General features: G+C 38.8%; 1 protein-coding gene across 3 annotated transcripts; it reads left to right on the top strand.

Moving 5' to 3' along the window:
* The first annotated feature begins 9,109 nt into the window (after positions 1-9,109).
* Positions 9,110-53,552, top strand: LOC145996504 (uncharacterized). 3 transcript variants are annotated; one of them, XM_083133008.1, is made up of 8 exons: positions 9,110-9,193; positions 27,286-27,580; positions 28,882-29,051; positions 30,398-30,545; positions 31,154-31,399; positions 32,102-32,241; positions 32,669-32,847; positions 52,704-53,552. In XM_083133008.1, the coding sequence occupies exons 3-5, from the start codon at positions 29,040-29,042 to the stop codon at positions 31,303-31,305; spliced, it is 312 nt and encodes a 103-aa protein (XP_082989134.1). In that variant the 5' UTR covers positions 9,110-9,193; positions 27,286-27,580; positions 28,882-29,039; the 3' UTR covers positions 31,306-31,399; positions 32,102-32,241; positions 32,669-32,847; positions 52,704-53,552. The 3 variants fall into 3 exon arrangements, 1 of the variants encoding a protein (XP_082989134.1); XR_014442781.1 differs by lacking the exons at positions 27,286-27,580; positions 30,398-30,545 and adding an exon at positions 29,327-29,500 and having other exon boundaries at positions 9,116-9,193; XR_014442782.1 differs by lacking the exons at positions 27,286-27,580; positions 30,398-30,545 and having other exon boundaries at positions 9,116-9,193.
* Positions 53,553-64,387: the final 10,835 nt, after the last annotated feature.

The raw sequence follows: 64,387 nt of genomic DNA, 5'->3' as shown, positions 1-64,387 counted from the left end.
TCAATTTTGATCCTACAAAAGTGTACAATGTCGACGAAACCGGAATAACAATAGTCCAGGAAACAAGGTCTAAAGTCATCAGTGCTAAAGGGAAAGAGGCTGTTTGCAGATTGTCGTCAGCAGAGAGGAGCGGAAGTTGATGGAATGTAATCTTTTTTCTGACATCTCGGAGACGATGCCCATTAAATATACACAATATTGCACTTCGTCTAGAACCCAAAAAAGGTTAAAGGCCATTTTCCCCTATTTTCGGCATTTTCCCGTCATTTTTTGCTATATTCGGTGTATTGTTTGGTCATATTTTATCACTTCTTTCATTTTGGTAATATTTTTAGTCTTTTCACCAAGGTGAACATAGGCCTATATAGATCTTGCAAGATTGCAATTTACAAGCAGAGATGCGGGAGGGGAGATTAATGCAGTTTACACCAATTCATTCAGTGTATTCGACTTAATCATTAAATTGTTTTAAAAAAATTTCGGTTGTTTCCATTGGACATCCTCGTTGCATATTTTGATTGAATGTGCGTGTGGTATCATTTGGTGCCTTTTTTTTAAAAAAAACAACAAGATTGCATTTTGTTTAATTTCCTTTTCATTTCAATTTTTAACCTGAAACTAGAAATTTAATGGTCATTTTTTGCATTTTTTACGTCATTTTCCCCATTTTTTAGGACATTCTATAGGTCATATACCTATATTTTTTTAGGTCATCAACTTCCGCTCGCTACTGATAACACTTGTAACATGCATGAATGCTGCTGGGAATTACGTTCCTCCTCTCATTATTTTCCCCAGGAACAATATGAAGAATGAATTATTGGATGGTTGCCCTTCTTAGGACAATTGCTGCTTGTCATCCATCTGGCTGGATCCAGCCCCACATATTCCTTCAGTGGTTGCAACATTTCATTTCGAAAATAAAACCAAGCAAGGAAGAATCCGTGGTTCTAGTCCTGGATGGTCACTGCACCCACATCAGAAATATGGACGTTCTTTTATTGGCGCGAGAAAATTGTGTTATCATTGTTTGCCTCCCACCACAGTCAACACATAGATTGCAACCTTTAGATGTTGCTTTCATGGGACCTTTCAAGAAGCTATATTCCCAAGAAATTGAGAAATGGATGGAATCTCATCCCTTCCTACCCTTTACTGCCTACCAGGTTGGATCTCTGATGGAAAGGGCATATATGAGAGCTGCATCTATGGAAACCAGTGTAAATGGGCTTAAGAAAACAGGTCCTTTAGATCCGCTATGTATTTGGCCCAAATGATTTCATTCCAGAACCTGACGTTAAATTCTCACCTAGTGAGCCTGTCAGTGAGACTGGTGATGAGGAGCATAAAGAGAAGAATGAATGAGGATCACCTTCATGTTCAGTTTCCTCATTCCGTTCACCACCTCCTCCCACTCTTCCCAAGACGCAACCGTCTTCTCGAGCTGGGAAAGCTGTTGTTGTGACCAGTAGCCCATGTAAGAATCATCTGGAGACTCCAAAAGGAACATCCGGTGATGGTTCATGTCCAAGACTGGAATGGAAAAATAGGAAATGCGAGCAGGCGACTGGTGAAAAGAATTCTCCTGCAAGAAAATTACTGCGGACTGCAAACAGAGAGACAGTGTGTAAAGACACTAGTTCAGAATCCTAAGATGGACATTTCGCTAGTCTCAACAGACGATGAAGACAGTTGTGACGAAGAATGCATCTTCTGCAACCAACCATACAAGAGTGACACATGCGGTGAGCAGTGGATAACATGCATGGAATGCTTGCGTTGGGTGCATAAATTATGTGCAGGAGTCGGGAAAGATCAGTGGAAAACATATGTTTGTGATTTATAACACCATTAAGCCTTGTTTCCATGATTATGAAAAACTAAAATATGCTGACCAAGGCAGTAATTTATTTTATAAAAAAAACGTTACGTTAGTTTATGTTTTTTTATAAAATAAATTACTGCCTTGGTCAGCATATTTTAGTTTTTCATTGTGATTTATGTTCCTAAACAAATCTGTAGCAAATGTAAGAACGACATTATTGCATAATTAATATGATATCCTTATCACCATATACTCTGCCTATGTTGGCAAGTGTGAAACAATACTGTATGACAGTAAATTGTATGGTTTAATAAATTTGTATTCATTTTCATCTAGATAGGCTTACTTCCTCTGCCATTATTAACTATCCGAAAATAAGAACCCACAGTATCCGAAATTGGGCACCGTTTTTTAGAAAGAGTGAAATGTTCCCTTTTCAAATACGTGTTAATTACACTGATAAACAATGAAATACTCCTTTAAATAAAACTAAGTGATCTTTATGTATTCAGATGTGCTGATAACGAATATCGCGTCCGTTTTCCTGTATCACCTAAAGTTTTTGCAGAACACCCACATTTTATAGTTTTATGGTTTCAGATCTCCGCACCCTGCTCCGCATACGGTTTAACGTTTGGTTCCTAGCAAATGGATAAGAACCTTTTAGCCACCTTGCGTATTTATGACTGGCACTTAATATTTCGTGAAGGAAACATCTGGCAGTAGAGTAATTTCCTGTTTCTGTCTTAAAATTTGTTCTTTTGTGGGTTAGTCGAGTCTTAACTTCCTTTCCGATAACTTTGCGAGTAGCCTTCGCGAATAGCCGTATTTTATTTTTGTATATGTTCGTGAAATTGTGAATGTAATATTATGTATAGTGAAGTGAAGTGTAAGTTGTATTTTAACAAAACGATCAGAGCATTCATAATTATTTTTTTTTTGAAGAAATATATTATAACTCAATTAATGAGTTCGCCATGTCAAGCAAATGTGTGAATAACCCGAACTTGTTTTGTTATGTTTGCGGGGTATTTACTCCGAAGTCACAGAGAAATACTATAACTCCTATAGTGAAAAAAGCATATGAGTTGTATTTTGGAAGTAAAGTAGACGAGGGAAAAAGCTGGGCACCACGTAAAATTTGTTGTAATTGTTCGCGAACTTAACGTGGTTGGCTTAATGGCACTCACAAATCAATGCCCTTCGGAAACCCTGTAATATGGACGGAACAGAAAGATCATACTACGGATTGTTACTTCTGTTTAACAAACATAGTGGGATCTAGTTCTAAATCAAAACATTGTATATTTTATCCTGATGTTCCTTCAGCCAAGAAATCTATGAGTCATGATTTTATACCAATTCCTAAGCCTCCTAAAGAATGGACAGTGGATGAAACAGAACCAAGCAGTGTTTCTCCAGATGACGAACCTGGACCCTCATATTCAAAAAACACCGATCCAAATTTTCCTGATCCAAATATACCTCACTTTATTTCCCAATCCGAAGTAAATGATCTAGTCAGAGACCTCAACCTTTCTAAAGTTCAAGCGGAATTATTAGATTCTCGTCTCCGAGGGTGGAATTTATTACAAGATGGTGTTAAGGTGTCATATCGGAAACGCCAACAATCACTGACACTTTTTTTTCTGTTAGTAATGAGTTAACTTACTGCAATGACGTAGAAGGCCTTCTGCAAGAACTTGGAAGGAGTCGCATCCCAAACGAGTGGAGACTATATTTAGATTCATCTAACAATAGTTTAAACGTAGTATTGTTGCATAATGGGAATATATACCCATCAGTACCCCTTGCCTGTTCTTCCACCATGAAGGAAAGGTATGAAAATATGGATACAATATTAAAAGTGATAAATTATGAAAAATATGGTTGGCAGATATGCGGAGACCCCCTAACTTGGGCGCGGTTAGTGACGAATGCGGCGAGAGATTTCACCAGGATATTTCTGTAATGGAGAAACGATATGCAGGAAAATCGGTACAGAACATGTTAGCAGACTACTGTTGGAACCTCAAGGAAGAGGTTTCTGGTGGCAGTTACAAACGGCAGAGTTCAAGAAAGAAATTTTGAAAATGTGAGTAAAAATGTGTTTTTTTTTCCTTTTTTTGCATGAAATTTCTTCATTGAACAGTCAAAATCGGTCCTATTTATATTTTATATATTTCATAGTTATTCACTTCAATATTTAAATCTTATTTCATGAGCAAACAAACAAAAATAATTTCAAATTTCGATGTATTATTACAAAGGGAATTAAATTTTTATTAAAAACAAAAAATGAAAATCCAGGGAAAATGATAGGTGATACAGCATTTCTACTTTCAGATTTGGATTCAGCGGGGTCGAATTATAAATAATCACCTATTTTCGTTCAAAGGAGCAAAAAAAAGTTTGAATTTGTTTATCAGTGTTATTAGTACTAAAATGTGTTACATTTCTTGGTATTTCAAACACAGAAACTAGAATGTCCAGGCAATCCTCATTCACGAAATTGGTTCAATCGGACTTCCCATTCAGAAGTAATTAACATTTTTTTTTAAAAGAAGTATCCTCAATTCGGGCACTTTACCTTACACGCACACACACACGCACATACATACACACCAGCGGCGGCGCCTCGGCTGCTGAGGGTGTGCGGAAAGAAATTTAAGGGGTGCGATGCTGAAAATAAGGAAAACAAGAAACATGCATGCAACCTTTCAAAACTGGGGGAGCAAAGTGACAAAACTGGGAGGGGGGAGGGCAAGGACAGTTTACTTTCCCTTGGTAGATGGCTTAGTATAGTGTGGGAGCAAAAATAGCAAAAAGCGGGGGGCAACTGCTACCCTAATCCCCGCCACTGATTAACATAACTTACTGACTGAAATGAATGTATATAACTTCAGATGGGCACTCATTTTCCAGGAACGCTGTGCCACTTACCCTCCCCCTAGACGTCCATCATGATATCGTATCATTCTACAGAACGATGGCATCGAAACCAGTCACCCCTAATGTGTAATGTAGCTTATTCATCCTCAATGATGAGAGCACTCTTCATTGACATGACAAGCCAAATGCTTGGCAGTGCGAAAGGCACAACTAAAACTAAACAGCTTAACAATTAGAAAATACAATGGTCACTCATTGGGTTTTATGAACCTTTGAACCTGAATCATGCCTGGGTTAGGATAATTACCTGTCTATCTGAAGAGTGATCATAATTTCGAAGAATAAAATAAACCAAGTCTCTCTAGGCTTCGTTGCAGGTTGACCAGGCCTCGCCTCACTTTCCCTCAACTCCTTTTCTCTAAGCAGCCCTCTCTCCTCAATCCAAAACCAAAGTCAGTCCCTTCTCAGTCTGTCTCACCTCTATATCCCCCAGGCCATGGAGATCTTCCTCCATGTCGAATCGTGATTTTTACTACCTCTGTTGCAAACAGCTCACTCCATAAACCTGATGGAACTTCCTATATCCTGAATACATCAGGAAGTTTGCATAGCACCACACTGTGCACTATTCACATACCACAGACGTTGAGACAACTGGAGTAAACAAGTGACTGCCCTGGTCAACATGAAGCATCCATAGAGAGTTTAAATAAAATATAATCCTATAGATTAATACGATATGTATTAAGTCTTATACTCCAAGAAAGTGGTCATACAATGTAAACATTCAGATGCACGCTGCAATCTTATTTCGTGAAATACAAAATTAAATTATCCTTGCCTTTAAAACACAATTTTTGAACCTTTTCAATGTAATCAATGGAGGTATAAAATACATAGTACATTGCATCTCCCGTCTGTCACTTCAGGACAAAACGCGAAGTGCACAGCAACTTCGTCTTCGTTAACACCTTAATGCCTGAATTTATGATTTTTGGAATAGAAATGTTATTTTTCGCTAAATTGTTTATTTTGGTGTAAGAAAAGCATTTGACAGCAACGAATTACATTCTTACATAGTATTACTATACTTTGTACTATGTTGCCTGAAAGCAACATCAGGCACATATTTTTAGAAATGACTCCTGATACCTTAGCAATAAGTCCCGTCGCCTTGCAAACAACGGGCTCGTGGTTCCATTAACGGTGAAAGCACGATGTACAACTGTTCAGATCTTGCTTTAAGCTGTAAGTCACGTCCCGATTAGCCTATATGACCATTAGAGAATTAAGAAAATCAATTTTGTTCTTTAGATTATGTATTCTGTTAAGTACATCTCTAGTTTAGCACAGATTATTTCTGCCAGTTATCAGTAATCTTCTTCTTCTTTTATTCGTGATATCACTATGAGTCATAAGCTTGATTCACATCTACACTCCAGTAACGCTCAAATCACCCTCCCCCCATGGTCCGGTCCAGAGGCGTCTCTTGAACGCATGCGTCAATTGTGGGAAAAAGGACAGCTTGCTCTGCGACGACATTCATGAGCATTTCTACATTCTAATTTCTTCATATAGGAGAAGTATTTATTTTACACGAAAGCCCTGAACTAAGCTTATATTACATTTCTTGGATCTGAAGTGACGCATGCATCAATTATGGGAAAATAATTATTACTTTCTTTCACTTCAGATCCAAGAAATGTAATATAAGCTTAGTTCAGCGCTCTCGTGTAAAATAAATACTTCTCCTATATGAAGAAATTAGAATGTAGAAATGCTCATGAATGTCGTCGCAGAGCAAGTTTTCCTTTTCCCCACAATTGACGCATGCGCAGCATTCACCACATGCGTTCACGAGACGCCTCTGGTCCGTTCAAATATAGTTGAATGATTTTTAAAGAGAAGCATTCACACCTAGCGCTCCGGTCAAGGTTTGTTCTATCACGCTCAGCTCGCAGTTCGGTCACGATCGGGTGGAAAGAATATTTGACTGGGCCGTGAGGGGCGGAGCTTCACTTTGTGAAGCTCGATCGTTGATGTGAACGTCTGATAAGGTTCAGTAGCAAGCAGTCTTCAGCCCAGTGAAAAAAATTAAGTAGGGAACTAACCACAAATATGATCCATAAACACTAGTTGTAATGACCTTCTTCCAACCCGTTTCATCAATTAAAATCCTTAAATCTAAAAGCTAACCTATGGACGGTCATATTTTCCCGGACAATCAAATTGTCATTTTTGTGTGTGCAAAGGGAAAGGAGGTGGTGGTCGACCCTCTGCCAAGGGAAAAGTCATTCTTGATATCTAGCCCGGAATCAAGATTAAATTTAACAACGAACTTGTTCTTCGTTTACAGAAAACGATACAAAATTACTCCCTATATTTTTTTCTTAGTCGAGGGAGGCCACGTTTCACACGATGTGCGTAACAATCGGGCCCTTGAAACTAGTCTTACAACCTGATGTATATTTGTCACGTGTTGTATCGGAAACTTTCTAATAGAAGAAATGGTGAACAATGTCGATATCTAACAATGAGTCCGAAATTTTTAATGTCAAACTTAGATCGACAAAGTAGTGTTACCATTGTTGCCATTTACAGTTTTGCACATTGTTGCAAATATACGTTTGCCGCTTTCAAACCAAAAGTATAACATCAATAAACAACATTATATTTATAATAGCCGACCTCCTGTCCGAGTGGTTAGCACAGCGTGCTATGACACCAGGTTCGAATCCCGGCCGGCCATGGATGTTCATTGTGATGTTCTTTCATCAATTTAATCACATTATCACTCATTCTCATCCTCACGATTAGTCAAAACTGTCATAAAAGCGAAGTAAATCAACCAAGTCAATGTCTAATTAACGCCAGTGCTGCAACAGCCAAGTCCGTCGTTGAAAATTTCTTAAACATTGCAGTTAGAGGGAGATTATTTCCGTAACATCTCTGGCTATTATGCATTTGAAGCATCGGAACGAGTCACAACTCTCGAAGCGGCCAATTAACCAAGCGAGCCGCTGACGTAATCTCAACCCAGAACCTATCGCTAAGCCCCTTGCTCAGGTTCTACACGCCCACTAGGCCCGCTAGACAAACTCGAGCAGTCCGCTGGAGATGTACCAAAAGTAATTCGACTCTAGTACAAACGGCAGACTTTTTATACAGAAAAATCTGTGTACTCTGTGAAGAAACCAACACCAGACTCACGTTGAACGTACCTTGACTGGGGCGAAGCTTGACCGCTAGTGCAGATACCCCCCTGACCGTGAGCGGAGCGTTAGGGGAGAGTGACCTGAGAGTTGCTTGAGCTTATCAAGCCTTACTCAGCCTCAAATCAACGGGTGCCTAGGGGCCACCCTGGTGGGGGAAGGGGTAAAGGCGGCCGGGGCGTGGTGCTGATCCCATCACCCCCAAAATGGACAAGTTCGAGAACGTGTGGGCTCTACCCCCACATCTCCTAAATGTGCCTTCATGACACTATGTTGCACGGGGAACAGTAAAATTTTTGTATCCGCAAAACGTATTTCTTCAATTTTACAGGAGAAAGTACTTACCGAACTGACTTTCCGTACACTTTTGAAAGGTCGTGGAAGTGTTTTTTCCCATCGCTTAATTTATTTCGCCGGTAAATCATGTATTTTTTGAAGATTAATGTGTCTCCAATTCACGAAAGCTGTTGTCCTTCCACTACGTGAATCAAATGTTGCGTACGTTCGATGATGTAACCCCCGGTCAGTGTTTCCAACCACACCGTTGTTTTCCAAGAACATGACAATTTTGAAGATGACAATTTATCTATGTTTGCCTAACCTAACCTAACCTAACCTTGCCGTGCATGGTTCGTGGGGCTATCCGTGCATGGTTCGTGGGGTTCTCGAACCTGGGGGGAAAAAAATAAGTAACACAAAAGTAGGTGTTTTTCGATGAAGAAGGTTGCAACATTGCATAACCACTGATCATGGACAACGCTAGTCAAGATTTCTCCGCCATATTGCATGTAACGCATGCGAAAACGAACAAACAAGAATTACTCGATATGTCGAAAATTGAGATTATTTGCGTGAAAAAAAACGAAACGGAACCTTCAAGAATTCTTAGGAATGCAGAATACGTAAGTACCAATGTGAAAAAGAAGAAAATAAAGGAATTTCAGACGTTTGGCGGATACTGAAATTTTAATGTTATGTTTGGAATATCAATGCTCCTGACTTTCATAACCCGTTACACTTCTGATGAAACTTGTCTCTATGAAAGTGCTCTGACGAATCGAGGGAAATTTCATTTCCATAAGGGAATTTGTCCTTAGATAAAGGGAAATTTTCTGTACCTAAGGGGGAATTTGTTGGAAATGGAGTTGCCAACACTGAACAGCCAGTCAGCTGACGGCCACGCTTGGCCACGCAGCAGCTCTTTGTAGAGCGCCGTTCGATGTAACACCAACGAGCCCTGTGCCTGCCTGCTAAGAAGTAATGGGTAAAGTATGGTGTATTTTCCGTTTCGATATACCCTATAGACATGTTTATTTTATTCGTAAAATTGCAGAATTTGTGTATGGATCGCGTAACATGCTCCGTGCAGAAAAATTGTTTAAATGTGACACGTGCCTCTTTCAACAGCTAAATCAAACTATTAGAGGTACCAGTTTCGTATGGGCACAACACCTCTCACTTGTTTATTTTGTCATTTTTAACATTCGTACTTACGTATTCTGCATTGCCAAAGATTCTTCAAGGTTAAATTATGCTTTTCGCATGAGTTTACAATAGCGGACCACTCTCAAATTTCTATAAAATTTCGCCTACTTACTAATTTCGGTGTCCTGATGACGTATCTGTAGTTCATATTTGGCGGTCACTTGTTAAAATTGTACATTTACGTGTAGAACTTGTAAAATAGCATTGCGATTTACCACGGTGATTGTCCATACACAGCAATTTGGAACAATCTTTCTTTCGCAATTCGTTAATGGTCTTCCTTTACGCACAACAATCTTGCTGACGTCAGACGAGGAATGCCTACGAGGTTAGGTTAGGCCTGTTAGGTTAGGTTCCATTAGCATAAATACAAAGAAATATTAATATTTTAGCTAAGAGAACTATACCTTGTCTTGCCTGTTGATTTCTTCATGTTGGGAAAATGACGTATTCCGTGGAACTATTGTTCTTATGGTAGGGTTACGTTACGTTAAGAAAACATAGTTTATTTAGTATTTTCCTCGATTTCCATACTTGACCGCCAATTATTACATGCAGATTCGTGATTAGGAGTTCACAATTAATGAGTAGGCGAAATTTCATAGAAATTGGAGAGTGGTCCGGTATTGTAAACTCGTTCCACGGTAAGGTTCGGTTAGGCAAACATAGTTAAAATTTGGGGTCGTAGTAATATCATGAATGTAGATTTCGTTTTTACGTCTTGAACAACTGCGTGGTTGGAAACACTGACAGGGGGTTACATCCGATTCACGTAGAGGAACGAAATGAAAGTAATGGCAGTTGTGCGTCGGAGAGATATTTCTCTTGAAAAATACATGAATTCCCAAGAAATTGATTCCAAGATGAAAGAAAATGCCTGCACGAACTTTGAAAATGCTACAGAAATTCATTTCCGTAAGTAGTTCCTTCTGTAAAAATGAATAAATACGTTGTGTCGATATGAAACTGTTACCAGTAGTTTCTTCTGTAAAAATAAATAAATGTGTCCGAAGGATAGTAAACTAGTACCGAACGTCGCAAGTGGAAAGTGTGCTACCAAACATGTTGTCACATTGTTCTACGATATTTCAAATTTACGATTTCTTCAATAGAGAGCCTGGGTGTACATTCGTGTGTTGCCATTATTACGTCATCTAAATAAGGAATCCATATCAAATAAAGTTTAAATATCGCTAAAAAAAACTTGTTCAAATTCTAAATTTGCTTTGCAAATGTGTTAAATATTTGATTTATAGACATCCGTAATTAAGAGATCCTAAATTCGAGTCTTGTTACCCACTATTTTTCACTATTACCTATGCACGTTAATTCTATTTTTGTCACAAAGGTTGCCATTTGCAATTTAATTCCGTGATTGATTTGATTTTGTGGCCCACGCTTGGCGCTGCTCCTGCGAGAAAGTCGAGAAAGCAATGTTCTGTCGGCCCAAGTTCATTTGTTTAACGAATTAATCACGATACACAGACGTTTTCCTTACAGTGTGTTGTCTAGAGAAAGATACTTCCCTTCCATCCACTCTTATATGGTTCTTTGTCAAGAACGAAATCCCCTTCGAACCTCATGAAAATCCGCTAAATCTCAGTCTCTGACACGACCGAAAGCCTGGAACGATAGCCCACGTAAGCTAATTTTCAAATCATAATGGCTGCGTAAATATAACATAATGGAGCTTTTAACTGTGATAATTAGTTTTTCCAAGCTTCAACCTTACTTCCACAATAGTTTCCACTATTCTAAAGCATTTCCTAATATTCCCATAAAAGTTACGAAAAATCGTTAAACATTCGGAATCGTTAAGTTCGTTTTAACTCTAGAAAGCCAAGATATTAGGTCTGGAAGTTTCACACATGAAAATTAAATCGTTACAGTTCGTTGAATAGATGATTATCTTTTCAACAAAATGAATCAATGAATGAATGTACACCCTAATTGGCCTAACCTAGCAAGATCTTGTGTGAGCATTCACCACCAACCCTAGATTTTTTTTTAATAATCTAAACAGTCCAGTTCAAAACCTACAAGGAATACCGATGTCTGCGACCATCTGTATCGCCCCAGACGTCTGAAACACACACGTATAATTTGTGGTTTCTGTAATCCTAACTTTTAAAGAAACATGTTCTTATTGATAAGTCGCAATTGGTGACCGGGAGGACACTCATTCACAGCTTCGAATGCTTGAGAGCAGTCTTTTGTTTCGTATAGTTAGTCCAGGTCTCGGGTTCGAATCCTGGTATTTCTGCAGTCGTGCAGTTCATTATTTAATCTCGTCGACGCTTGACCAAAGCGCCTGGGAAGAGACGTAATATAAACATGCAAAAATAGTTCCTCCCTTTGTTATTTGGCGCCTAAGCATTTTACTTCACCTTATGTTTTGAACGTTCTTGTAATCAAGGGTTTCCGTGTTCGACAACCGATGGAGGCACGTAGTGGTTCCGATCCCACTCAAAATTGTAGATCCAGTCCCGATTAGCCTATCTGTGCATCAAGTTAATTTTAATATTATACAGCTAAACTGACATCTGGTAAGAATTCCAGGTATGACTTCAGATGACCGGATTTTCTTCATATTTGACATACTCACTAATTGAGGCCTCCTAATCACGAATCTGAAGTTAAAAATTGTCGGTCACGTCTGGAAATTGCGAACCATTGATGGTAGCCTCACGAACCATTGGTGCGTGGTTAGGTTAGTTCGGTTAGGTTAGGCAAACATAGTTAAAATTTGGTGTCGTGGTAGTATCAGGAATAAATATATTTGGTTGTGAAACAAAAAATTTCGCGGAAATCGACAGTTTCCATTCCGAAAACTAACGCCTTATGTTTGCTTATTTTGCCATTTCTGGACTTTTCCGACAAATTTTAACTTCAGATTCGTGATTAGGAGGCCTCAATTAGTGAGTATGTCAAATATGAAGAAAATCGGAGAGGGGTACGGTCATCTTAAGTCGTTCCGGTATATTTGTTTCCCTAGTCAGTCCTCATTTTGCTATCTTTTCCTGCCTTTGACGTCCTTTTCTTATTTCTAGAAATACCTGGCCCAAGGGGGGATTACAACACTCGTCAATCCCCCCTTGGGCACTGTGGTGATTACGTATTTTTATAATTATAAAACTTAATTCCACCACAGACCTGTATCCACCCTTGCTTGTGAATGAAGGTTGTTACGTAATCTAGTTCTCGCCTTGCAGACGATAGCTACGTCCAAGAATCATAACCTGCTCTTATCTGCCCTCTACTGGCAGTTTACGAAAACAGTGCCTCAGTTCTCGCTGGGAAACCTGCTATCGGTTGTCGTCAAGTCTTCGAACATGCAAGTGAATTGCAGTACAAGGTTGGGTTCTCGCGAATCCATGGCTTACATGTTTAACTGCTTAACTGTTTTTGACTGCACGGAGTATGGGGGTTTTGTCGAGTGAATCCAGGTATCTCACAGATACACATTCTTTGTGAGTAAATTAGGTGCATGCTAATTAAGACCTTTTTAAAATCTACATTATGTAGGCATTGCACATTCGTCTTTACGAAAAGATTTACGTACTTGTAACTTGCAAAAATCCAACCTTTCAGCCACTTTCTGACTTATTCGAAAACAACCTTGACAGCGGTAACGACAAGTGTGATATTTAGATATGTATGCGTGCTCTTAAAATCGATGAGTGTACATTGTGTACACTCCCGTAGCGGAGTGTTTAGCACATCGCGCTACGACGCAAGGGGTTCCGGGTTCGAATCCCGGCCTGGGCATGGATGTTTGTGAGTGTCCATTCATCAATTTCATCATATCCTCACAAATTAGTCAAAAGTGGCATAAAAAGCGAAGAAACATACAGGGCTAGCATAAATGATTCATTCGTTTTGAAATGGCTATATTTTCAAAAGTATTACACGTACACACATGAAAGAGATATGAAAAGAACCACAAACTCACCAAGTTTATACACCCTCTACAAATGTTCGATATTTCAAAAGGTGAATGTTTTCTGTGCAGTGTCACAAACAAAGATCTATGGGCCGTTTTTCTTCGCTGAGCAAACTGTGACCGGTAAATGTTACCTGGATATGTTGCAGTTGTTCCCGCAACTCTGTGCTGACTTCAGGGATTTTGTCTTCCAACAAGACGGGGCACCCCCTCATTGGAACATCCCAGTTCGTGACTACCTAAACGATGAACTTCCGCATCGCTGGATTGGGCGTATTTGTGAGGATGACCTAGCTTTGTTCCCCTGGCCTCCCAGATCTCCTGATTTAACGCCCTGCGACTTCTTCCTGTGGGGGTACGTTAATTACCTTGTTTACATACCCCTACTACCGCAATCCTTGGTCGAGCTCAAAGAACGCATCAGTTCTGCAGTGCAGACTATTGACAGGACTATGCTACAAAATGTATGGAATGACCTCGAGTATCGTCTGGACGTGTCGTGTAACCAAAGGGGCACATATCGAACATTTGTAGAGGGTGTATAAACTTGGCGAGTTTGTGGTTCTTTTCATATATCTTTCATGTGTGTACGTGTAATACTTTTGAAAATATAGTCTTTTCAAAACGAATGAATCATTTATGCTAGCCCTGTATAAGCAAATCAATAAGAAGTAAAGTTTTTAAATATAGTCTTTTCAAAACGAATGAATCATTTATGCTAGCCCTGTATAAGCAAATCAATAAGAAGTAAAGTTTTTGAAAGTTTTTGAATGTTTGCGTGCACGAAAAGGAACACTTTTAATAATAACTTATCCCCTTGCTAGATCAACAATTTCTTGATATATTACGTATATAAGCTACTAGATTACTATTGGGAAAATAGTAGATTTTATACATATTTTGAGGATCTGTATAAAAGATATATGAAACTTAATGTTCATGAGGGATGGATATTTTATACACTAACGTTGTTGTTGATGGATATTAATTTTTGTTAAAAAGGCTTCTTTGTTCTATTTTTGATCCATTTTGATAATTGTTAATAAAAAAGTCGGATCTATCCTACATCTGATTGCTTCAACATTATGTTAAAGGGGATTAAAATATTGGTAGATCCTTGGGAGTATTGACAAAATAATCGCGGTGGAGAAGAGCGGCTAGGCGACCTCTCTGGTACCTCCAGCACTTTCGTGGGCTCCGTGGTCATCTAACACATTCTCGATTTCGCAAGGATTTTTTTGGGTAAATTTCTCATATCAGACAAACGGCTAGAATTTTCTAGATGATTTAATTTGAATATTCGTACTTACGTATTCTGCATTGAGAAACATTGCTGAAGGTGGCATTTCGCTTATTTCACGGAAATAAGCTCTATTTGCGACATATAGAGTAAGTTTTCTTAGTTTATTTTTGCCTTCGGTAACACGCAAAATGGCGGTCACAGTTTCACTATCGTACTCGGCATGCAGTGTTTCCACCCCACTGCACCCAAAAAAATACCTACGTAGGCCCACAAACCATTGACGCATAGCCCCACGAACCATTTCCGGCAAGTTTAAGTTAGGTAGGGTCACGTATAGGTTACAATTTTTAAAAATTTGTTTCGAAAAAAATATGCGTAGCCCCACACACCATTCTCGCATAGCCCCACGAACCATTGACACATAGCCCCACGAACCATTGACGCACAGCCCCACGAACCATTGACGCACAGCCCCACGAACCATTGACGCACAGCCCCACGAACCATTGACGCACAGCCCCACGAACCATTGACGCATCGGTCACACATTTATATCGAAAATAGATGATTTACCGGCAAAATTCAATGAACGATGCGAGAAAACACTTCCCCGAACTTCCACAAGTATACATCCCCTAAGTAATTTCTCCTGTAAATTTGAAGAAATCAGTTTGTCCGATACGAGAAATTTACCTTGGAGTTCTACGCGCTACGAAACTTACATTTTTTTAATATTTAAATTCGTTACCAAAGTGTCTATAGAGACAGGCGGGTAGCCGGAGCGGAGCAGGGGCGTTGCCGCGATAGCGGTTGCAGGCGGTAGGTTAATTACCCCAGGGGCGGAGCCCGGAATCGGCGGGAAATTTTGACAGCAATTTTCATGACATTTCTTGGGGTACAGCCGACTTTAACATACATTGATCGGTACGGGTGCTTCGAAGGTAACATGGTCGCAATTAGAGTTCCACCTCGCAACATCAAACGGCTATGTCTCAACTATAAACGGCTGTACAGTACTAAATACTTCTTTCCGCGCTCCAGAATTTCTTTCTTCACACTTAGCAACACACAATCTTCATAAAAACCGAAAAAAATCCTTGCGAAATCGAGGGTGGGTTAATGACCACGGACCCCTTTCGTGTACAGACGAGAACGTCGGGGAGAAAATACAACGTTGGCCATTTTGGGTTTAGATTATGCGATTCAGGATAAAGTGAAAAGCCTCATCATTCAATCTGTTTGTTGAAGCTTCCTATATTTTTTGATACTGTTTTTCCTCCTTTTAATCAAATAAACTCCTCGCAGGTTAAATCTCGTTTGAAATTTAATATTGTGCTGATTGCTATTTTACTGGTAGCAACAGTGGCGGCGTTTGGAGGGGGGCAGTTGCCCCCACTTTTGCCTCCGCACTATGCTAAGCCTTATCTAACAAGGTAAAGTAAAGTGTCCATCCCCCCCCCCCCCCCAGTTTTGACACCTTGCCCCCTAGTTTTGGAACCCAATCGCCGCCACTGGGTAGCAATGTAGCTACATAGTAGCTGTAAGGAATATTAAAGAATTGTTACAAGACGTTACAAAAATGCAGTCATAACAGAGCCAAAAGAAGGCTAACAGAGCACGCCACTGTAAATGTGGCAAACTGCTTTCACGACAGTGAAACATGGCGTAAGAGTGCAGCCAGGGGCGCAACCACAGGGGGTCATTGCTCCTAACCTTCGACGGAAGTCAATTCAAGGGGGGGAATATTGACGGCCAAGGGAACCTGCAGGGAGTGCACAGAGCAGCAATTCCCCCTCGATTTCAAATTTGATGCTAATAAAAATACATTTCGTAAAATTGCCTTGCTTGCTTCGCTCACAATGCCTCCTGCTTTTCTGAGTCTCGTCAAGTTCAGAGCAACAGCTGGGAACGGCGGGAGTCGACCATGGATGCCGAGCGATCTAAATGAAAAAAAGTTTTAAAAGAAAGAATGCCATGGGGTTGAGTGAAATTATATGCGCCCTGTTAAATCAATATTGTTTTCAATTGCAAAAATTGGACCTAAATATTTTCTTGCTCGCTTCGCTCGCAGTATTATTCTTTTCAGTAATGTAATATATTTCAATAATATGTGTTCAATAAACTTTGAATATGTACACAATTTAGTGTTAGCATGTTGCATATGTATTTTCATATTTTATGTCGCTCCATCTTCCATATGTGTAAAACATATGTTGTACATAAAACTTACGCATGTTATATGTACGAAAATAGTTATCTTCGGAATGCATTTATCATTCATTTTCTGCCATTCAAAAATACATGTGTGCTTGTTTTCCATTATTAGCTTAATTGAAGGTGTTTAAAAAATATTTCAAATCGTTTGTTCCAATCAAATGCTTCTACCCCCCCTTTTTGCATAATTTATGAGGATAATAACGTATTTGATACTACTACTACCACTAGTAATAATAATAATGCAATTATTAATGTTGTTATTATTGGTACGTTTATCCTGGTACTTGCCCCTCCCCCCCAGATAAATTCGTGCTTGCGCCTCTTTTGAGTGCAGCTGTCTTGAGAATTGCGTGGTGTTTGTTTGTTTCCAAGTGTGCGTATTGTTGTGGGGTAGTCCTACTTGTCTCACGAATTTGTTAGTAATTTGAAGTTTACATTAGGTTTTTACTAACTTTTTGTTAGGTGAAGTGTTCGATTTGATGCTAGGAGCATGCATTTACCAATGTTTTTCGCTTCATGTGTGTAATCAAAAATTGCATCGAAGAAAAACTGAAAGTAGTCCGGGATATGTGGTTTACTTATGAGGGGGCCATAATTTGTGATCAAATTCTCGGTTATTATTTCTTTACGTCATCGCCTTGTAATCAAGGGGTCCCGGGTTCGATGCCTGGTGGAGGCACATAGTGGTTCGGATCAAGACCATCTTGAGGTTCAGGCCACAGCGCTCAGTCAAGACGTCATCATCTGGAGGCGATCGCCTTAACGCTGTAAACCCCTTATCGTAATTTTATCGTAGAGAATTAAGGTATATTTATTTATTTTATGAAGTTAAATTTTGACATTTACCCTTCCGACGAATATAGAAGAAATATGTATAATATTGAATATTTACACCAAAATTTTCATTCAGGCCACCACAATAATTCCTACCATAGCACAGAGAAAGAGTTGATAACAGTTAGAAACTTCCTGGTGGAAAAATTTAAACATTGTATATCTTTGAAAAATATTATCGGGAATATTTGTCAGCTACAGTAAAACTCATAACTGCTTTTGCATGAACTTTTGTATGTAAAATCAATTGATTAAATAACAAAAAGCCGTGTTAGGTTGACCGTAAACTTTCCAAGTTACCTAATTAATTAAATTGTACTTAACTCTACCCAAAATTAATCATCCAGATAAAGCAGATATTCTGCTTAGCTATACAATCTCAATACAAAAGCTTAATTTTTATATCCTTGCAGCAAAAGCGAAACAAATTGGTACAAGGGCAATGTTACATTTCCGTAAAGACTAAACCTAAATCATTTGTCATATTGTAATTTCGATCCTATTGACTTTATTGAACGAGAGATAATATACAAATTGAATCTTTTCATTGTCGTTAGTAAGATCTGTGACAATAACTTAAGTTTCATTGAAAAAAAGCAGATTAATATTTCGATCTTAGTGTTCACTTTGGATATAAACATTTGGAATATTTCCTTACACTGTTTTTACATTCTGTTAATAACATCGTGAAGAATGTTAATAAATTATGAAACAATAAACATTATCATTGATTTAATAATCAAAGTTACGAACATTGAAGCTTCACAAAGACAAAAAATAAAAAGCAGTTCATATGAAACAGTTTTATAAAATTTATTATATACTGCTGGACAATGAAAACCGGACACTTTAATATTTGACATCTGAATTGCAATAACAGCTCGCAGGTATATTACAGAATGTTCGGCAGATCATGTAGTACCATATGCACCATTCATAGGCTCGGACTTTGTTTATGCATTCGTACTTAATTCAGTTTCTGCAACATTTAGTTAGCCCTTGTACAGTGGGATCCATGAGTATTACCGTGCAAATTGTCCATGACTATTTTCATTAACTTTTCTCTTGAATCCTATATGTTTTTAAGCGATGGATTTGTATGTATGCTGGTGCAGAAGTTGTGAACAGCTTGTTTTGAGTTTTATTTTAATTCTTGAAGCTCTTATTGGGTCAAATAAAGTGCACGAACATGGTGATGGACAATTTGCACGGTAATACTCATGGATCCCACTGTACCAGAGCTTTTATCGACCCATTGCGTTATCACAAAAAATGCAAGTGTCCGGTTTTTTTTGTCCAGCAGTATATTTCTAGTTCATATTAACATATCTAGGTAACAAAATGCTTTCTGTGTGAAAACATTTGTATTTGAAACATAAGTAATATATTCTTGGATAGTTTTTCACACGAATATTTCATCGAAGTTCTTGTTACACATCGCACCCTTGTATTTGAATGTACAACATATCTTCCGATTAGAATAAATAACCATAAAGCGGGTTAAAATAAGAATGTAAATGTACACATGCACCAACTTTACACCGTTGTATAGCTTTCTTTCATTAAGCACATTTTGAAACTGAAAATTTGTGTAAATAATATGAAAATTTTATTGAATGCTTGCATAAAATTTTCACTAACATATTGCTTTAGTAGACACGTAATATTTTAAACGTTGGCTAAATCTTGAAACAAATTAATTTGCAATCATAAACAATAATCTTAACGTTAACCAACGTTTGTAATTCAGGGTAAATTATTTGATATTTCAAAAAAAAGATGTTGACAAGAGATAATACATGACCAAATTTAAGAGTATATTAGATGCCTATTCCGTACACATGAAATGTTTACATCATGAACTATAACTCTTATTTATTTATGAGTATAAAACCTTTGTTACTTAACTTGTATCTTTTCGTAGGGACCGAATCACATGGAATTGCCCTAAACATCTCTCATTTTCAGCAACATCTTGAAGAAATGTGAACGTTACTCTTACCTTTTTCATCATAATTGCCTCTGTAATTGAGCACACAACACTTATACACCATACCTCTTGCACATTTAAGCATATTTACAAGTCATGTAAACTCGATTACAGTTCCTAAATTTGCATTACAATTCCATATTCACTAAAAAGGTCCATCATTGTTCCGAAGAAGCAAATCAGACATGGCGGCTATCTCGCCTCCAGTTGATGACGATTAGTCACGTGACCGGAGCAAGCCATGAGGCTTTCAGATTGAGAAGGTAATGTTCGGATACCACTTTGAACTGTAGGTCCAGTCCTGATTAGCCTTATTGTGCATAAAGTGCACTTGAGTCCATGGACTTAAAACACCACTCAATCAAACTTGAATAAATTTTAATATCGGACGTTAGGAAGGCAGGAACGTGAAAACTCATCCCACTTGTATCAATGATATCCAATTGTACTGCACGGACAACAGAAATTCCCATACCCCTTCTGTGGATATATAAAGATTGTTCAGTGCTACTCCTTAACTTAATCCATATATTTTGTTTTATTTTATGGTTTGTTAAGGTTGGTTTGGTTAAGAGAAGTAATATATCTTCGGTGAATTGGCATAGCATTGTGGTGAATTGAGATTAATTGCGTTGCAAGAAGATAGTGCTCTGCCATACAGGCTGTGAAGTTAATATATTCACTGAATTGGAACAGAACATTAGTGAACTGAGATATATTGTGTTAGAAGATAGTACTTCATTATACAGACTAAGTGCAGTTAATATATCCAGTGAATTGGAATAGGATTTTAATGGTGAGGTAAATTATCAAACAAGCTAAGTGAAGTTAATGTATTCAATGAATTGGAATAGAAATTTAGTGAAGTGAAGTAGATTTTGTTTGTTAGAAGATAGTGCCCTATCATACACGGGCCGGCTCCCGTGGCGGAGTGGTTATCACATCGCGCTACGACGCAAAGTGTAAGGGTTCGAATCCTGACCGGTGCATGGATGTGTGTGGGTGTCCATTCATCACTTTCGTAGTGTTTGTTCAGAAAGGTAGTGGTTTTCAAAATTATGACTTCCCGGAAGAATGGGAAATGGATGTGAGCGGAATTTTACACGTTTTGTTGTTTGTGTTCTGTAACTTTGAGCCGTATTGGAAATATCGGAGATTGAACTTTGGCAATCCTGGTGTTGCGTCAGGGAGAGCGAGATTTACTGCAGACGATATTTTGGTTCATGTCATATGGTACTTGGTTTTTTGTCTTTACGGAGGGCGTGCGCCTTTGTGTGAACTATACCTTAGTGTTTGTTTGAAGATAGTGCTCCATCATACAGACTAAGTGAAGTTAATATATTCGGTGGATTGGAATAGAATTTTAATGAATTGAGATAAATTGTGGTCGTTGGAGGATAGTGTTCTATGTTCTATCATATACGGGCTATTATTTATGCCTGAGGTTTTTCTCTCCAACCAGTCTTTGAATTAATTATCGCATCATAAATATACATTTGAAACTTTTTATACACATGTTCAATGAACGTTATAAAGTTAAAAATTTGAGAGATTATACAGTTTTTCCTTTAGCTTGTTTTACAAATAAGAAATATTAATTTATAAATTGCAGCCATTAGTTAATGACATTCAGGTTAGTTGCGTTCGTATCATTGAGAGCTGATTCGCGGAACAACAGTTACGTAATACACTAATACTACAATCGTTCGTCATATTTGTTAGAGCCATAACATTAAATTGCGTTTGTGTCTGATTTGACGCGGTTATCATTTGCACATGTTTGGCGTCTTCCTTCGGCTTCGGTGGTACCTCACAGTTTTGGGGGAACTGAAAGTTCTGCGGGATACAAGAAAGAGATTTCATTTCGACGGATCACACTTCGGGACCAAATATCTGGGTTATATTTAAAAATGGGGGGAACCCCCCGGAAAGATCCCACCTCTACCCGCATACTTTCGGGGGTATGCGCTTTTGCCCTGGTACCTAAAAACTTTAAACCAGGGCGTCTGTTTCTCGAATACTGGTTCCATTTTTGTTGCCCTGTATTGTTCCATTTTAGGCTATACATTTACTGTTAGAGTAACTTTCCTGTTCTAGTATCCAGGACAGGAAAGGTTTACAGTTTATTCGTTAATCTTTTAACATCTTTATATACCGGGTGGAGCACCTAAAATTACCGCCGGAAATATTTCGTGAACAACAATAAATATTGAAAAACTGCTTTCGCAGATATATAGGTATGAGAGGGGCTCATGAAATTAGTGGACACAATACGTTCAACTATGTAAGGAAATATGGTTTTCAACACAAATTTAGTTGTTTTTAAATGGAAACTCCATTTTATGGCGTGTGTTACATTGTGATACGTGAAGTAGTTCTCAAGTAATTGTAACGTGAAGTTCAGCGTGAATTCACATCCCCACTATGCCTGTTTGCAGAGCCGAGCGTAAATACCGTCGTGCATACAGGCCGCACGCTTGTGCTGCATTTTTCCTTCACTCCTCATACAGAGAGAGCGTTCCCTGACATTCGCTACGAGACTCGGCGGCAAGCGGGCCGGCGTCAGCGCTTGTCTTTCCCGTTGAACAGGGTCCGCGACTGTCGCACGCTACAGTCTCCCTGTCTTCGCTCTCTTTCCCTTTCTGTTGACGTCGCAGACTGACGCCAGTATAATCCTCCCTCGGAAGTTGTGCTGTGCTGTGTCGTGTCGTGTCCGTGTGTTGAAGATTGTGGCTTAATATGGCACCACAAAAGTTTACATTACAACAAAACATTTATCTTGTCGAGTGTTACTTCAGAAAGAGGAATTGTGGAGAAGTGCGATGACGTTTTGCAACGAAATTTCCTGGTGTTCCCGTTCCACATAGGACCACTACATTAAACCTCGTAAAGGAAGTTTAGAGTAAAAGGGTCAGTTCTGAATAAAAGTGGAAAGAAAAATGGGGAAATCTAAAAAATAAAGTATTCAAAGAGAATCCGCACACCAGCCGTGAGTTGAAGAGAGAGTATTGTACGAGAAATCGGGAGAATTACAGTAGACGAACTTTCACGTGTAAATGCCGATTTCCTTCGGAGATGCCAGGAATGTGTTGCAGCAGAGGGACATAATTTTCAACACCTTCTGTAGTCAAGGTTACTACACAATATGAAAACTGTAATTTTGAAAGCCGACTCTAGCTACTGTCGCTGACCCGTTCACCGGGAAAGACAAGCCCTGATGCCGGGCCGCTTGCCGCAGTGTCTCGTAGCGAATGTCAGGGAATGCTCTAGATAAGTATCATCTCGGTTTTTCTCAGCAACAGTTCTGACGTAAATACGCTCTCTCAAACGTCTGGTTAATCAGTGTACTTTGTTACATCCTTGCCTTATTTGATAAATTTGGTAAATCAATTTGAAAGAAAAATGTATAAGGTGCAAAGTTTAATAGTTGAAAACTTAAAGATTTGTCATGACCAAACGAGAAGAGTTGATTGTTCCGATGTACTAAAAATTGTGACGTAAATGAATGAACATCAATTAAAAATTAGAAAGACGTTAATGATCTAACATTTATGTATGTAACTGAAGGCGAACTTTAAAATTTATACTTTTTAATTAGCAAATATTTGTTAACTCCGAAAGATGTATCAGAACCTTTTAGTAATTTGTCAAAGCTTACTCCTGTATAAACTATACATTTTATTGTAACCCGCAGTTGTTGGAACGTTACAACTTTCCTAAGCACAACGCATAGTATGCAGAAGAGTAACATGTTTGTTACGATACCCGAATATCGTCAAAAGGGGGATATGTATGCTACGACACACGAATAAACTTGTGAGAATGTTTGTTTCAAGCGTCAACTTCACGTATTCCGATGTAACAATCGCCATTCTTAATGCATTTTTCCGTACTTTCAAATGAGCTAAAAAAAAGTCTGGTTTCCATTAAAAAAAAACTGTTTCTGTTGAAACCATATTTCCTTACGTAGTTGAACGTCTTGTGTCCACTAATTTCATGAGCCCCCCTCATACCTATATATTTGCGAAAGCAGTTTTTCAATATTTATTGTTGTTGATGAAATATTTCCGGTGGTACTTTTAGGTGCTTCACCCGGTGTACATATTGCTACAACTATTGGTATTCAAGTACAGCATATACAATAGATAATTAAATTACATGATTGAAATACATATTACATGTGACGTGAATATTATTAGTAGTCAATATATTACATATCTGGGTTATTTGCGATTTCCACGTCTTCAAGCAAATTTCTTGTTATATAAACATAAGAAAAGCAACGTACTTCTCCAGGGGTTTCATTCGGCCGGCGGTTTAGAATTTTTGTATATTTATGGATATACCTTTTAGTATCTTGTTTGTGCCATCTTAAATATTTATTTCAGCTAGTTCGTACTTTTTCTAGTCCAAATATTTGGATTAAGTCATAATATTGCCTTCTGGCATATTTTGTGGTGTTTTATGACAACGTGGTCGATATTAGTTCGGTGCGTACCGCAAGGGAGACGGACTGCGGAACTGCGAGAATGGATCTCGTGACACCCTCACTGTTAATGGATACTACGAAAGGTCGTGTTGTCGATGAGAAAGTTGTTTTTATGTTAGAAAGGGTAAGAACAATTATTTACTTAAATTTTCAACGTAAATAAAGAACCCTTATCTAATATTCCCAACACGAAATTTGCTCCTGTTAAGTCACGTTAAGTTAGATATTTCTTAACCTACAGACTAATTCGTACAAGAGATTGAATGTTGTAAATCTTGATAAAATTTTGGTTCAATATTTCAACAGGAATTTTTGTATGTATAGTGTTTACATGAAACTGAAGACGAGATATACAATCCACGTTTTTTTTGTTATTTGTGTGTGGCTGCAGCTAGGGGTGTGCGGGATCGGGGAAAAAATTTCCCGATCCCGATTTCGGGAAATGAATTCCCGACTTTTCTGGATCCCGAGCAGTCGGAAAATACCGAACGGTTATTTCTAAAAGTCGTTAATTCTCGACGTTTTCTGCATTGTAAATGCCCGGAACTTATCGAAAATTGTTCGTTTTTGTACCAGAAATGCAAAAACAATCACTTAAAAGTGAAAATGACGTGTAGAATTACATTTTCCAGAGCTTGGGGAAATTTTGAACATTTCCCGTCCCGAAAAATTCCAGACTTTTTTAGATTAAAAAAATAAAACAACAACAAAGTGTTTCGATTTGAAATGCGCAAACAATTTTATATTTTCCTTATCCTGGTCTAGATATGAACTAGAAATAGTTTAGTTTAAGTAGTAGAACAATTGACTGTACTTGCTATTTATAAAGCGAGACGTTATTTGATTTCAACTGGTGAAAGTAAAACATGTTCATAACCTTGTAACTAGAAAAATTTCAGTTTTGCTACAATTTAGGGATCCCACTAAGATATATTTTAGTCTTGCAGGTAAAGAAAGCTAGAATGACGTTTGTATCAGATTATTTACTTGGAAAGGATACAGACTTGACTGATGAGGTATTTGGTTCATAACGTGGATTCAGAAGAAGATAAAAATCAGTTTGGAAAATCTTTGTGGTAGTGACCTCTAGAAAAGTACTGTTTTTCATTGTTTAGCTCTTTGTTCATACGTTCTACCCTCTTTCCATGGTTCGCCCCAAAAGAGATCCTGGAAATTGCAGAACTGTTCATCGACCAAGGAGAGATCCGACTAACTCATTTGAACCAAAGAAGTCCACAACCTGTATGTAAATTGGGCCCATTGGAGGATAACGTTATCCTCAAGATAAGTTAATTGAAAGAGGAAATTGGTATGTTGAAATATTAATTTCCAAAAAGAAAAAGTGTAACTGAAAATCTGTATCAATTATGAGAATTTGTGGGTAAGAAGTGTGGGTTCATGTCAGTATGGAACCGAAATTTTATGGTATATCTTCAGTTCAGTTTTGAATTTAACTTACCAATCTGGCACTTGCGAATATGAACATGCAGAATGGAGTAGACAATTTTATATGGGGCGTGAAAGTGGTGGTATTAGTTTGAATTGAAGGTAGATAGTTGGTAATAATTAGTTACACTTGCTAGTTTGCTATTGACAAAGTTCTCGCGTTTATTGATACAAAAAAAATGTGTTTAGTTCTTGCACAATTGAATTTTTGACGGTTTTGTTTGTTCATGTACGCGATTTATTGTATGAAATATAACCCAGTGTTCAGATGTTTTCAGATTACTGCAATTCACAATATTTTCGGATTTCTGATATTTTGTAGGGGGGAGGGGATGACAGTTTACTTTCTTATGGTAGATAAGGTGAGGTTTAGTATACACGGTGGGCAAAAAGTGGGAAAGAGTCTTTCCAATACTGTAATTACTGGCACGAGAAACTGTGGGTTTTGCCTTTCAGAACATGCTGTTGACATTACGTGTGATAATACTTGGATTATTACTGTATGTGTGAAAACAGATTTGAAAATCATGAAGAGGAGTTGCCATCCTCTGTTCTAGTAATAAGTTACGATACGATGACTCATCTTCGGCCAGACAGATAACCTTGAACTAGAAAAACTATTTTCCAGAGCATCCGAATAAAAAAAAAACTTGGTAAGTTGAATATAATAGAAGGCTAAAAGATTTTTTTTTGTTCTTGTTGTACGTTCTCTAATGAGGCTCTGAAAATATATTGTTCTTTATAATGCTTGAGACAGTATTCTGTAGTTTCTTGGGGAATTAATTGCGGAAAAAAATATGGAAATACTTTCTGGATTTGTTCAAGTGAGCTAAGTATTCAACGTCCTATTTCCAATAGAAAATAATCTATTTGAAGATAAATGAAAAGGTGATATTACTAAGGTACGTATTGAATAGCATATTTCAGATATTTACTTTTAAAATATAGTCTGTAATTGTGCAACTATTTACTTTGTTTTGTAAGCAGAGTGTTTGTTATTTTTGTGTACAAATTTCGCATTCTTTACGTATGAGGACCGTGTCTGATGAAGCTAGTTGTTGGTTATGATGGATCTAGCTATTGTTAATTGCAACCAACTGTGTTGGCATGTGCTATAGAGATAGATTACAGTAAGTTCCGTATATACAGTGTACGTTTCACAGAATAGTCAGATGGAACTTGGCCAACACGGACATGCTTAGGAGACTAGAGAAGTGCTTGCGTTTTGTGATTTTAATAATTTTAGTTTTTTACGTAGAGTAATTTAGTTGGTTTGTAATTAACTAAACTGCATATATTGCTTCTGTTTTGGCAAAGTTCCAGCGTTGTTGTAACAATCTCGAATTACAAACCTTTAAATTATTTCCCTTTAAGACGAGGCTTGTTTGCCTATGTTTATAGGGAGCATAGAGAAACCTAACCTAGCTTCATCTATTGCCTTTCAACAATTCATAAACTTTGTGATATATATCACAATTTAACTGTTATTACAATTTTTTTAATGTGTATATTGCACCTTTTCTACAAGAAGGTGTTTCAAAAAGTGAAAGCGAATCAATTTAAACTTGCAAATTGATATTATTGAGTATTTGTATGTGCACTTGGAGAATAACAAGTGTCGAGTTGAAATTATTTAATGGATAAGGCAGTATACAAGGAGACTATTACTTGCGTTACGAGCCATGATTATGTTTCGATATTTTTTTTAGGAAATCAAAAATAATTGGAATTGTTTTGTAACCTGGGCTTCAATCTACAGTTCATTAAGTAAGATACGAAAGTTCTTGTCCTGGAGGAAGTGAAAGTGTACCACAAAGTTTGACTAGGAGGAACTTCAGAGAGTTCTTCCACTTGCCTGCCCGTAACACCAGCCGTGAGCCATAGATCTCAGTCTCACTGCGCAACACTGTCATCTTCCACCTGCCAACAATGACCCAGATAAGATTTCGAAGCACATTGGAATATGGAACTTGGCGAGTCGAATAAAAGTAGATATAAAAACTGGTAATTGGAGATTTCAGTGCCTGCTGATGTCGTTGGAATCTTTGTTTTTCGTAAATGTATGTTCTGGAACTGAAATTCTAGAAATACAGTAAATGCATTAATGTTTGTGGAAGTTCTATTTTTGTACATGAATTATTATTAATATTGTAAATAATGTTTAGCAGTTCACAAGTCGATGAAATGTGAAATTTTCTTTTTCCTTTTGTATCAGAGGAATACTGTTATATTTGTTTCTTTTCAGACATAGATTCATATTCTTAATCGTCTAAGTAGCATCTTGGTCGTTGTGAATGTACTAGTGATTGACATTTTATGGAGTTATTGGTCATACAAGGAGGAAACAGCTTAGAGAACAAAAATCACGTTCACTGTTAAGCATGAGAAAATCAATTATCTAAAATATAACGCATTTCAAGATTATATGACGTCAGAAACAGGTAACAGGTTGTAATATTTTGAACCTTAATTTCCAGAAAGTGGAACCTCTTGTATAAAGAAGCAAAAACTATGCGCATTGTCTTGGAAGATTTTCTTAGCTAGATACATCTGCTTGCATTTCTCAGTATGTAACGTACATAAAGGAACAAAGACTGTCTAATGATGTCTCAACTAGTTGCTGGATATCGTGTTTCACACGAAACCTGACATGAAGTAAACGGCTGGGTTGTGTTTCGTATGTGCTTGCAAAACATGGTAGACTGGACTCGTCAATACGGATATGCGTAAAACTGTAAAGGTGTAGAGAGATTATAGTGTGTTGGTGTTGTGGTAGTCATTTTACTTAATATAGAAGTAGTTGCATGGATTAGTTCTGTATTGCCTTAAGTTATTGAAAGTATACAAACACAGCCCATTTCTATCTTACTAAAATTTCGGTAACTTTTATAAAATCTCAATTTTAAATTGATCACATTCTTATAGTATTAAGAATTCAACTGTTTCTGATGTCACATTTTCTTATGTTAAGACTTTATGCATAGTTGCTACAATAAGCTCTCAATTTCACATCACTTTGTAATTAGGAAAATACCTTGTTGACTCTTTAACGAGGAAGAAACAGTTTGTTACACGAACAAAATGGTTCTTGTAGTAGGTCAAGTATGAATAATTATGATAGAAAATTATCGAGTTCGTAACCTTAAGTTGCAAATGGAAACTGTGTATTTGTAAGAACAGGAACATGATCTGTATAAAATATAGTGAAAATTCAATATGCAACACACATAAAGATGTCATTATTTGCATTGATTGAACTGATTTATCTCTCTCAATAGCTTTAGTTTAGTTTCATTTATTTACAGCATGGAAGAGAATTCTGCATTCAACTGCCCAAGGAAGAGTGAGTTTAGCTCAAGACTTCTAGAAGAGAGGATACTTCTACTTCTTGATCTTGCTGTACAGATATGGACTTTCCACCTAATAAAATGATGCAGATGTGGTAATTTAGTAGTGCATTGGAATGTGTAATTTGGTGAGTTGAATTGTTGGAAGATGGGATTTTAGAAGATAAATCTAAAAAGAATTGACAGGTTGTCACACTTTGCTCTTTTGGATGGAAGAAAACCACCTTGATGGCTTTCATAATTAATAAAATTGTTTCAAAGCTATCGATACCTTAAATTTAATTTCTGATTCTTTTTGTATAATTTGAATTAATTATAATATTGATTACCAAGGTTAAAACTCTGAAATTTTGAAATCGTTGAGACAAATTGTAGTTATTTCTCTTGTTTTGTAATTGTGTAGGCGTTCACATAAGCGTAGTTCTTGAGACTATCGCTCTGCAATTGATTTGGTGCCTATCCAGTTGACTAGACTCGGCCACTCAATCCAGAAACTTCCAGTTCTCAAGTGAAAGTTACTTCACTCATCATTGTTAACCAGTTGAAGTATCCTATATAAGATAGAAACAGACAAGTGGTATGTTGAAATGTGTGTGATGGTAACTTATAAAACGTTTTTTAAAAAATGTAAATTTGTTAGGATTTTCGTTCCATATATTGTGTTATTGATGATCGCATGTGTCATTTGTGGATCAAGGGTGTCTATTTGGTAGTTGTGAATTTCTGACTTGTCTTGCTGGATAGTTAATTTTGCTGTGCTAACCATGACCAACTGACTTTTGTGTGGAGTACATACACAACCTAATTAAGTATACTTTTTGAGATAGCACTAGCCAATATGAACTTAACATAAGGTGGTAGAATAGTTTGGACCTGGTTTAGTGTTAATCATTGTAATTTTGTGTGAAGTAGTAATTTGAACAATTATTTGCAATGCACATACTAGTATCGTATTGGCTAAGTTCTCTCTTGAATTGATGCTAGCATTTCCAATTAATGATGTCAAAATTCTTGCATATGTATTTTAACGGAGGCTATTTGCTTTTATTTTGATTCGGAACAAGCAAATAGGAACCATATTTTCCCTGAAACACCATGCCTGTTGATCTTTTCAAATATAATTAATAACACATAAGTATGCTATTAGAATTGTGTATTTTCCTCAGAGAATCTTTGTTTTAAAGCCATTTCAGCATTTTTTTAAAATAAACTTATTAGAATTCAATGCGTGCTTTTATCTAAAATAATATTTAATGTTCAATTATCATAATTTCTCATAGCTTCATGTAAATATGGTCTAATATATAAAAAATATAGTTGTGTGAAATTAATCTATTTAATTTATTCAGAAGAAAGAAAACATTAAATATAAATATTATGAGTAGCCTTTTCTTATTGGATAGCGTTAGTTATGAAAAATGAATACTTCGTTTACGGGTTGTTGCGATTAATTAATTATACCTCAAATTTTCAGGGAACAAAATTAAATCCAAAAACCAGAACCATGACTGTCAGTACACTGTCCGGATGTAAAAATCGAACTTCCCAAGGAGACAAAAATGTAGAAGTGTTCAAGATAAGAGAAAGCGATCTTTCCAGATGGGTGCAGTTTTTAACCGTTGGTACTTTATTGTACACCCGTTGACCCTTCACTAAACAACACGACCCAGAAGAAATGTATCTATCAATAATCAATCGGAAAAATTAGTTTTTGGATTGTAGCTGCAAAGTGGATACTAATGCATGAGTATCCGTGCTCTCATACACAAGGAAATATATATATATATATATATATATATATATATATATATATATATATATATATATATATATATTTATATATATATATATATATATATTTATTTATCGAAAATAATATTTTCAAAGCTGATACTTGTAAGATATTTCATCAAAGGATTAATTCAGATGATTTTAAGTATGTTACAGCCCTCTTGGCAAATGTTTTAGGATTGATTTTGTGGCTAATAGTTAAAATAACTTCTGTGGTAAATCTTTACAAGTGTATGTTGATGACGTTGGGAAGATTTGAGAGCTGAACAGGAACTTGTAGATTGTCTGAAAGTTGTAGTGTCCAGAAAAGCACGGAATCTTTTCATGAACTAAGGATATATTTAAGATTCAGAGAAGATACATGTAATTAGGTATGTGGGATGGGAGAGAAATTGTATATTGTTTTTGTATTTGAAATGTGTATATTTTTCTTCTATAGACTCCTGTTCTTATGCTGCTAAATGCTGCAGCACCCGTTCATTCGATGGTTCCTTCGAAGGTTGCCAAATAATTGTGGAGAGGGATGCTGAAGTGGGTTCACGAAAATGGAGAAGCAGTTCTGGAATGAACGTTCCTGGTCCAGTCAGCTGATCTTAATGGATAATGGGTGAAGAAGTATGCTGCTTTGACCCAACAAAAGAACTGTATTTATGAAGGAGAAATTTTGGAGATAAAAGTTACGTTGGTACGTGATTGACTTAAAACTCTGTTCTTTCTTGAACGAATTCTAAACAAGATATTGTTTTTTGATAAATTAATATCGTAAATTGGTCCAGCAATAGTTAACTGTCGTGAATATTGCAAGCGTATATTACACCCACATTGGTGCGTTGTACAATTTACGCTGAATTTCCTTTATATGCCTTGGTAATATTTCAACCAGGTAGAACTTGCCAGTATGGACTTGCATGAGGGTTCACAGTAGTTACGCATTGTGTGGTGATAGTGGGTTGTAGTTTCTCTGTAGGTTGGTTGATGGTTATAATTGCCCTGTCCTGCACAAACTAATTCCGTATTGGCAAAGCTCTCTGATTAGTTATCCTCTAGAATTAATTACCTCTAAATTCCGTATAAACCTTTATAATTTGATTTATTGAGGAAATATGTATAATTGAACAATTTTCGTCTGTTAAAACAAAATATGGATTTGATACTTTGAACCGTTTGGATATAACTAACTCATTATTATAAAACAAGAGTTGTCACTTTTCCTTTATAATTGTTGAAGGTTACATTATTTCAAATTTCACAATTGAAAGACTTTTCTGGCATTGTTTCAAATTCGTTTTCAACCCAAATAGATGGATAAAATATGACTTATGACTTGTGCTGCATTCGTCTGCATTACTAACAAAATGTCAAAATCTTTTATTAATCTTCCATACAGTTCTTAATCTCATCTACATCTCTTCTTCTTGGTCTGAGACTGAATTCTGACATGGGAGCGAAGAATCAAGACAGAACTGAGGTTTCCATGGATGAAAACTACAATTCTGACACTTCCTACCTGACAGAGTTGATTGCACAGTAAGTACAAGTGGTCAGTTTATTGGTAATTTTTCCAGCAAATATAAAGCCAATAATTTTAGTGTGTGTGTGCTCGTTTCATCTACGAAAATATAAAATAGTTATTTTGGAATAACACGATGTTTATTACCTTGTGGTAAGACCATATCACTGGTAAGTTTTCGCACGTTTACTGATATATTGCAAACCTTACCATTTATACTACAATCACAATTGTTTGTTATATCTTGCAAATACGTCTTCACATTGATAGTTAATATATAATTGAAGTACTGAACGAAATGTTAGTAAACATTTATTGTGCACTAGCAAATATTAATGTTGATTATAGTCAATTGTAACACACAATTTGACCTGTTTTAAATTTAATTCTAGTTTGTAGAAGTTGTATGCCATCATTCATGGTATAATTTGAATATGTTTTAAGGTGCAATCATCAGTGTAAGAGTGATTCATCACAGAAGCTGTTCATACTATGGGACTTCGAGAACCAAGAAAGGAACATCATCAACAGACATCATGAATTGGATGGATTTAGAAACAGGATTCATCAACATAGGAGATGTTATTCACGCTGTTAGAAAGGATGTTAGCAGTTTCCAGAATGTAAGCTTATAATTACAAGTATTTTAAGATACAAAGTCATAGTTAGAAGAAAATTGGATGTCTACGAACTATAAATACTTATGTAAAACATACAAGGATGACTGATCTACACTAGCAATCAGGGACGTCGTTAGGGAGGGGCCCGCGGGGGCACCGGCCCCCCGAAACGTTCACGTGGCCCCGGCAAACTGTTCTACATTTGCTGAAAATTTTACTTTTATGACAAATAGTGCAAAATAGGATTTTAATAAATTTTGCTTTCAGTTTGAAACACTGTTCTTCTATTTGAGTTTCACGAACCCCCAAGCAATACCTTTCTTTCCCATTTGACTGCCAAAGAATGGACTTGGAAATTATATTTTTATCTTTTCCGTCGAAAGCCAAGGAGGGTCACACGAACGGCTGAACCAATCGGCTTTGTCCTGTTGACGTGGTGAGGGGAAGTTCTCGTGGTATTCTGCGTTGCCAAATGTTTAGTTTCGAATCGTTTCCGAAATAGGTGGCACTCTCAACAAGGCCGAGGGCGGCGAATTGATCTTGGGTACCTTTTTCCAAGTGGCAGCTCTGTGGTTGGCCCACTCAAGGTTACTCCCCCTCCCTCGAAGTAACCCTTTCCTGCCCTTTTCACGTGCTACTGTGACATAAATAGGGACTGAAAATATTTTAATATGAATGAAACAAAAGCTCAATTCGTCACGGTAAATAGAGATAAACCTGCGATATGCAATAAATTGCATGGAATTTTGATTGAATGATTGATTGATTCGCTTTATTTTACTTTGCTTTTTGTGCTACTTTTGGCTAATTTGCGAAGATAGGGATGAGTGATGATAGCATGAAATTGATGAATGACACTCACGAACATCCATTCCCAGGCCGGGATTCGAATCCGGGACCCCTGACGTCGTAGCGCGATATGTTAACCACTCCGCCACGGGGGCCGGCAAATTGCATTAAATACCATCTTGCAAATGTTGGAAGCACGTTGCTCCATAGATCGGCAGAGAAAATGTTTAAGTGTCCTTTTTTACGGATATATAGAAAGATTCATAGAGACCGATGTATCCCAACAATATTCCTAATTAATCATTTTAACTGTATCTCTATTTTTAGTTATTCGACGTCCCTTTCCTGCCACTTTGGCTAATGGCGACGAAGAGGTTGAGTGCTGATTAGATGTAATTGATGAAGGGGCACTCGCAAAGAATACTTGGACTCGTGGCATCGTAGCGCGTGCTAACCACTCCGCCACGGAAATATACATTACTCTCGTAATCACCACCATAATGGCTCCATTAGTATAAGACCCATATGTGTCACAGAAGAATGTGAAACTTTTAAATCAATTTGTGGTATTCTCTGGTGGAATACTAGTTTTATTTATTTACACATCAAGCCTTACACCACATGAAATATTTAAATTAAGAGTAAAAATATTAATAATAAATAATTCCAAATACTACTCGCATTTGCAACACTGTATGTATTTGTAGACCCATTGTTATTCCATCCAAATAGAATTATTTACAGTGATTTTATTTGTTTCATTTTTTTTGTCTCTGTTCAACCTTCGTGGCGGAGTGATTCGCGCAGAGCACCACAATGCCAGGGATTCCGGGTTCGAATCCGGGCAAGGGCATGAATGTTTTTTGTGAGTGTCCCTACATCAATTTCGTATCATCAATCGTCCTTATCTTCGCGATTAGCCGAAGGTGACAGAAAAACGAAGTAAAATAAACCAAATCATTCAACCACTAGTATTACTCGATTCACTCGCGCCACACGCAATATATTGTGCTACCTATTTTTACGTGAACAATTTTACTTTCTACAATGCGATAGGTGGGATTATAACAGGACTCTCAAATAGGAGGCTGCTTATAATTAAGTGGGTGGGGGAGCAGAGTCGGGCGATCACATTTTACTCATAAGCTTCGTAATTGATAATTTACTTTTAGTTTTAGGCATCTTGGGAAGCAATGTCGAATTTATGCAAATACAGAGAAGGAGTAAGGAGGTTACAAGACTTTCATTCTGCATATTTTATTTTTTTCTTGAAAGTTTATTCACACGAAATTACACAAATATTCGAAACTAATACCAAGCTAATCTTAATCTTCACTACCAATATCACGGGACATTTTATCTAAAAGAAAATTGCGTAACACGGTCACTATTGCCGCTCAACTGGAACAATTGGCGGACAAAGCGGTTTGTGCTCAAAGTGTGACCATCTGTTCATTGGATCTAAAAAAATGTTTATGACCTGACCTGTCTCCGTGTCGATGAGCAAGGGTCCTTGTGCTTCACAGAGTTTAATGGTTAAATTGATGAAGGGACACTTAAAAATACCCATGTGCAGGCCGGGATTCGAATTGCACCCCTGGCGTGATCATAAACCGCCACGAAACCAGAGGTCCCAGGTTCGGACCTTGGAGAGTTATGGTTGCATCATGTCTGTCCCATCGTCATTTCATCGTGTCATCATTCAATCTCATCATCGTTTAACCCAAGAGGTAGAAAAATGGTACATTATATTAATAGCTTGTTAATTGTTAATGGTTTGATAGAAAAAAATCTTACATTTTCGTTTTGGACCCCCCAAACTGATCAACCTAGCTACGTCCCTGCTAGCAATGCAATCATTTCAAACAATCTGACCATCCTTTCTCTCGATATCACAAACTGTAAAAAACATCTGTTTAAAGTGATATGAAATATGTTCATATGATATGTGATATGTTTAACCCGGTTCACCAACCGAAAATGGCGCTCGGTGGCGCTCGCAGTGTTGCTAACTCCTCACTTGAAAAAATCACCAAGGTTTTTGGGTCTAACCTAACCTCAAGCAAGCTGGCAATACTGCTTGAGGCTTGTTCTGCAGTATTGCCAACATCTTACTTGAAAAGTTACCAAGATTTTTGTTTTTGGGTCTAACCTAACCTAAAGCAAGGAGCTGGCAATACTGCTTGAGGCATGTCTTGCAGTATTGCCAACTCGGGCAAGGCGTAGCCTTTTGGGTGTATGTTAACCTCACAGTGTTGCCAACTCGGCGTAGTTTTTTACGCTGTATAATTTTTTAGCTTTTTTGTGTGTGAGTGTATATGTGTTACCAACTCGGCGTAGCTTTTTGGGTGTATGTTAACCTCACAGTGTTGCCAACTCGGCGTAGCTTTTTGGGTGTATGTTAACCTCACAGTGTTGCCAACTCGGCGTAGCCTTTTACGCTGTATAATTTTTTAGCTTTTTGTGTGTGAGTGTATATGTGTTGCCAACTTGGCGTAGCCTTTTGGGTGTATGTTAACCTCGCAGTGTTGCCAACTTGGCGTTGCTTTTTGGGTGTATGTTAACCTCGCAGTGTTACCAACTTGACGCAACCTTTTGGATGTATGTTAACCTCACAAACAGTGTTACCAACTCCTCACTCGAAAAAATCACCAAGGTTTTTGGGTCTAATCTAACCTAAAACAGCTGGTAATTTTGCTGAGGCTTGCCTTGTAGTGTTGCCAACTTACTCGAAAAGTTACCAAGATTTTTGGGTCTAACCTAACCTAAAGCAAGGAGCTGGCAATGCTTGAGGCTTGGCTTATAGTGTATAAAGCAATTTGCCAACCTACTGGTATTGTCATAGCTTTTTACGAGAGAGAGGAGAGAGGGGGAAGAGTTAAAACAACTGGCAGCTGCCAACACCTACCTACAGCTTTTTTTTTTGTTTGGTGTAACCTCTAAAGCAACTGGCAAGTTTGCTTGAGGCTTGCCACAGTGCATAAAACAATTTTTTTTGCCAACCTACACACACTGGGCAAGGAGAGCCGGCAACAAATATATACTGTTGTAAAAGAGATGGATGGCAGCATAGTATGTGTGTGCGTGTGTGTGTAGCATTATTAACTAGTGTTGGCAACCCACTTACAACTAAAAAAAATAGAGATGCCAACGTTGCTGTAAAAGAGAGAGACCTATCGTGACCTTTGTAAACCTCTCTCGGGGGAACGATGTGCCACACGCGCGCGCGTTGGCGCCTTTATTATTTTCGTATTGCATACAATATTTATTGTGTTTTTTTTTCTATCTACAATCATATTTTTCTTATATATTTTTTTATTTTTTATAGGGTTGATTAAAGCACATATTTGAGGAGGACAACGCCACCCATATATAAATAAACCCCTCGAATTAACACTAATTAGAATTACCTTACAAAATTTTTCTCATAAGGCATTTTTGTTTTGTAAACACTCTACCACCAACAGATCACATATAAATAAACATACCCCCCCAAAAAAAATGCGCTCCATGAAAAGTTGCCCTGTGTGCAAAAAAACTATATCAAGCAAAAATTTTGCAAGACATTGTCGTACCTGCGTGCCAGGCAGGCATTTGGCTACCACTGAACTATGTTCCGGATGCAATAAGCACATTACAATTGCGTATGCCAAGAAGCATAAGCTTATTTGTTTAAACAAAAATACATCTGGGGCTCAACCGTCGACCTCAACCAAGAGGAAAGCGGAAGCTGACTCGCCACCATTCGCCAAACGCATCAAAACTGTGGCCAAAGCAGACCAGTCTGCTTTCCAGCGTTTGTTAGAGGACTTTCCTTTTATTTCTGAGGGTTCATGCGACGTGCGTAGCTTTTTGGAGAACGTGCAAGCGCAAATTATTTCCGTCCTCGGCGATGCGCTTGCAACACACTCCGCCAAATTCTACGCATCGCTACGTTGTCAGTACAAAAAGCCGTCTGATGAAATTTACAGCTTCTGCCACAACACCAAGGCGAAGACGCTGCATCTGACGGATGTCGAAAACCTCGAGGACATCTACAACAAGTTTGTCGAGGAGCTGCTGGCAAAGCAAGAGGAGCATGAAGCCGAGGGCTCGGGGGGTTCGTTGTGCGGCGAGCCTCACGAACTGCGCGTCAAACTTTCCAAGTTTATGCCTCTCTCCGCCTCCAGCTACGTCCGTTTACCATCTGCTATTAAGGATAAAAAGGCCGTCCTGAATATTCAGAACAGTGACGCCAAGTGCTTCCTATGGTGTGTGCTTGCAGCGTTACACCCTGTCCACTGGAAAAACCAACCACACCGAGTTAACCACTACCTACCCTACGAGTTGGAGCTGGAAGATGCGATGGCTGGGATCGACTACCCGGTGGCGCTTTCGGACATTCGAAAGTTCGAGGCCCGTACACACAACCCTCGGTTGGCCATCAACGTTTATGGCCTCACCGACGAAAATGTGGTGTACCCTATCCGGGTGAGCGACGTGGACGACGACGGTGCGCAGGAAATTCATCTTCTGCTCATCAAGAACGAGACCCACCACCATTACACCCTCATTCGCTCGCTCTCTCGGCTTGTTTCGAGCCAACGGAGCAGTGATAGTCACCACGTCGAGGTGTGTCGCAGGTGCTTGTCAATGTTCGACGGACAAGATCAACGCAGTTACCAACACATCAGAGGTCCCAACATCGCTGCCGAGAAGCTCGCTAACCACAAGCTCTACTGCAATGCTAACGAACCGGGGGTGGCAGACTTGCCCGAACCTGGCGCCGTAGAGTGTTTCCGCATGCACGGTGCCATGGTGGAGCACCCCGCTATTATCATCGCGGATTTCGAGGCCTTTCTCAAACCTCTGTCCACTTGCGATCCCGATCCAGAAGTTTCTTCCACCACCCCTTACCAACTCCACGAGGCATCCAGTTTCGCATATGTTGTGGTGCGACGAGATCAACACATCGACCCCGTGCCCTATGTGTACCGTGGCCCCGACGCAGCCAAACACTTCCTCGAGAGGATGGTTGTCGAGGCCATCGAGATAGGGAAGGTGCTGTTGACCCCCAAGTCTATGCTCCCACTGTCCCCCGACGATCAACATAGACACGAGGAGGCTACTACCTGTCCTGTGTGCACCTGTGAGTTTAGCATCAACAACCGTAAAGTCCATCACCACGATCACTTTAACGGTAGGTACGTTGGTCCTTGGTGCAACGACTGCAATCGCTTGGCCCGGGACCCGCGCTTCATCCCTGTGTTTTTTCACAATGGCTCGGGGTACGACTTTCACCACCTGATCAAGCATCTTGGATACGACAATGCAAGAATCAATGTCCTGGCACAAAACGAGGAGCGTTATATTAGCGTCAGCAAGTGGGTGCCGATCCCCAACTCAAAAAGCAGGAGCATCGAGCTTCGCTTCCTCGACTCCCTGAGGTTCCTCTCGGCTAGCCTCGATGCTCTTGCAGGGAAGCTGAGCAACGAACAAATGCTCATTACCTCTGCGAATTTTTCAAACTTGGACGCCAGTCTCTTCAGGCGTAAGGGGGTCTACCCCTACGAATACGTCACCGACTCTACCAAGTTTGCGGAGACGTCGCTTCCTCTTCGAGCAAACTTCTATAGCAAGCTGCGAGGCTCGGGCATCTCTGAGGATGACTATAACCATGCTCAGTCCATGTGGCGCGAGCTGGATTGCCAAAATCTCGGGGACTACCACGATGCGTACCTCAGACTTGATGTGACGCTCCTCGCCGACGTGTTCCAGACGTTCCGGGCGACCGCAATGAACATCTACCACCTGGATCCCGCCTACTTCTATAGTCTCCCCGGACTGGCATGGTCAGCCATGTTTCTGGTGACGAAAATCAAGCTGGAGCTTCTTTCGGACGTGGACATGATGCTGTTTGTGGAACGTGCCAAGCGGGGTGGAATGGTCCAGGTGTCGCAACGGCACGCGCGCGCCAACAACCATCACATGGCTACTGGCTACGACTCCACCCAACCGTCAAGCTACATCATGTACACGGACGTCAATAACCTCTACGGACACTCCATGATGCAGCCACTCCCCTTTAGAGGGTTCGAGTGGGCTGACCCTTCCAAATTTGACATCAAAAGTTTCGACGATTCGGAACATGGGTTCTTCGCCGAGGTGGACCTTGAGTTCTCCGAGAAGCTGCAGGATTTGTTCTGCGATCTCCCCCCTGCACCCGAGTTCAAGTGTCCACCCGATTCCAACCAGAAGAAGCTCGTCATGGATTTCGAACCCAAGAAGAATTACGTCCTGCACTACCAGAATCTCCGGTGGTTGATGCGGCAAGGGGTCACCGTCCACGCAGTTCACCACATCCTCAAGTTCGAACATTCTTCATGGTTGCGTCCATATATCGAGCTCAACACTGAACGCCGCACCGCAGCCACGTCCGAGCTTGATAAGGATTTCTTCAAGCTTATGAATAATGCGGTGTTTGGCAAGACCATGGAGAATGTACGGAATCGCGTGGACATAAAATTGGTGACGAGGAAAGAGCGATGTCGTCAGCTTGTTGCAAGTCCATTGTTCAAGTCTCGAACAATCTACAACGAGCAGCTGGCTCTGATTCACATGAAGCAAGGCGTGGTGAAGCTCAACAAGCCCATCTACGTTGGAGCCACTGTTCTGGATCTGAGCAAGCTCCACATGTTCGAGACGTACTACGACATATTACGTCCACACTACGACCACAACATCTCGCTTCTCTACACGGACACGGACAGCTTGGTGTACCACGTTCGCACAGCCGACGCATACGGGGATATAGCCACAGCTCCATCTTTGGTTAACCTCTTCGACACCTCGGGCTATCCCCAGCCGAACCAGTACGGAATCCCGGCTCGCAACAAAAAGGTGCCTGGCAAACTCAAAGACGAGAAGGACGGAGACGTGATTCTCGAGTTTGCAGGTCTTCGTGCCAAGGCCTATACCATCAAAGCCGAGGGCAGCGTTACCAAGAAGGCCAAGGGTGTCGGCAGACAGGTGGTTCGGGAGCATCTCACATTCGAGGACTTCGTGGATTGCCTCAAGACCGGGTCGTCGGTTCTAAGAGCAGAACAGCGCATCCAGAGCGTCGACCATGTGTTAACCACCAACAAAGTGAGGAAGATTGCCCTGGATCCCAACGACGACAAGAGGTGCGTTCTCCAATGTGGAATCCACACACTGCCGTGGGGGCACTATCGCTTAGCAGAAAGTAAAACCTGCAACATGTGCCCATCTTCAACTGAAGATTCATAAAAACAAAACAAACAAAAAAAAAACAAAACAAAAAAAAAAAAACAAAAAAAAAACACTGACAGTAATTACAAAAAACTTTGACCGTATTCTTAAATAACCAGCATAATATGAATCTTTTTGGTTTCCGAAAACAAGCCAACATGGAGGCTGTACATCGCGCGACGACAGATCATGAATTTCTACCTTCCATGTTAACTAAACTCAACGGTCTACTGATTGTTCACCTTAACAGCATTTGGACGAAATTGGATGACGATGTGGGCAAGATGTTTTACGTCTTCAACAACAATTTACATTTTTACAAAATTCCGATCGATGGAAAACTTCAAATCACCGTGAATCCGGAAAACGTAGGCGAAATCAAAATATCTACCGGCAAGAACATTTTTCGAATCAAGCACGACAAGATGTTTTCTAACATTACGTACGATGTTTCCGCAGGAGATTACCTGTACGTCGAACTCCTCGGAGATTACGACAAACTTGTTCCTCTCTTCGTAGAATTACGAATCGTCTATCCTATTATAAATAACCGTTAACCAAAATGCCTAACGACATTTTCGGCAACACTAAGCGTGTAGACCATGCAGAAGAGATTCTTATGTTGGATGTCCGAATTAAAAAGTTGAGGAGCGATTTGATCGCTTTGCAGGAGATTTTAAACAAAAGTTTAGAGTCGGAGATCGCTACGCTCCAAACGCAATGTCTCGACCCTATTTTGAAAATCGATTCCGAACTGAAAACGCTCATAAAAAATTATGTTGACGTACCTTCTTACGACAGTGTTCAAAATATACAGTTGAGCGTGGATTCGCTTCAAAATGATTTGGCCAAATTACAGCAATTTCAATCGAAAAATGAAGATTTGGAAAAATTAAAACTCGAAATCGAAGAACGAACTTCCGCAATAGAAAAAAATTTTTCTGAACTTCAAACTGTTGTGAAGGATATTGATGTAGAACGCTTGCACGTCGTTGTTTCCAAATTACAAGAAGAATTCACCGGTACATTGGAAGAAATTAAATCCAAGTTGCAGACTTTGGAAGATACCATGACGAACCTACCATCGTCGGACGAACTGCAGGTCATCGGCAAAAGCGTCGCGAACATAAAAATTCAATTGGAAGCCTATCAAGATTTCGAACACATTCAAACCACCATCGCTACGCTTCAGGCGTCTCTGGAGTTGATCAACGAAGAAATTAAAAATATTCACGCTGAAGCCAGTGCGTTGACGAGCATACAAGACACGTTGAGCACGGTTCAGCAGAAGATCGAATATTTAGAAAATTTGAACGTCGAAACGAATCTTGCTCATTTTCATCATGTGCTGGACAACATACAGGCCGACTTGGAATCGTTACGGATGAGTGTACCTTCGAGCGAAGATTTGGAAAAATTGAAAACGGCGGTGACGGCACTATCCGAATCGAGCGACGTTAAAAGTTCGTTGAGCGATCTCGAGAGTAGGGTGGCCAATCTCCCCACCTCAAAAGAATTGCATGCTTTGAAAAGGAACATATCACGTATGCTGAAACGACTGGAAACGGAAACAGCGAACGTGGAACAGATTCGAGACGAACTTACTTCGCTGGTGTCGATGCTGCCCACTTCGCAGAGCGTCGCCGACCTTCACATGCAGTTTACCGAGATGCGAAGCATCGTGAACGATCTTACCGAGAAAAGTTCGAAATTGAATCAAGTCGAGAATCTTCAGAGTATTGTCGTCAACATCAGAGATCAAGTTGGAGTGCTGGAATCCACGCAGGAATCGACGCTGGCCTCTTTCGGTGCCAAGTTGCAAGAACTCAACGAAAACTTCAAGCAGTTGAACGTGGAAGTGAAAATCAAACCGTCATTTTCTACAGTAACAAATACCATCGTCGAACATTTGTTGCCCGTACAAAATACACTGGGACAGCTTCACAGCAACCTCGTTAGCGTCGATACTAAATTCGCTAAACTGCATTCTCTGCAAGCCATCGAAATCAACAGCGTACCCAATCAACAGAGAATCTCCACGTTTGTCGAAGGTAACAAACTGTACATGTTACATCCTTATCATCCGTACTACAAGTTTCTCCTCGATGGCACGATTCAGATAAATGAATTTTCGTACTGGTCTCACGGCAGAAAAGCTAGCGTTCCCACCATGACCTTGATATCGAATCGTGGTGTCCAGAAAGCAGGAAACATTCCTCTGGCACGTTGGAACGAAACGCGCAACATATATGAAATACACGAAGACGAAGATCTCACCGTTTTTGACGTGAGTGCCGGCGATAAGCTGATCATTCAAAACACGAGCGAAGTGCCACCCTCTTTGAATCCCATCACGCTGGTGCTTCTCTTCAAACGTAATCTCTAAAAAATGTCTAGGCAAGCCATCGTCGAAGAATTGCATAAACCTGCACGCCGCAACTACGAACGTTTGGCGGTAGTGACCAAGGGAATCGACGACCTCTGGCAAAGTGACCTCGTGGAGATGAGCAGCGGCAATTTGAAAAACGTACATAAATTGAACAAGAGCAACAAGTATCTCCTCACCGTCATAGACACGTTTTCGAAATTCGCATGGGCTCTACCTTTGAAAGCCAAAACGGGAACGTGCGTCACGGAAGCATTCAAGACAATTTTTCGCGAAAGCGGCAGACGGCCACGGTTTTTGCAAACGGACAAGGGGAAGGAATTTTACAACGCCGTATTCCAAAAGTTTATTCGGAAACACGACATTCGACATTATTCAACCTTCAGTCACATCAAAGCCAGCATCGTGGAAAGATTTAATCGAACCTTGAAAACACACATGTGGAAACGATTCACGCTTCGAGGAAATTACAAATGGGTCGACATACTGCCGGAACTCGTCGACACCTATAATGATAGGGTACACAGAACGATAGGCATGAAGCCAGCTGACGTTACCAAGGCCGACGAGCAGCGTTTAATTTCTACAGTTTACTGTCCAAAGTACACTCCCACGACTACCAAGAAATCAAAATACAAAATTGGAGACCAGGTGAGGATCAGTAAATTCAAACGCACCTTCGAGAAGGGTTTCACACGAAACTGGAGCACAGAACTTTTTACGGTGGTTCGAGTTTTACCCGGAAACCGGCACACGTATATAATAAAAGATAGTAGCGACGAGATTTTGAAAGGAAGATTTTACGAAGAGGAACTCTCTAAAACAAAACACCCCGACACATACCTCATCGAGAAAGTATTGCGTAGAAAAGATGACAAACTATTGGTGAAATGGCTGGGGCTTCCGGAAAAGAGTTGGATCGACGCGAACGAAGTGATTCTATGAGTGCGTGGAATGTCGTGAAACGTCTACCTGATTCGGAAAGTCAAACGAAAAAAAAGAACGGCGAGTTGCTTCCCGACAGCATCCGTTGTCTAATCGTAGGCCCTTCAGGGTGTGGGAAAACGACACTGCTCGTGGACAATTTTCTCCTCGCACCGAATTGGTTAGATTGGAAGAACAGGCACCTCTACGTATTTTCGAAAAGTCTCGAACAAGCGAAATACCAGCAACTGATAAAACTGTACGATGGTCTGGACATTGCAACGTTCGCTTCGGAAATAAAACCACTCGACGATTGTCGTGAAAATTCAGTCGTTGTGTTCGACGATGTCATCCTGGAAAATCAAAATGAAATTCGCAATTTTTTCACGCAAGGTCGTCACAAAGGAATAGATTGCTTCTTCCTAGCTCAAACGTTTTCCAAAATTCCAAAACAGTTAGTACGTGACAACGCTAATTTCATATGTTTGTTTCGTCAAGATCACACCAACCTCAAGCACGCGTACGATGACTACGTAGGCGGAGACATGAACTACAATCAATTTTCGGAACGCTGCTGCTCCCACTGTTGGAACAGTGACGATTTCGGATTCGCGACGATCGACATGACGAGGAAACCCAACGATGGAAAATACAGAAACAAAATCAACGACTTTCTAAACGTTGCAACGTTGTGAGCAACAACGTGTATAAATAACGTTATGGCGAAACGAAAAATCGAAGACGAAAATCTCAAGTTGCGAAACTACCTCGCGAAACGCTTCAAAGGTTGGAAATCCGAGAATCGCGGATTCTACGAAGAGAAGAAACGTCAAGATCAACCTGTGATCGATGCCATCAGCGATCTAGGTAAAGAAATTAAAGGCGTCACAGAACAAAATAAAAATTTGATCAACGAACTCGTACCACTTGCAGCTAAAAGTTACACCGTACCCACGCCTATTTCGAGCATTCCTTCAACGCCGTTCGAACTGAAGGACGTACCGCCAGGACGTCGAGCCATAAGCAGCACGTCGTCGTCTTTGGATAAGATCGAGTTGGGACCTTTGGCACGAGACTACCTGAGCACGGGCAAGTTCGACAAGGATGAAGTGTTCGGATTGTATCCCACCATGGAAACCAACGAAGGCGGCGGTGTGGTATGGAAGATTGGGAAATCGAAGGTGACTTTTGAAGGCAACGACATTAAAGTCAATTTAGGCGATAAGAATAGCTGGAACAGGTATCCGGGTACGGTGGGACTGTGGGAACTCGTTGCCAAAAAGCAGCCGAAGGATTACACCGAAGAAGATTACCAGAGTTACAAGGAAATTCTGATCATGACGGACGCCTTGTACCAGAACAACGACGCTACGCAGAATAGGGTGAAATCGAGCAGCGGCGAAAAATACAGGAATCTCATCAAGCCGATATGGAACCAGGTGAAAACAGGCAGCGGCGTCAAACTCTACAACACGTTACCCAAAGAATTCGTTTGGGTGGACGACGTGCGCAAGCTCATAGACAGGTTGTTGGTTATTGCAGGAGAGGAGAATGCAGGCAATCGTAATTTCTACAACGAGAAGGTAGGAATTGTGGACATGATCAGCACAAAACTTTCCAACTTCATCGTAAACGACGACAAGGGCATAGGGTACCTCATTAAAATCATCAACACGCTGCCTCCGAGATTCTGGAACGTGGCCGAAGGAAAGGGTCTCGTGAACGACATCATCAACAAGTTACCTTTCGAGATGCATTTACCTGGCTACCAGTACTGCGGACCAGGTACCAAACTCGAGAAAAGATTGGATAGAGGAGACAAGGGTGTGAATCCGTTGGACGCCGCATGCAAAGATCACGACATCGCCTACAACACCACTCGCTCCGATCTGGATGCACGTCACGAAGCAGACAGAAAGTTAGAGCACGCAGCTTTCGAAAGATTCGTTAGCAGAGACGCTTCGCTGGGAGAAAGAGTTGCAGCACTGGGCACCACCATCGCCATGAACACGAAACAAAAACTTGGATGGGGTGTGTAGAAATAAAAGAATTTCTCGAACCGTGAAAAAAATTTCTTCGGTATATAAATAACACTACGTAAAAAAAAACTCCAATTGTGTTTGCCATTTATAAAATGAGTAAACAATCACTAGACGCCCAAGCATTAAAACAAATGCTAAATTCATCAGTCGAATATGTAAAAATTCAGGAATTAGAAGTGGACAAACCTTACACGATAACTTCCGGTTCAATTGTTTCTACCCAGTATGGCCCCAAGGCGCGTCTGTTGCTCAACGCACAATACAGTCTATTTTTACCAGATCGATACGCTAACATGTTATCCGACGAGAAGCTAGCTATTTTAATCGAGAACAAAACTCAAATCGTGTACAAGGGTACAAAGGAACTTCTTGGTAAGAAAACAAAGCATGTAATAGAATATGTGTAACGGCTCTGCGCGGAGTATATTCTTGAAAAAAAAATTACACGGAACAAAAAAAATTTCAGAACATTTATATATAAATAACATACCGAAAAAAAATTACACAAAACAAAAAAAAATCTCAGAACATATATATAAATAACATACCGTAAAGATTGCATATAGAGCATCATCATGAAGCCCAAGGGTGTCGTGTACCAGATACCATACTCCAATCTGAAAAATCTAGGTGCCCTCGATGGGTTACTCACCAAGAAACAACGCGAGAAGAAACGTTCTTGCTTGACGAAAGGACACGGAATGAAATTACTTCTCAGCACACCTCAATTGAGACGCTTGCAGCGTTCGCGAAAACAGCAAAAGATCGGAGGTTTCATATTCAGCATCCCAGCCATCCTGGCAGCATTAGGGGCCGTTGGAAGTTTGGCCGGCGGTAGCGCCGCCATCGCAAAAACCGTCATCGACTCGAAGAAGAACAAGGCAGAATTGGAAGAACAGAAACGTCACAACCTGGCTATGGAGAAGAAGGGGCAAGGTATAACCAAAAAACAAAAAAACAACCTCGATGCTTTGAAGAAATATATAAAAGAGAAGAAGCCCTGTCCAACTTCGATATTGAATCTCTGATCGAACTGTTGGGAATAAAAAACTTCAGGGGTGTTTTCATGTCCGATTCTCTACCCTCTGCTGTGAAGAAAAGGGAGTATGGCGTGGTCAACCTGGACAGTTACAAAAATCCTGGTACACATTGGATATGCTACCTCAAAATTGACGATAACAATGCATTTGTTTTCGATTCGTTCGGTGGCACACCACCTGCCAGGTTGGTGAAGTATCTCAGTGTTGCCAACCTCTACTATAATGACAAACGCATCCAGGGTTTCACCGATGTTAACTGCGGCCACCTATGCCTCTCCGTGCTCGCATACATGTCTAAAATAAATAACCCATCGGTGGAACATTTTCAAAAAGCATTGTGGAATCTTAAACACGATGGGCGTGTTCCATCTCACGAGCGAATCTTCGATCTTGAAACTCACGCTGCACGACGACATCGTCTATCCTAAATCCGTAGCTCTGCGTGCATTCTACAGCATGTACCTCATACCTAACGTCACGCAGCACAACAACAAAATTAGCGTCGGAAGCGAACACATTGTCGTCACGCCAGGCCAATACAATCTTTCCACTTTGCAAGCTCAATTACCCAAAGGCACGTACCTTTCTCAAAATTCGGTCACGCACAGAGTGGAAATCCTATCGGCGACGGAAACCATAAACCTGGGTACTATGGGAGAACTTTTAGGTTTCGAGAACAACACCAAACTCGAAGCTGGCATCAAACACACGGCAACCAACATTCCTAAATTTCTAGCCATAGAAACTCTAAACGTTCACTGCAACGTGGCGGAAGGCATGATCACGAAATCCTCGGACGGATTGTTAGGAAGTCACAAGCAGACGGGAATCATAGCTACGTTCAAACCCAGTTCCGAATTCATGGAACCGATCATCTACACACCCTCTTCGCCGATCTATTTTCCAGTATGCCGCAACCGCATAGACGACATAGAGTTGGTGGTGACGAACGAGAAAGGAGACGTGGTGGATTTCGCAGGTGCAACAACCACTGCCATCGTGGAGATCAACGTATAATAAATAACACACATAGTGAAAATGGAGCAAATCGAAAGTTACGAATTGCAATCTTTTCCTCCCAACCGTCGCACGTTCGCCAATTTGAACGAAGCGAACAGGGAGATCGAATACGACGTGGACGTAGGGGATGGGTTCGTTCATCCTCACAGAGCGGACCTCTACCTTCAATTCGACGTGGTGAAGAAGGAAAGCGGAGACGCGTTTCCGCCCAATGCAAATTTGATACTCGTTGACAACTTCGTGCCTCACCTGTTCTCGCAGGTGGAGGTGAGGAAACACAACACCGTCATAGACAGAATAGACTATCCAGGCATCACGTCGACGGCAGTGGGAACATTGAAATTATCCAAAACAGACGCAGCATACTACCAGGCGGGAGGTTTCGAAGCAGGGACCAAAATATCGACGACAAGTCACACGGCGCTCTTTCCCATGCGTCTGCTGCCGGGATTCTTCTCGGACTACAAGGAGATCATGTGGAAGGGAGGATTGCGCGTCATTTTTCGAAGAGCAGCCAACGACAACAACGCACTGATGCGATACACCAACTTGAACGCCGACGGCACGCCGATAGCCAACACATTACCCGAAGCGGCCAAGTGCGTCATCCGGAGCATGGAATTGAGAATGCCGATCGTAGAATACGAAACAAACTACGCCCTCAAGTACAAAGCAGAGATCTTGAAGAGTCCGCAGGTGTCGATTCACTTTCACGGTTACCAGTGTGTGCAGAAGATGGCGTCGGGAAGTCACATGGAATTCGACGTGACGACACAGTTCAACAACATACAGTTCGACATGCCAGATTTCGTCGTAGTGCTCTTTCAGACCGGGCGCGATAACAACCAGGAAAAAGATTCCAGCAAGTTCGACAACTGCAAGATCAAGAACGTTTATCTGAAAAATGGACGCAACGAAGTGTTCCCGCGCGAGAATTACAACCTCGACATGACCAAAGACGATTACCTCAAACTTTACGAAGCTTACACCTCTTTCAAACGCGTGACCGAGGGGAGCATGGACATGTACTACACGCCCAGCGAATTCAAAACCCGCAGGCCGATGTTCGTCATCAACACATCTAAGAGTAAGCAGGTGGTGGTCAACGATCGAACCAACATCAAGGTCGTCTGCGAGTTCAACAGTCCGTTGCCCGAGGATACCGTATGCAGTGTCATCCTGGTCGCCGAGAAGTCCTTCGTCCACGACGTGAAGAACGAGAGGGTCACAGAGCAGTTTTAACAAGTTTTTAACCTATTTTCTCGCACAATAAGAAATTTCTGTACTAGCACAATCAGTTTCAATAGCACAATACGAAAATTTCACTAGTTCAAAATCAGTTACAATATTAATTTCATCAGTTATGAGTTACAATATCTTTTTTCTCATCAGTTTTTGCACTATAGCACGAGACAATCAGAATTTTTGCACAAAAATTTTGTTGTTGTTGTTTTTACATGAGAAAATTAACAATAAAATTCTTTTTTTATCGTTTCAGATGCTGTCGAACATCAAAAACACATACACATACACACACACTAGAAAAAAAAACATGCAACTTTATTTGTAACACACACATACATTCTCCATCTTCATCAAAAAATATTATAATAAACATAATTATTATTATCTATATCTCACAAAACTCTATATCCAAAAATATTACAACATCAAATAACACTAGAGTCGTTAGTACACGTTGCATGCATTACGGAGGTCCTCTGTAGGGTTTCATGGAAGTTTGGGGAAAAAAAAAACACGTGAAACTCTACAGAGGTGTGGTTATCTAGAGCCGCAGCCATTAGAACCTTTTTGGGTTGGGCACCACGCACCCTGGCGAGGTTAGGGGCCAGGCATCCTAAAAAAAAAAAAAAAAAAAAAAAACACAATAAATATTGTATGCAATACGAAAATAATAAAGGCGCCAACGCGCGCGCGTGTGGCACATCGTTCCCCCGAGAGAGGTTTACAAAGGTCACGATAGGTCTCTCTCTTTTACAGCAACGTTGGCATCTCTATTTTTTTTAGTTGTAAGTGGGTTGCCAACACTAGTTAATAATGCTACACACACACGCACACACATACTATGCTGCCATCCATCTCTTTTACAACAGTATATATTTGTTGCCGGCTCTCCTTGCCCAGTGTGTGTAGGTTGGCAAAAAAAATTGTTTTATGCACTGTGGCAAGCCTCAAGCAAACTTGCCAGTTGCTTTAGAGGTTACACCAAACAAAAAAAAAGCTGTAGGTAGGTGTTGGCAGCTGCCAGTTGTTTTAACTCTTCCCCCTCTCTCCTCTCTCTCGTAAAAAGCTATGACAATACCAGTAGGTTGGCAAATTGCTTTATACACTATAAGCCAAGCCTCAAGCATTGCCAGCTCCTTGCTTTAGGTTAGGTTAGACCCAAAAATCTTGGTAACTTTTCGAGTAAGTTGGCAACACTACAAGGCAAGCCTCAGCAAAATTACCAGCTGTTTTAGGTTAGATTAGACCCAAAAACCTTGGTGATTTTTTCGAGTGAGGAGTTGGTAACACTGTTTGTGAGGTTAACATACATCCAAAAGGTTGCGTCAAGTTGGTAACACTGCGAGGTTAACATACACCCAAAAAGCAACGCCAAGTTGGCAACACTGCGAGGTTAACATACACCCAAAAGGCTACGCCAAGTTGGCAACACATATACACTCACACACAAAAAGCTAAAAAATTATACAGCGTAAAAGGCTACGCCGAGTTGGCAACACTGTGAGGTTAACATACACCCAAAAAGCTACGCCGAGTTGGCAACACTGTGAGGTTAACATACACCCAAGAGGCTACGCCGAGTTGGTAACACATATACACTCACACACAAAAAAGCTAAAAAATTATACAGCGTAAAAAACTACGCCGAGTTGGCAACACTGTGAGGTTAACATACACCCAAAAGGCTACGCCTTGCCCGAGTTGGCAATACTGCAAGACATGCCTCAAGCAGTATTACCAGCTCCTTGCTTTAGGTTAGGTTAGACCCAAAAACAAAAATCTTGGTAACTTTTCAAGTAAGATGTTGGCAATACTGCAGAACAAGCCTCAAGCAGTATTGCCAGCTCCTTGCTTGAGGTTAGGTTAGACCCAAAAACAAAAACCTTGGTGATTTTTTCAAGTGAGGAGTTAGCAACACTGCGAGCGCCACCGAGCGCCATTTTCGGTTGGTGAACCGGGTTGATTGCACTACTCTCATTGTAGGTTAGTTTAGTGCATAAAACGTCGTAAAATAAAAAATAGGTCAAGAACAAGTTGGCAACACTGTTTGAGGCTTGCTTTGCAGTGTTGCCAACTCTTTGCCTTAGGTTAGGTTAGACCCAAAAACCTTGGTGATTTTTTCGGGTGAGGAGTTGGTAACACTGCGAGAAAATGAGGCTCATGCCTTACGAGAGAAATCTATTAAGGCGAGCCTCACCGAGCCTCATTTTCGGTTGGTGAACCGGGTTGATTGCTCTACTATTGTCCCATTTGTCCATCGGAACAACCTCATATTCATGGAGCACATTGCGATTGCATGCTCCAAGAACAACTACAGCTTACTGAAAGTGGTGGAAGTATTGCTCTCTTTAGAGCAGATGAAGTTGGAAATAAGTTGTAGATGCTATCTTCTTCTGCCTATGTAACTGTATGGAATCACTAAATCAGAGAAACTATATTACAGTTTAGAGTTTGAATGGTATTCTGTTTACTTTCGGTTTGCTCCACAGTTTCCGAATTCAATATTAGATTCTATACTGGTTTTTTTTTTCAGTTTGCTTTATTTGTTTAGTTTATTTTTAAGTCAATTTTATGCACAGTTTCTAGTAGTATCAGAGCTACTATGTGCCTCAATCTGATATGAAACTTGGGACCACCTGCTTCAAATAGCTTACTTGGCTTTTCTGATAACATTAACAAACTGACTCATTTATCACTTATTAGTAATCAGTATTCAGATAAGATTGTTAATAGTAAATAAAATATATATGTAGTCAACAGTTAAAATATCAAATGTTGATTTGAAAACTATACACATATTTAAAGGACAGAAAGTATAGATTGAAGAAAAAACTAGTTCCACTCTTGAAAACGTTGCCTGGTTTTGTTCGATTCATTTGAGGTGTGGGTTTAGTATCAATCTTCATGAAAAATATAGTGATATAGACAATAGAAAATTGCTAGTAATTAAAATGAAACAATAGTACATTCAAAGGCTTTTATTTTCCACTCTAAACAAATTAGTTATTTAAGTTCTAACAGAACAAAAATAAAATTATGAGAAACAAACTTAGTGTACTAACGTTTGTATACAAATAAAACCATGTAAATATGCTATTGACATAATTTATATTTAATTAAACACATTTCAATTTGAATAAAATAGTTAACTCTCTCATTTTTTAGGCTTTCCGTGGGTGGAGCAGGTTATATCTGCAGACAAGCTTCGATGACAGCACGTGTATATAGTCTACCTTTCTTCAAGTGGATGGTTTTTATGTGTGATGGAATTCTTCCAGTTGTAAGCGAAATGTATCTGTTGGAAGCAATGTTTGTATCAGTGTTGCAATCTAATTTTCGAGTGTAATTTGAGTGTGTTGACTAAAACATCCAAACCACATTGTGCACCATAGGATCCATCTTTGCCTTCACCTGTGTATAAAGCCCATATCCGTCGGATGGTGCTTGAATATATTGGGGTGATATCAGAAAAGATTATTATGTGGTACTTCTGTGGTTACACTGCATCTCACAGTGGGACAGGCGACACCAAAAGTGGGACAAAACTTCAAAACAATGAGATGTGTTGCTGACAGAAACGCTGCCTAAGTTTCCACATCAAGTTGACTTAGTGTCAACCCTCTAACCTAGATTGGCATCCACCCCTTTTTAAATATGAGCACCTAAAAAATGTGCTACCAGATATTTCATTTTTGCAAATTTATTAATTTTAATTATGAATAAAAAATCTTACCATATTCAAGAAACTTGTAATAATTTGTTTGCAACAAATATCACAATGAAAGTCTTGGCATTAGACAGGTTTCTAAAGCATATGCTACTTTAAATACTAAAATTTGGCATGTCAAGATATTCCGGAGTTCTCATGTTACCTTCTTTACACAGAGTTGCTCTTCAGTGCAATGCAAATATGCTCGAAGTGGAAATATTAGGATTATAGAAGTTGAATTTTCTTCAAAAGTTAATATTGATCTCTGAATTGCATTTATATCCTACAAAGCATTTACTTTCTGATATCTTTTCTTAAGTACGTAGTTTGAGGTGCAGGGTAAACACTCGCATTTTTTCCCGGAAACAGATCTGTTATAAATGCTAAAATGAATAGGAAATGATGTGAAAAATACAATGAATGACAAATTCGACCACATCTTTCAAGGATAAATGGTGGTCTTCAAGATTTACTATTTGCTGTGCTTCTGTTGATCATGGAACCTATTGTTCCTATAGTTCATGGAGAAAAAATGTCTGTTACTCAATATTTGAGGTGTTCTGTAAATTTTCCTAATTTCACTCATTATCGTTAATATATTTCTAGATCTTGTTGGAAAGATATGAAAAATAGGTTTACAGGTGGACAAATCTAATGAACAGTGGTAGTACCAAAAAAATTCATGATTAGTTAAAACAAGGGGATGCATTATCTCCATTGCTCTTTAATTTTGCCTTAGAATACGCTGTTAGAAAGGTAAAATAAACTAAATTAAACTGTGTGACTCAGCTGTAGCATATGCAGATGTAGACTTACTGGGGGATGATGTAAATACAATTAAGAAGAATGCTAAAATATTTTAAACAGCAGCTAAAGAGAGAGATTTGAAAGTTAGCAAAGAGAGAACTAAATATATGCTTACAAGCCGAAACCAAGTGTTAGGTAATAATCAAAATCTAATTATTTATGACAACTAGTTTGAACCAGTTTCCAAATTCAAGTACTTAGGAGCAATATTAACAAATGAAAATGCTATAAAATAGGAAATAAAAAGGAGGATTAATTCAGGAGATGCATGTTACTTTTCTCTTCATAAACTTTTGTCTTCTCGTTTAATATCTAAGAAACTAAAAGTTAAAATATACAAAACAATAATTTTGCCTGTAATATTATATGGATGCGAAACTTGATCCCTTACATTGAAAGAGGAACATAAATTGAGAGTATTTGAAAATAAGATCCTTAGGAAAATATTTGGGCCTAAAAGGGATGCGACGACAGGTGAGTGGAGAAGGTTATATAATTTAGAACTGCATAATTTGTATTCATGTCCAGATATTATCAGAATGATTAATTCAAGAAGACTTAGGTGTGCAGGCCGTGTGGCACGATTGAGAGAGGAAAGAAGAGTTTACAGGATTCTTGTTGGGAAACCTAATGGTAAGAGACCAGTAGGAAGACAAAGACGAAGATGGAGGGATAATGTTGAGATGGATCTAAAGGAAATTGGTAGGGATGAAAAAGAGTATATAGATCTTGCTCAGGATAGGGACAGATGGAAGGCCTGTGTTGCTGCAGCCATGAACCTTAGGGTTCAAGAAGGCTAGAGAGTTAGTTAGTACCAAGAAATGTTAAGTAATACAAACTATTACCAGGCCTCCCGCACTGGTGCAAAAATCCGAATAAGGTTAATTTCGGAATTCATTTGTTCGTGCATGAATTAACCAGCTACCAGTCGGCACCACCATCGATGCTAAATCCTAATTTTCTCATTAAAAAATTAGTTTATGTATCTATTAATCAATGATGATCACTTGTACGTGATTTTGTATTTTATTAAATGCCTTTCCCTTCTTAAACATGTATAAGAAAAATCGTATTTTTAAAGTCACTAGTTCTACATGACGTAACATCGTTCCATATGATCTGTCATGGACGTACACTAACTATTTTAATAAGGATGTAGAAGAAAAAAAAATAGAAACAATGGCTTATTGTGCAGATTTTTATTGTAAAAACTGTCAGAAGAGGAATCCAGAGCTGTGTTCGTGTTCTGTCATATCCTGAAAGGTTAGTTATTTATGAATTCTGTTCGCTCTTTATGTAAAAATAATTTCCATAATGTTAGTTTCCACGGAGAATAATTCCTAGCATGTCTTCGTATTCTGCATTTTGCTTCATTTAAGTAAAAGGACATGTGTTAAAAAAAAAAACGTCTGAAAGATTAAAGGTTCGATTTTGTAACTTAATGTTATTTATAAGTTACACAGGAGGATAGGAAGCCAACGAGAATAGTAGGAATGACTTGAAGTTTGTTTGAAGTTCGGAAAAGCTCATTTGTGCATGTTGTAATGCAGAAAGTTGCAAGTTATCGCGCTCCTATTCGCTTCTGCATGAAGTTTATTTCTTCTAGCATTTAAAACTTTGTCAACATGTACAGGAGATGAAAAAAAGCGTGTAAATATTAAAGCAATGAAACCTAAGGTAACGGTTCCTATCGTTCTATGATTTTTTAAAAAAATTCTCTTAGCAAGAAGACTAATTATCGTAGAATTTTAGAAATCATTGTCACACGAAATTTGAACCTTTCTTAAAGTAATTAGCACTCTGGATTTTTTTAAAAAAATATTTATGTTGAAAAAACAACTTAAAAAATTACCTTACGCAAGCTTGCACGCTTCCCAAGGACAATGTATTTTCCATTGACAAGGGACTGTAAGTACCGTAGACTAGTGGGAATTAATGTAGAAGTAAATCGGAACCTTAGTAAAATGAATTAGGTAATTTATTTATAATGCTAAGAGAACCAAACCTGGCCTGCCTAACCTAACTACGAAAGCATACATTGAACCAAATCATTAGTAATCGCTAGTTTTGGAAACGAAATGAGTGTAACTAACCTACATGTGCAATATATGCAAAATATTTTACGAACATTTACACATGTGTTACTGTAAAGAAAAATCCTTTCTCACTGGTGCCACGGGAGGAAGATTTTTTGTTTCAAATCGCATTTTAATCTATGTGCTTTAATCCAACCCTACAGAATTATGGATGTTACTCCTATTATTAATAATAATATATTTTGTTGATGGAATCATCTAATTATACCTGTAGTTAATATTATTGCTGTAATAGCTCTTGTTGTTGGTCATGGGCTTTGATCTACTAGATGGTATGGGTGATTTTGATTTGTTGACATATTTCCTGTCCTGGTATGTTCTTCAGAAATATGTTGTGTCATAACATTTTCCTTGAAAGCACTCCCGGGAATAGATTCCATGATCCATTTAATGACAAAAATTGCATTGTTAGCCAGTTGTAGGTTAGGCAGTAAGCTTCAGGGACTCTTTCTAAAAGATAATGTGGTAAAACTTTGCTTCATATGTTAGGAAGTTTAGTGCAATATCTATAATATTTTTTTATTTGCATTACCACACACTGTATGGTGCCATAAGAAGTAGTTACGGTGAGAAATAATGTGAAAATTGAGTAAAAATAAATCAATTGAATGGTGACAAGCTAATAAGATTTTGCGCAATTGTTGAAGGAGCTATCATAGGATGGACCCTTATACATTTGACACTACTTTATTCAACAGATACAGATAGTGATCTAATGCATATTCATTTTCAGTAACTTTTCTTTGTGTTGACACGCTTTGACCTTAGCTCACTAACAACTCTTGCATCTTGGAATTTATCTTTTTTGAGTGACATAAAATGCAGAATGCTTTGTCTTGCATAGTTATATGTTTCTAAAATATTTTTTTATTTTTATTTTTCTCGTAGAGCTGAGATATAGTTGGAGAAAATATGGCGAAAGGACTTCAGGCACAAAACATACAAAAGTTACAGAGTTTGTGGAGACAATTTTTCAGAGAAAATGTTTATGAGTTCTAATAGAAATAAGTTAGTGCATGATGCATACCCAGATGTAGAACCAAGTAAGTATATTGCATTTCTTATGGAATAACATTGTCATCAGTTATATGGCTCATGCATAAGAAATTGTATTTTCCCTTTTCTGCATTAAAAAAATATATGCTTTAGAGATAAATTTTGCTTAAAGTACATAACACCTAACAACACGATACATTGCTTGAGGATGTTAGAAACAAATGTATTTAATGTTTCACTAAATATTCCAAGCAGGATGGATGAAAAAGATATGATTTTCAGCTAAACAGTCCTGTAAAATATTTGAAAAGTTTGATTAAAGGAAATAAAATGCACATATTTTTCTGTTTGAGACTGTACATATGTGAACCTACTATGGAAATGTTTGTTGAGTGTGTTAATGATGCTTTAATAATTTCAGTAACTTTTATTCCAGTGAAAGTCTGTAGGACCTCAAAGAGATTATCATACCTTATGCAAAATATATTAATTACGAGTGATTCAATAAATATATATATACCTGAATAACAACGTGTTTGTTTATTTTCCCTTACATTTGTTATTAGCAATAGAATATAATGTTTTACATTTCCACAGTATGAGTAATTAATCATTAAGAGTAATGTACTTACTCTGAAACTGTTCTCTTCTTTTGGAGTATTTCAACATGTAAATTCATTCTTGGTGAAGTATAACATGTCACCATAGTGAGTGTCCGACCAAGAAACCTATCAGTATGACACAATGGTTTGTCTAATGGAATTTCATTAACAATATTATGATAATATTCAATACAGTGGAAATTATTTGATGTAGGGTTTTAAGGATTTCTTATAGTCTTTTACTTTATATTCCATATGTTTAATGCTAACAATACAATTTATATGTGTAATTAGAAGTATGATGCTTGAAATAAATTTTGGGACTTGTAGGCATAATGACCATATTGGGCCATTCATTGTATGTGAGGAAGAATCCTATTATCTAATATCCTTACTTGAGTTTGAACTGTTCTTTTAGGTCTACTTTATGCACAGAAAGGCTAATTTGGTTGAAACTACCGTTTAAAGTGGGATCCGAAACACTATGGGTCTCCACCGGGTATCGAACCCATACCTGAGTTAAAAAAATGGGTGTGAAGAGCCCCTTGAGAAAGGTTAAGTGAAATGTTATAAAGACTTGCAAAGGATATACACAAAACTACGAACTTCCTCAGAGACAGTACAAGAGCCTCGCTCTTCTCAAAAAGGTAATGACATTTATTAAAGTGCTGTCATTATCTCCCAACCTGGTCAATAATTGGTAAAATCAAAAGTTTGAGGAAAGTATAATCTACACATTAGGTAGGAATAAGCCAATCACTTAACATTTAAACATGACACATTGGATGGTCTACCCCTTGCAGCAAATCATCATGAGTGAGACACCTATGTTCGATACGAAGCCAAGTTAAATTTACTTCTTGATGGAAAGGATGGTATGAGAAACATGCACCAATGATCGACCTGATAGTGTGAAGCTTGAAAGAATGATTATTTATTAACTCTTTATGTTCACTTTCTTTTAGACTGACTAGAAACATGTGTGACATTATTTAGAAGTAGCAGGGATTTTGTCAATATGGCATCCACTATGAGTGAAATGTTGCTGTTGATTGGTTCATTTCCAAGTGGCATATGTCACATGTCACTTTGGTGTGAAATCTCTGTAAATTGCAAAAAATACTGTTGGTTTCTTTGTCATCAGCTGGAAATTTGCACATTTCTTTTGTTTTTAATTAGCTTTAAAAAATTCATGTGCAATATTTATTCTGAATGCATGGATTGTATCATTTTAGTACTGTATTAAGTATATGAATATATAAAATACATATCTGTGCAGGATAAGATCTTTCAGTGGTGTACTTTTAATTCCATTGTGTGTGTGTTTAGGAGTGGGGGGCTGGGAGTGTGCTTATCTAGCTTTATCCTACATACTCAATGACTGCTTTGTTTTTTATTATAAGACATTCATATTTTCGAGTCCAGATTTTTGTGTAACTATGAAATATGTAATGCCATATGATGAAATTGTAGTCAATATGTAGAGTGGTTCCAGTAAGTAACTTCGAACAAAACTCGCTTTTATGACATACTCCTACTCCCATTCTAGATTAAAATTAGGGATTTTTGACAAATACTAAAATGAATAAGCATGCAGTGATTAGTTAATTATATATCTTACAAACATTCACACGTTTTTAGAAATGGATTGAAATTACTCTCATGCAAACCAGAAAAGTGAAATTTCATACAACTTCGATTGATTGATTGATTGATTTGGTGTTTTAAGTCAACTTTATTCACAGTAAGGCCAATCGGGACTGGAACTACAGTTTAAAGTGGGATCCGAAGCACTATGCATCTCCATATAGGTACAACTTCGAGATGGGGTAGTTGCTGTATAGGCATTCTAGGTTAACTTGTGTAAGGTGTGACCTTTTCTTACTCTATTTTCCTATAACTATTCATTATCACCATCATAGTAGTTTTTACAGAGAAATAGACTGTTAGAATTATAACAATTACAATTTTATTCCAGAAATTATTCTGTTTGATAACTTCCCCAATGAGCTGTGTCACTCATAACTATTATTTTATTCTATTCTCTCATGGCAGATGGCACTGAACTAGTTTCTATGTCGTATTGTCCAAAATACTATTTCATCTACAGAACACTGAATGCGTAACGATCCGTAGTATCTTTTAATTATTATGGAGAACGAACTCCAACTTCCAGTCATTCAACCATCGTTTTCCAATCAGGAAATATTCAGAAACATCACAGGAATGCAGTGTCAGACAGCACCGAAGCTCTTCCTGGTCATCAGCTGTAAACAGACGAAACAGGCTACAGGCCTGACTGTGCATTTGTTTATTAAATGGAATTGCAATAAATGTCTGGGAGGCAGAGAGTTCGGGGTCAGTTCTAATTCGATTATTGAGGAGCAAGTTACGATTGAAGAGAGAGAGAGGAGGAGGTTCTAGGGAGAGCGTGTTAACGCTAGTCGCAAGTCAGACTCTACGTACGGTCACAGGCATAACCTCTCACGGCAGATCTTCAGTTGCAGTACAGAGACAGGTATATCCTTACATTACCCATGCTGATCCAATCTTTAGGGGTGTGAAACTCAAGTGTCATGTGTTGCCATTCAAGTGTGTAAATTTAGTACCTCTAGCGCCTTACCACCAAGCTCACCACGAGAAGAGAGTGCTTTACCATCAAGGATGAATGATGATTAGTGAGCTACATTCCCAAAAGATCCCACATACCTAAGGGTATGAGACGAATGTAAGTTGTGATAGAAATTAACTGTAGTGTAGAATATTTACTTTCATCTACAGCATAACATAACCCATGGTTCTACAGAATAGTTTCTCAACCTATAGGGTGCGACCAACTCCTGGGTCCTGAGGGGACATTTGGTGGGTCGGGAAGTTGGGTTCGAAACTTTGTTAACTAGGTCTTAAAAACCTATTACCTTAAATTACTTAGATATATTGTTTTAACAATTTAAATTCAGGCCGTGTTGTTGTAAAAGAGCAAATATATGATTATAGACTAGGTGCACACCCCTACAAAGTAATTCCGCTTGTTCCCATCTTATGGGTCCCATGAAGTGTAATATCCTTCAAGGTAGGTCCCCGACTGAAAAAGGTTGAGATCCATTGCTCTACAGCCCTGGAAGGTCCTTGGCCTATCAACTGACTGCCAGTCTGCCTCCCACAACCCTACCTAGAGGTGTGGAGATCTTCAACCAGTAATGGGGTGACGTAGGGTCAGCACATCGAACCCTCAGCTGTTATAGGAGATTTCCCAGACTGGGTTACGCTACTCACTTGTAGGTCCCCAATTTTCTTAGGATGGTGGTTAAGTTTGGAAAACAAGTACTGACTGACTATATGTATATATCTTTTATTCCAGTATATTTCATACCTACAAGCCGCCAGCCGATTTGTAATGGTTTCGTTAGATGAATAGCGTTAATGTTCCATCAGTAGTTTTTAATATACGTTTTATGATTTATTCTTATTTCCTGAGACAAAATCTTCGAATCCTGTCTTTTGTTTCCCTGGCATTTTCAGCATCAAATTTCCCCCCTCTCAGGGTACTCCACTGATATCAATTGCAGAGAAAGTGGATGCATTTGTCTTTCGTTTTATGAGGCCATAGACAGATGAATGGAATTTTCTACGTTGGTAAATCAGAAGTGTCTACATTTTGCGATTGAATATGGTAGGCCTACACAAGAAAGAAAATTACAGTGACTGCACCAGAAACAGTTGCTGATATTAAGTGTTCTCTATCCTGCAGATTGCCACCCACGTTAAACTGTGCAGCAATTGTTATGAAGAGAAAGAGACAATTTGGGAAATGTTGCAACAAGGCTCGAGCGCCCTTTAGAACACTTTGGGTAGCGCAATGATCTGCTCACCCCACCCTTCCATTCCTGCTTTTATTTTCTGCTAATAATTCGGGACATATCTCGTAAGGTCGTAGTATTTATTTTATTTAAGTTCATAAAAATGTTCTACAAGGATAAACACCATTGTTCGGTTAATGCAGGGGTCCTGGGTTCGAATCCCTGTTAGAGCTTTCTTTGTGTCATCAATTTTTCATAGCATCGTCGCGATTAGCCTAAAATTGAAAAAATGCGACGCTAAATAAACAACGACGAGGGAGGGGTAAAACGCATTGATCTACGAACAAAGTAATCGCCGTACAGTTTACACAAGATAAAATAGCGATTTGCCCAAAATGTCAGAAAAGCAACGCATAATAGGGAGAATACGACATAAAAATACTTATTACCACAGATAATACACGGACCATTTTTCATGCACAACGGAATGATTTACGTGCTGGAATTTCAGGAACTTGAAATTATTTTCGTATGTTGTGCTTCTGGGCTACTTATTCTGTATATCTCGTAACTTAGATGTAGAAATCATTCAAACGTAACGTGCATTAACTGAACAATGGTATTTATTCTTGTAGAACATTTTTATGCGCTTATATAAAATAATTAATTCGACCTTACGAGATATGTCCCGAATTATTAGCAGAAAATAAAAGCAGGAATGGAAGGGTGGGGTGAGCGGATCATTGCGCTGAGACGCATTCAACTGTCACTGCCAAGAGTAAGATATGATTGGCGGAGAGGTTGCTATGACAACGCTTTACGTTTCGAAACAGCCGTAGGGTGGCTCCACATGTCCGGTTTGGTATACGCACAGATTACAAAGGAGAGATAGGAAGTAAGCGATCTTATTAATCTGTGCTATTACTCTGTACACTATTTCTTGTTGAGGTATTTCATTAAAATTAGATTTTTATCTATGAGCAGGGTTCTAAGTGAGGCTGGGCGAGTTGAACGGTTTCCCCCAGGTAGCAAAAGTTTCATAGAGCATCCCCCAAGTTGTCTCGTTGCCACATATTAAATCATAGGAACATCCCCCCGATAACATATTCCACTGCAGGCGCTGTCTAAGAACAACATTGAATTTAAATCATTGACATGTAAATATTATGTTGAGTTTTCAATTCTTTTCTATGCTTAATATCTAAATCTATCTGTCACATACTTCGAATGATTGTAGTTTGGGAGAAGATCATAAGAAGTCTCCCATATCAGATTCAATGTAATTTTGACACAAAATGTTCAAATAAATGTCTTGAACCAAATTTACCTTTTTTGATTTCTTATTTCAACAAATAGATTTTGTCCCACTTTTGAGACGCTGTCCCACTGTGAATTTCAAAGTACCTTTACATACATATTGTGTGTGTGTGTAATGTAGATATGAATGATATTTTAATCATGTTATGATGTAGAAATGGAAGTAACGTACTTGCATGACTTCTTTCCAGAGTTGCTTACAATCTTAATTACCTTTTACCTACCTATTTATTGTAAGTTCTTTGGTATTTGTAATTGCTGATGTACTGTTTGTGTTCATCTGTACTTTATGATTAATCTGAATGTAATAAAGCAAATGCTTCCTCATGGTGCTTTCTGGCCTTTGGACATCATTGCCAAAGGCCATTTGTAAGATTCACTCTTACTTCCTTGGAAGGAGATGCACAGTTTATTTTCCTTTCCTCCATTCAGCTTGAAAAAGTATCAAAATCTTGCTAAGTGAACATGCATACAACACAGAAATGGAATTGTGATCAATGTAATTAAGGCGTTAGTTGTAATTGGTTAAATTAAATTCGTCCAGTTCTTGTGCAGTGTAAATCATATGTTATTTCTCGGTATGAAGGCTTCTCGTATGATTACATTTTGTAAGAAAGACTCAAAATAATGAATATTGTGCACACACTATTATAACGTTAACTTTTGGGGCGATTTTAGGTTTTGGAACTAAATGTAAAAAAGGATTAAATATAAATTTACTCTATGAAAGTCAAAATTATTGCAATTATTTACATTCAAAGTCGTAGTGACTATTTGTGTTGAAGTAAGTATCTTTGAGTTTAAAATGTACAGTCGCAGACACTGCCGGCTTGTAACGATTCCATTGAAAGTCGTTGTATTCATTACAAGCCGGCAGTGTCTGTGACTGTACAACGAATGACAAAAATGATGATAGGTAAATTAACCATCCCTAATTCTCTTCATATTCTGTGAATGCGAAGGAGATAATGTTGTCTGGCTATTTAAGTTATTTCAATTCATAATTATCCTATTGCTCAAATTTGTAAAATACAATTTGCCTATTAGTTTTGCTGTTGAGTGTACGAGAATGACGATTGAAAGCTATGAATCTCGAATATTGACGCAATGAATGTAGAAGGGGTAGCGTGGATGTAAGGACGTATATAGTCTTCAGCAATTCTGGAAGTTGGTCAAACTAATAATTATGAAAATTCCTGGTATAAATGTTTCAAAATATAAGGAAATGGTAGGCTAAATGCAAAAAAATTATTCATAAACCTGCATATTGTATCACGTGTGAAAAACTACTACATCCAACGACAAAGAGTATAGGCAAATTGCCCATCTCAGTTTTCATTTTTTAAATTTTATATCCTGTTAATTTAGAGAAAGGAACGCTGATGGTAATGTGATCATTAGTCTATTACTTTTGCTGTTGGGTGTACATATAATTTATTCCAAAGCCGCCAAGTGCAATGTGTGATGTCGCATTGAAAACTTTCACTTGTTCACGTTGAAACTGCTTTTTTTTATTAGGAAA

The sequence above is a fragment of the Lepisma saccharinum genome, chromosome 12 (genome assembly GCF_977018435.1).
Source record: "Lepisma saccharinum chromosome 12, izLepSacc3.1, whole genome shotgun sequence".
NCBI lineage: Eukaryota > Metazoa > Arthropoda > Insecta > Zygentoma > Lepismatidae > Lepisma > Lepisma saccharinum.
The sequence above is the reverse complement of the archived record's forward strand: the minus strand, read 5'-3'. Positions and strand labels throughout refer to the sequence as shown.

Excerpts from the sequence above, each read along its gene's own strand:
- LOC145996504 (XM_083133008.1), top strand. Across the intron at positions 30,546-31,153 it reads GGTGCAGTTTTTAACCGTTG|ACTCCTGTTCTTATGCTGCT; the intron begins GTACTTTATTGT and ends TTTCTTCTATAG.